At 45.2% G+C, this 69,318-nt stretch overlaps 8 protein-coding genes across 8 annotated transcripts in view; 6 read left to right on the top strand and 2 right to left on the bottom strand.

Moving 5' to 3' along the window:
• Nucleotides 1-1,798, top strand: part of LOC131288360 (uncharacterized) — a 4,795-nt gene extending 2,997 nt beyond the window's left edge. Inside the window, exons 7-9 of the mRNA XM_058317484.1 lie at nucleotides 1-126; nucleotides 201-1,439; nucleotides 1,562-1,798. The exon at nucleotides 1-126 is cut by the window's left edge and continues 6 nt beyond it. Of these exons, the coding sequence (XP_058173467.1) occupies nucleotides 1-126; nucleotides 201-1,439; nucleotides 1,562-1,798 (1,602 nt within the window). The remainder of the gene's footprint in view (nucleotides 127-200; nucleotides 1,440-1,561) is intronic.
• Nucleotides 1,799-3,725: 1,927 nt separating this feature from the next.
• LOC131285549 (uncharacterized) lies at nucleotides 3,726-12,903 on the top strand. Its single transcript, XM_058314407.1, has 11 exons — nucleotides 3,726-4,654; nucleotides 7,091-7,297; nucleotides 7,373-7,715; nucleotides 7,852-8,103; nucleotides 8,293-8,415; nucleotides 9,879-10,311; nucleotides 10,381-10,417; nucleotides 10,851-11,091; nucleotides 11,154-11,237; nucleotides 12,210-12,584; nucleotides 12,651-12,903. Exons 1-11 carry the CDS (start codon nucleotides 3,747-3,749, stop codon nucleotides 12,855-12,857), a joined length of 3,210 nt encoding a protein of 1,069 aa, XP_058170390.1. The 5' UTR covers nucleotides 3,726-3,746; the 3' UTR covers nucleotides 12,858-12,903.
• A 601-nt stretch (nucleotides 12,904-13,504) lies between these two features.
• On the top strand, nucleotides 13,505-17,300 carry LOC131285548 (uncharacterized). Its single transcript, XM_058314405.1, has 7 exons — nucleotides 13,505-13,941; nucleotides 14,465-14,620; nucleotides 14,818-15,661; nucleotides 15,739-16,172; nucleotides 16,243-16,480; nucleotides 16,565-16,648; nucleotides 16,716-17,300. Exons 1-7 carry the CDS (start codon nucleotides 13,505-13,507, stop codon nucleotides 17,298-17,300), a joined length of 2,778 nt encoding a protein of 925 aa, XP_058170388.1.
• Nucleotides 17,301-17,496: 196 nt separating this feature from the next.
• On the bottom strand, nucleotides 17,497-27,288 carry LOC131289417 (phosphatidylinositol 4-kinase alpha). Its single transcript, XM_058318668.1, has 13 exons — nucleotides 27,199-27,288; nucleotides 26,889-27,102; nucleotides 26,037-26,798; nucleotides 25,751-25,957; nucleotides 25,140-25,240; nucleotides 24,899-25,061; nucleotides 24,346-24,832; nucleotides 22,599-22,827; nucleotides 19,877-22,525; nucleotides 19,698-19,818; nucleotides 18,572-19,131; nucleotides 18,251-18,497; nucleotides 17,497-18,176 (listed from the first exon to the last, which is right to left on the bottom strand). The coding sequence occupies exons 1-13, from the start codon at nucleotides 27,286-27,288 to the stop codon at nucleotides 17,791-17,793; spliced, it is 6,216 nt and encodes a 2,071-aa protein (XP_058174651.1). The 3' UTR covers nucleotides 17,497-17,790.
• Nucleotides 27,289-29,719: 2,431 nt separating this feature from the next.
• LOC131289589 (zinc finger CCCH domain-containing protein 18-like) lies at nucleotides 29,720-34,289 on the top strand. The gene is made up of 6 exons (XM_058318879.1): nucleotides 29,720-29,760; nucleotides 30,194-32,102; nucleotides 32,891-33,437; nucleotides 33,512-33,630; nucleotides 33,709-33,931; nucleotides 34,024-34,289. The coding sequence occupies exons 2-6, from the start codon at nucleotides 30,249-30,251 to the stop codon at nucleotides 34,200-34,202; spliced, it is 2,922 nt and encodes a 973-aa protein (XP_058174862.1). The 5' UTR covers nucleotides 29,720-29,760; nucleotides 30,194-30,248; the 3' UTR covers nucleotides 34,203-34,289.
• A 10,592-nt stretch (nucleotides 34,290-44,881) lies between these two features.
• LOC131285547 (transmembrane protease serine 9-like) lies at nucleotides 44,882-47,037 on the top strand. Its single transcript, XM_058314404.1, has 7 exons — nucleotides 44,882-44,945; nucleotides 45,000-45,175; nucleotides 45,241-45,639; nucleotides 45,707-45,846; nucleotides 46,194-46,361; nucleotides 46,428-46,821; nucleotides 46,891-47,037. The coding sequence occupies exons 1-7, from the start codon at nucleotides 44,882-44,884 to the stop codon at nucleotides 47,035-47,037; spliced, it is 1,488 nt and encodes a 495-aa protein (XP_058170387.1).
• A 10,281-nt stretch (nucleotides 47,038-57,318) lies between these two features.
• On the bottom strand, nucleotides 57,319-58,116 carry LOC131285546 (CLIP domain-containing serine protease B4-like). The gene has a single exon (XM_058314403.1). It carries the CDS (start codon nucleotides 58,114-58,116, stop codon nucleotides 57,319-57,321), a length of 798 nt encoding a protein of 265 aa, XP_058170386.1.
• Nucleotides 58,117-63,574: 5,458 nt separating this feature from the next.
• LOC131285544 (phenoloxidase-activating factor 2-like) lies at nucleotides 63,575-64,780 on the top strand. The gene is made up of 3 exons (XM_058314402.1): nucleotides 63,575-63,619; nucleotides 63,862-64,152; nucleotides 64,223-64,780. The coding sequence occupies exons 1-3, from the start codon at nucleotides 63,575-63,577 to the stop codon at nucleotides 64,778-64,780; spliced, it is 894 nt and encodes a 297-aa protein (XP_058170385.1).
• The last annotated feature ends 4,538 nt before the right edge of the window (nucleotides 64,781-69,318 follow it).

The following is a 69,318-nucleotide window of genomic DNA, read 5'->3' as shown; positions in this document are numbered from 1 at the left end:
GACGATCAAGTGGAGCTAGGATTTGGTGTCCCCAAACCGGCGATAGTATTGAAAAACCAGAACCACGACAATCAGGTGCTATTCCTTTATCCCAAAGACAACGACAGTGTTGATCGAAATAAACCGGTAAGCAATGGTAAAGAATCTGCTTAGCGATCAGACAATAATCGAGCACGTTTATTTGTTTTTGCCCACTTTAGATCAACATCCTACACCAAGGTAAATTCCGTAGCGTCTTTCCGGTGTTCATAAACGATCTGAAGCTAAAGCGCCAGTACCAGGGCCGACTGTTTGTCTTCGAGCGGTGCGTGATCTACGTCGAACAGTTGGACACGAAAAGTCTCACCTACCGCGGCCATTACACCCATCAGGAGATCGAGTTCGATTTTAGCAACCGTCAGATTCTGAAGCTCTCCTCGCGCCGCCACGAACGGCTCGAGATTGAGGTGAAGGTCAACATCCAGTGCCCTGGCAAGACGCATCTTCCCGACATCATGCAGGCGATCGAAACGATCATCAATCGTAGGGATCAGCGGGAAAGTTTCGCGTTCGACGGAGGTGGCATGCTGCGGGAAGGGTTCACGTGCCGGAATGGAAGCATTAGGAGCAGTTTTTCCAGCACGATGAGTGAATCGAGTTTCTACAGTGTGTATAGTCATCCGGGGCTTAGTAGCCCACACGAGGATGATCCTTCCTCTGCCTCGAACCGGAATCAAAGTGTGGTATCAGAGTGTAGTACCATCGAGGCAATGCTCCACTTCCAGCAGCACTTCGAACGAGCGCTGGAGGACAGTACGAACCTGTACATCCGCTCGCTGCCGGAAGATATGGCTCGGCAGCTGGACGAGATGGTGGAGATCCTCGAGGAGATGCTACGTATCCAGCACGCCATTAACTATCGCCTGTTCGAAGAGGACTACCAGCGGCTCACCTTCGACTCCGATGTGGCGTACTTTTGTTGCGTGTTTCGCGATTGCTTCCGGCGCAGCGAGTTCGACGTGTTCTTGCGGTACGTGGAGCACACGAAAACAGTCGAATCGATTCTGATGAGCTTCGAGCAGTACTTTAACGGGCAACCGAAGCCCCCTGGAGCGTCCATCCTCTCGATCGATGCCTTCCTCTACCTACCGGTGAAGTACATCAATCGATGCTGTCACTTCTTTAACGTGCTTTGGGCGCAAAAGGAGGACAATCAACTGGATTGCTCTGCCTCGCTGACCACCATCGATCTACGATATGTCTACGAGCAGATGTCACTGGTACAGCGGAGAGTGAACGAAAACTATCAAATCCGTCAGCTGATAATGGAAGTCGAGTTCCTAAACGAGATCGGACTCGTGAAACACTCCGAAATCGTTAAACTGGAAGGCTCATACGCTCTGTTTCGGCTTCTCCTAACAAAAACCGGTCTGCTATGTATGAAAATTTCAGCCGATAAGGTAAAACCCCAGACCCTCGAAACCGGCTTACGAGCTTGGGTTTCAGTGTTAAAAAAAACTAAATTCACGTCCTAATCGACATTGCGCATCTTTTCTCCTTTTATTTTTTTTTTGTTGGATAGCACAAAATCGAAACCTACAGCAGCGTCACCTTCTACTGTCCTTATACGAAGATCTCGGAAAGGACCAGCAAGCGCCGTGGAACGTTTTGGTACGTCTACCTGGACAACCGGAAGACGACACTGATCTTCCCCTCGCGCCAACTGCGCCACCTGACGATCGAACACTTCCACACCCTCTCGACCCAGATGAAGCAGAAGGAGCGCGTAAAGAAGCGCTCGTTTTTCTACGTCACCTAGGAAACGGAGGAAACAGGAACTAAGTCTAGCCGTCATGGCGATCGTGATAGTATACTTCGTACAATGTAACCGTTCACCAGCAATAAATTATTCCTTTGTCATTACAACACGTGTGCGCCGTTCATATGGGGAACCGAAACACAAAAATATTAAAACCCGGTTGATTTTCTCGGAAATCGCCAAATTTGCTGATAATGCGCGAGTGATAAATGGTGGTGAGCTCTGCGTAAGCAATTCTTCACATACACGTTATGGCAGTCGTATGCACCACAATCAAGCAGTACCCGTTGAGTCATCGGCATTCAGTTTTGCTATCTTTTTAAGTGTGTGGCGTAATGAATGGAACGGGGGCCAGTGGAAGATTTGAAGTGATTTGTTTCAAAAACGTTTCGTCAAAGCACACGTTTGGTGGTTGTTTGGAAAGTATAACAAGAATTGCGGTGACACATTACTTGGGGTATGCGGGACCCAAACCAATAAACGAGGTGATAGAAAAGGGCTGTATAGGGAACAGCTGTATAGGGAACGCGACACGGTGTTATCATCGTTGTATTGCTGTTTTTATCAATTCAGGCTGTGTGGTGGTAGACAGATTATCAAGAATACAAATGTTTCTCGAGCTGGAGGCTTTGCTCGTTAGTTCGTGTTAGTGTATCGAAAGAAAAATAGTAAAATTGTTTCTGTAAGTATAATCAATATGAAATGTAACCCCAAATTTCATGAAATGATATTATAAAAAATACTTACTCCTAATACACTGTAACACATATAATTGCAAACAAAATTAGATCAATTCGTAGATCACAAATCAAGCACAAAGCAGAACCACTATTCTTTTCCCTTCCCTCCATTGTCAGTTTAAGAAAATTGCTTTGTGATAATCTTCCAGCCCTCGGGAAGGCACACACAAACACACCAACGACACTTTTGATAACGATCGCGCGCGCGACACCACGTTAACACCCGCGAACACCGGCTCCAGGCACACAACACACCTGTTTCTCCACGGTTTTCGGAAAGCTCCATCTCGCACCTCGCGACCTTAAACGGTGCGGACTGATTTCGACCGAAGCGTTACCAACACGGAGGCAGCGTGCACCGGCATCGCACACTCGATGGCTTCGAGCGAGGAACCGTTCGATGGCCTCGGGCAGTAGTGTGCCGGTGCCCGTTGTTCGCGGAACATCTTATCGCATAATTCGCTCGTGCCCTCGCGCGGGACTGGTCTGGTGTTGGAAAATTCCCTTCCGATCGGCTGTAGTGCGCTCGCCGTTGCTGGTGTTGGTAGCGATTTCCCTCCGTGCACGCGGAGAAAGCGATCGACGAGTTTTAGGGGTATCGATCGCCATTAGTGGAGGTGCGATTGAAAGGGTGAGAAAATTCATCACCCTTTTTGCCTCTCGAGGAATTATCAAACGGAACCCACCCTCGTAGACGCACGGCACGTAACGCACAGCTCGTGTTATGTGTTGGGTTTAAATTTCCGCACAAGTGAAAATAAAAACACAACCCGCTCCATCGCATGTCTATGTGCGCGATCCGGTGACAAGCGAACGCAATTGAAGTGTAAGTGCGCGGAAGAACGTGATAAGTGATACCGCCTGGCGCGAGTAGTCGATAAAACAAAGGCACATAAGAAAAAAGGCAAGTCGCAACGCTACCGTCCCGTGTAACAGTGTTTTCATCTGTCTGTGAAATCATTTAAACAGCGCGAGTGAGGTGAGATTTTTGACTCGCACATCTCGTAAAAGGCGATCATCTCACGATCGTGTACCTGCGAAAGGCGGAAGATCTGCGACTCACTGACGTAGTGAGGAAGTGAGTTTCGCGGCAAGTGAGATTACACTGCAGGCCAGAGATTGATATCGTGCGCGTTGCTGTAGTTGTGTGTGGGGGAAGGAAGCGTGCGAGCGGCGCAAGTTCGTAATTGAAGTCGTTGAGCGTAAAAATGCCTCTCGATGGCACGAAAACGGGCAGCGACGACGACGATCATCAGTCGGTTGGCTCGACGCGCTGGAGAAGGCTGAAGTCGACCGCGAACGCTGCTGGTGATCGCGTTTCTTGCGACAGTGGCATTTCCCTCGAGGATCCGGTGCTGGTGGCTGCCGCCTCCGCCACCGCCAGTCCAGCGTTGGTGCGCCGCGAAAAAAAGCGCAACGTTGGTGATGGTGGAGCATCCTACGTCCGACGGCTGACGCAGCTCTTCGAGACGCTATCCCACGACGAGCTGCGCAAAGAACAAGAACGGGAGGAGGTGCCGCAGCCTTATCAGGCCACTCGATCCACCAACTACAAACCGTCCGCGATGGGGTGGGAGTTGAACAAAGTGACCGAAGAGTCCGGCAGTGTTCCCGCGTCGCCGGAAGTGTGCGACGATCGACAGTGTGCCGTCCCGTGTGAGGTGTTAGAGAAGATGGAGGCCGCAGATGGCGGTGGAGATGTCGGTGTCGGTTTTAATGAGAGTGAAATCGTGCCCACTGCCGTAAGTGAAGCGACCGAAGTGGTGGACGGGGTGGCAAACGAGGCGCAGGTGGGCGACCCCACGGGTGAAGCAGTGAACCAATTAGTGGCCCAACGAGCGGTTGCTGCCCCCCTGACCGTTACCGCGGAGGATCGTGTGATGGCAGAAAATGTGCGCTTGAGCAAAGGTGGTTCCGGGGGGAAAAAGCGGCTCAGCAGTCGCCGATCGCAGCTGCTGGCCACGGCGCGGATGAGTAGCGTTGGGGCGACGGGGCGTAGCTTACACCACGACCATCAAGTGCACGATAAGATAACCGAGGAATACGACGGCTACTACTTTGACGATGATGACGAGTTCGATACCAGTGAGGATGAGCCCGAGGAAACCGTCGGCAGGTAATGTGCACCGCCCCCCGATAACCATCTCACTGCACCTACGTCCTCTTCCCACAAGGCCATGTATCGGGGAAAGCAAATCTAAACTGATAACAGCTATCGCACAATGTATCACTAATGGGAGGTAGTGTTTCACCAGCACGGAAAACAAACATATCCGCACCCTGGACGCAAGATAATGCAGCCTATATTTTGGATTTACACCAAGGCCACGATAATGTTTGACATGCTCCGTTGAATCGTTTTAGATCGATCGCCAACCTAAATTGTCTAAAAATAAAAGCGAGTCAAAAAACTGGACAACATCGCGATATTTCGTAGCAAAAAGAAGCAACTATGGAAATTTTATCGAATTGGAACCTGTTTTTCGTCTGGGATTTGGATTTAGGCCTTTTTTTATGGTACTCCCGATTAGGATTCTTAAAATACACCGTTTGCTTTCCAGATCAGAGGACGTTTAATTTTTTTTTCTTTCAAAATATTTAGTTTATTTTCTCGAATTTGAAAGATTTTAATAATTCACCTTAATATAAAGGCATATTATTGGACAGCCGCTATAACAAGGCACTATTTAACAAGCTTAGTCTTCGAAGTGTTTTTTTTTTATTTACGCGGTCTGCACATGCAACATATCGTTATAACATATGCGGAATGAAGATCTATGCCGCACTTTCTAGACGGCTTCTCTACGCTGTCGGGCCTAAGTAAGACGTAGAAGAAACAAACAGATGCTTTCATCATTATTCAAGTGTTGACAAATGTAGCAGAAGAAGGTTCGAATATTTAATGCATGAGAATTCTTGGGTAATTGAAACGATAAGAAACTTGTTTTAATAATATTTCGTGAATCAACACAAATTAAAAATGAGCATTTTAACAAGTGTTTGCAGTGATTTATAGCAAATACTCATGAGTAATGTTGCTTTACAATATGTTGATTGATCAGGGTGTTCGAGATAAATTTGACAGTTTCTGAGGGAATAGGAAAGGAATTTTTATCAAATTTATGTTAAATTTCAAAAGTATATAATACAAAATCCAACATCCAAAAAGTGTTACTACAAGTTTTGCTATTTCGTTATAACGAACAAGGAGTGAGAGTTTTTGGCAACATTATTGGTAAAACTAAAGAAAAAATTACCACTATGTTGTTAAGTATAATAGAATTTTATAGTTGTGAATGCTAAAAAGCAGCTATGAACGTTTCGATTTCGTTTTTTTAACGGTCAGGTCGTATTAATGCTTTTTCAGCATTCTTGCTCGGTCTTGCTTGGCTATTCAGTGCTTGGCGCTAAGCCCGACAACCACCATACAGAGCAATTTCTTTAACGTTTAAATCAGTATGAACCAATCAGTTTTCAGAAACGTTAAGAATAGGAGTACAACAATTGAACACACTATGTTTAAAAACTATGTTCCTCTTAGAGTAAATATGATATATAATATTCCATTTCACAAAAAGGAAAGTAAACTTAACGAAAAATAGGCAGATCAGATGCATCATAAGCACGTTGCACAGTTCCCAGTCACTTAAAGAAACGGAGCTGACCTCCGGGAAGACGAGAGTGTGCAATGTAGCAGTTATGCAATTGTGGCAATAACAGTGTTCTATCAGGCGGCGGAATGAATAATGCATATGCCTCCAACATAAACCCTGCTTCTGGAATCTCTTCGAAGAAAGTATGTTAGAGGAAGAGAAAAAAAAGAAGGAAGGAAATCGCCATGTGCACTCGTTTCGATGTTGTGCAAACAGCGCATAAAACATCACCAACAAGTGTTAACTTTGCGAGGGAAGCTGAGCTTTGCAAACAGGCGGTAATGAAAGGGGCAGAGGGTTATCGGACGCTGGCCACTACAATGGCGCTTTGATTGGGGTAAATAGTTTGCGCCCGCCAAGCGCGAAATAATCACGCACCTCCTCCAATGTCGATTTGGTGGAACGTATACTGTTTGTGACTCATCGCGTACACGATGAGGTTCATCGGGTTTCGTCCGCCGGACCAGTTGAGCTCTGCTTTCTTTTGTGTCTTGGTTCGAAAGATAAGGCACACTGCAGTATAGTTCGTCACGGATGAATGGACGTGGGTGCGACATGTTTGTTTGCCTCAACCCAACACATCTTTGTTTTGCGTGATAAATAAATAAAAAAAAGTCTAGTTTTGGATCGTTTTGGTTCGTTTCGTTTCTTATCCATATTGTGATCGGATTTTCTACACTCTAGTGTACACAAACTTCTCCCTAGTGTTGTGCACCTTATTGCTAAAGCAAAAGAAAATCCCCTTATGGAGCTTTTATCATGTTCGCTTATTTGTTATCAATAAGTTTATCGATAACGGAATCGATACATTTTTCACCAGAACTGAAATATAATCATTTAAAACATCCTCAACCGTTCTGAACTGTATAGCTCAAAGGAATGTTTAATTCTTCTTCCAGTGGTGTTGATTTCGGAGAGGAATCATCTCCGCCCGATGCTAGTAGACAACCGATTTCCGAAGCCCACAACATGCACATCCCGTCGGTTGACACCGGCATGCCGCACTACGACGAGCACGACGATTTCAGCGACAGCTCCTTCGACAGTGACTCCGATGGTGACCATTTCGTTCCCAGACCGGACTCGAACAGTTCCCTCAAAACAGCGTGAGTAACTTGGCCACCTTACCGGGTACTAGAAATCCCCCTGGCTCAGCTACCTCATTCCATTCCTCGTTACAGTCGGGTGACGAGCATTCTGCAGGAACTGTTGGAAAACGAAGCAAACTACGTGCAAACGCTTGGCCGGGGCATCGAAAACTACGTCAGCATAATGTCGGGCAAGGACGTACCTCCCGGGTTGCGCGGCCAAAAGTTCCACATCTTCGGAAACATCGAGAAAATCCACAGCCTGCACCAGAACCAGCTGCTGCCGGCACTCCAGCACAACCGGGCCAGCATTCAGGGGATCGCGGAGACGTTCATCCGGTTTCTGGAGAACGACAAGTTCTACTGCTACATCATGTTCGCGCTCAACCGGCCCAAGTCCGAGCGGATATGCAACCGTAATTTGGACTTCTTTCAGGTATGGAAGCTGCTCCGCGCCCTGTGCGGCACTAGGTCAAACCAGATAAACTTATGCTGACGTTGGGTTGTGGGTCTCTTATGATGTTTATTTGTGTAATTTTGCTTGCCCGCCCGCGTACATCCTCCGTCAACAGCGTCGCCAGGCGGAGGTTGATGATAAGCTCGGCCTGAACAGCTTCCTGCTGCAGCCGATCCAACGGCTGCCCCGCTACAAACTACTGCTGGCCGAGATCAACAAAGAGATTCTGAAGCAGCTGGAGGACACCCTGCTGCAGTCGGTGCGGGACGAGATCGGCGTGCTGTGCAAGGCGGAAAAGCGTCTCGAGCGTTTCATCGACATCGTCAACGAGGCGATGAGCATCAACGACATTCACGAGTGCTACGAGGTAAGGTTCCATTTCCTTTTCCATTTCTGCTGCCAAGGTTTTGGCGGGACTGACCTTTGACCAAAGCGGGAAAGTGTGTTGAATTTGGGGGAAAGCAGGGGCCGTTGTAACCGTGTGCGCACGTGAACATCGTTGATGAATTGTGTACTGCGCCAACTGACCAAAACCACACGCTACTACACCTACCAGGGAGCCAACAGCGTGCAGGCGGAGCTGATGAACGCGATGAATGTCTTCAATATTGTGGTGGACGCACCGATGGTGCTGATACTCCGAGCACACACGGACTTCAATCCGGCCAAGAGAGAATCAGTGAGTGTGGAGTTAACGCTGTGTTCCGCCAGATGGGCACAGCCGAAACGATGGACAATGTTTTCTAAATTATTATCTCGATTATTATATCGGCTTCAAACAAAAACAAAAACAACACACCTCCATCCTACTCCACCACACGCAGCTCAAACTCATCGGAAAACATTCACTTTTAACCACCGGGGTTGAAAAACAAACCACACGCTTTGACCTTGGCTAACACAAGCAGGATATAGGTTAGCATAGACTCACGGTACCGGCGTGATCCACATCCGCGTGGTATTGGAAAGTTTACCCTCCTTTCGAGGTAGATGGATCGGGTCATTCATTGGTACGGGGTTGTTTTTTCTCGAAAAGGTTGTAAATTCACCTCCGCTCAGATAAACCACTAACAGGTACTGGCTGGACAGACATCATATCTAACTGTATAAGTTAAATTACAGTAACAGAGGTTTAATAAGCGTACACTATATAAATTTGCATTTTAAAAACGTAACCAACGTCGTGAGAGCACAATTCTCAAGATTGGATATTGTCGTAATTTTTTTTAAAAACATAAAACTGCCTCATCGAAAAGAAAACAAGTTTTTTACTGTTTGTCATCACAGAAACATACTTTATCCAACAAAAGAGGATATATGCAATAACATAATAATCGATCAATTATCGCATTACAAAAAGTACTTGGTATTTCAATAGGTTCCTCATTTTACGCAATTTAATCATGCTGAATGGGGTCCGCGACAGCCGAGCGGTAGCGCCGGTTAGAAAAATCGGCCCATGAGCGCCGGGGCTCACCACCTCGACGGCGTGAGTTCGAATCCCAACCGAGACCGGACCCTCCCCTGTACGAGAGGACTGACTATCCACGTACAACAGGGAAACAAGTCTCGTAAGCCCTTAACGGGGCAGGCATGACCAAGAGGACGTTACGCCAAGAAGAAGAAGAAGAAGAAGAATCATGCTGAAATATTGCTCATTATGGTACAATTTGTAACAAATGTTTGCGCTTACATCATCCTTGAAACGTTAGAGTTACCGTTGATAAGATACCATATACCAAAGAATTTTTTTTTTTCATTTCAATAGATTCGTTATGAAAGCTGCTATACGATATAGCTTTAGTTTGCTATTTATACTAACAGATCGAAATCGTAACTTTCTGCATGAATAATTTTACAATGAGTATGATTTATCTTATTCATTAATTTGTTCAGAACTATGCTCTGGTTGAAGCGCGCAATGTTTTGGTAAGATTTGGATAGTATGAATTTTTAAATGAAATGTGATATAAAGTACGAGATTTTCCGGAAGTGCAAATTTGTATATGTTGAGCTCTATTTATTAAACCTCTGCGTACAGAATACTTCTCTCTCTCTCTATCTGTTGCTTTACTTTGCCATTAACAAGAACTCCCTTTGGCCTCAATATCGATTGTTCTGCCTTCGGTTCCCTCCCTGCAGGTTAACCTCTTCAGTCAGGGCAAGTTTCGCAAAATGTTCGAGTTAGACATCTACGACTGGGACCACCGGAGGCGGTACGCGGCCAAGATGTTCGTGTTCGAGCGGAGCGTCCTCTACACGGAAAAGGTGAAGAACCAGCTCGAGTATCGCGGCCGGTACGACGAGTCGGAGATCGGGCTGCACAACGAGAAAAGCAACAAGGTGTACCTGTACGCGAGGAAGCGCGGCATCCAGGAGATCGAAGTCACCTGCGGGGACATGAACGAAACGCAGCGCCTGACCAGCCTCGTCGAGGGCATGATGCGGGAGTTTGCGATGAACGAGCGGTGGCGTCTGAAAACGCTCGATCGACCGCGGATACCGAGCGTGATGACGCTGAACCGGCGCAGCGTTAACAGTATGACGTCGAACTCGAGTACCCTCAGCATAATGCGTAAGTGAGCCTTTTTTATTGGTGTTTTCCTTCCACCCAGGCTCAAGAATTCCTTCCGTTTCGTTTCAGGAGAAAGTTACGAACCACAAACCTCGCAAACCACCTGGTATGTTAGTTTATAACGAGGGCGCTTAGAATCTGAATCTGTGTATGTTCATTATGCTCGTCCAAAATCTGCAATCATGTGTACATAAGCCTTAATCAAACAGTGTTATGATCTGCTAGCTGTAAGCCATGAGATACTCAAGTGCATCCTTGAGCTTTCCAATAAACGTTAAAGAAAATATTTGGCGCTTTGACAATGGTTTCCTCGCAAATGTTTCCCCGGATTTCCTTAATGGGCACCTCCTATCCCTTGGTTGATCGTCCTGTTTGTGCCATCATATCATACGTGATTCCCTCGACCAGCTGTTGTATGTATTATTCTCCTGATAAAAAAGCTTAAGGACAAAAGAAATGTTCGTCACGACCGGTGTTGGTGGGTTATTTGATAAAAACCATGGGGATGGATGTTACATCAAAAAGCTCTTTCCCCACAGGAGCACCGATAAACCGGTAGCCCAGCTGGCAACGATACAGAAAAACTTCTGCCGAATACTGACCGCCAACCGGCGCTACTACCTCAACGAGTTGCCCACCGAGTTGGCACAGAAAGTGGCCGACTTTGTTCGCGTATACGATCGCATTGTAAACGTTCACATCAAACGATTGTACGAGGATCTTGCCAAGCCTGACACCGGGATCGATGAGGTTTGCGAGCTGTTCATAGGATACTTGAAGGTACGTAAGTTTTGTTCTGGAATGGAAGCTTATGATAATGGAGCTGTTCTTGTTCATTGCAGAATGGAGTGTTTGACGATTATAATGGCTACATTCGGACTTTCAAACCGGCTGCAGATGTTTTGAAGAACATCCACAAGGTGTCGGTCAGTATAACACATTTTGAATTGCTTGAAATAAAATATCCTTTTCAGACAGCTGCTCGTTCCATGCTCTGTTCGTTGCCCTTCATTAATTGTTTTTACTGGTGCATCTGTTTGGATGTATAATCGGTTTTTAAAGTTTTCAAGACAGAATGTTATTTATGAAAAATGAAAAATCTAAACAGAAAAATCTAAAAAAAAAATTCTACGAAAACAAAGATTAAATAACTAACAAAATAACATACACCTCCGAGACTACACTAGTACACAAACCAGATTTTAAAATTTCAATAACATTGAATCGAGCAAAAACATTAATTGAGTTTGAATTTAATTGTTATCGTACGGAAACAATTATTTTTATTTTTATTCAAGCGAGATCTGATTAACAATTTGTTTATAGTATTCAGAACACGTTATATATATATTTTAATCATAAAATGTTACTGATAGGTATCGTTTGTAATCTACACCACAACTTAAAAGAAATGAGATCATTTTTTTCCTTCAAAAATAGGATGATGATATTTTTGCTGCTATTTGAAATGTTTTGCCATTCAAACTCTACAATAAACTAATTGAAATTGTTATTTTGTAATATTTTATATGATCTAAAACAATACTTGAAATACCAGGATGATCTTAATTAAGTATTTTTATTCCATTTAAAAAATATTGGTCTTTTAAATGCTTAATTTACTGTAAAGCAAATTGATGAAAACTTTTGAACTTTTTGAAAACTGCCTTTAAAATTGTTTACATTTGCCTTAAATATTTTGTTCCCTGACGGGTTAATAGTAAATCGATTGATGCACTAAGTGGGCAAAGTTTTCCAACTTACAACTGATAAGCTCTATTGATAAAATTCATCCATCAAGTTGTTTATGCAATCAATTTCACCGACTGTTCTCCTCGAGCAGCCTAAACCTAGGCCGGACAAATCCTTCTCAATACGATGTCACTTTGTAATTACAGCGCTCCAGTATCAGCGACAGCATGGTCGCCCAAACGATGGATGAGTTTACCTTCCTGCCGGTGGAGCACTGGAACAAGCTGCAACACTTCTTCCAAGCGCTCGTGGTGCAGATATCGGAACAGATGAACGCCGGTCAGATGGAGCACCAGGAGCTGTTCCGTAAGCTAGCGTACGTCGAGGTGCAGGTGACCACCTTCCGCAAGCTGCTCTTCCAGAACTATCAGCTGTTCAATCTGGACGAGAAGATTACACCGCACATGCTGGGGCTGGTATTGTACTCCGATCGGGTGCGATACGACAACGAAACGATCAGCTCGCACCGTGTGCTTCTGTGTGAACGAGCGGTCGTTTGTGTGAAGTTCCATTTCGTGAGGGTAAGAACTCATCGTATGGCATTTCTGGTATACGGCTAATTCGAAAATTGTTCTTACTCATTGTAGGAATGTGGCAGACAGGCGGAAAAGTACACCGGGTTCGCCTTCGTCGATCGGTTCGGTCGTGAAGCCAACGTTAAGGTCAGCAAGAAATCGGAAATCCGACTGAACGCCCTAGTGAACGGTACCAAGCACGCGTTCGACTTTGGCAACACGGCCAACCGGGATAAGTTCTACGGCCAGTACTGTACCGTGTTTGCCCGCTTTTCGTAGATGGTGTGGTGCATTAATTTTCAGCTATTATTTTTATCAACCGTTACACACAGTCCAAACGACTCGCAATAAATGAGGCATAAACCATTTAACTTTATGAACCTAATGTTATCGAATGCCGCTTCGATGTTTGTGTTTTTCGAAAGATTGCTTCCCGGGAAAGAAATACACCATTTGAAGTATTCATCACACTCACATTTGAACTGAAAACTGGTTGGTAAAACTTGTGCTTCCCCAGTGTTGGGCTTCTATTTGTGTGCAAATTAACACCCTGACGGGCTTCAATCGACGCTGATTGCAGCCGGACCGTCGCTTGGCCGCGGTCGATAAGGCATTGTGAAGATAAGAAAGTCAGCGCCTGAAGAGGCGTAGATGGATCCCGATCTCAACTGCACACCATATCGATGCTGGTCAGTGTGGTGCGAGCCTTCCGTGTGAACGGATTCGCTTCTGCAGGTTGATCAGTCAGTCGGTCCGTTTCGAGTGGCTGCGAGCCGTGGCTCACAGGAAAACCGGACCGTTATCTAATCAAATCAAATGTGGTACTAGTGTTTCCTTACACTCCCTCTCCCGGTTGAAGTGTGGCAAAGGTGATATCGACCGATAGGAATCAAACACCAACTGCGTATGTGTGAAATCTGTAAAGGATGCATCCCTCCGGACGGCCAATTCCTCCACCAAAACCGGGACGTACCGGTCCAGTTAGTGAACTGCGTGACAGTGGTATTTCGGTGACGGATGAGGCACCGGCTACGACAACAAAAGCGTCTACAATGCTTCCCTCACGCGGGGGTCCAGCTCCGATGCCGGTCGGTGGAGTGCGTCAATTAGCGTGTAGGTTCGAATCGATCGGCCTGCGTTATAGCGTTCCTACGTTGACGTCGGAGACGACGCACGGGTTAAGGAAGGCCCCAAGTATTCCCCAAAACTCTCTGCAAACTCCCAAAAAGAGTAGCTTCAAGCCTGTGATTGCCCCAAAACCCGACTGGAGGCGGAAGGATATACCTCCAGGCCAGCGAGCCCAAGCACTTGAGGAACGTGCCAATGCTATCGCCGAGCAGATCTACGATACCGTATGCGAGAGGTAAGAGGTTCCCGACAGTCCCAACTGTTCGAGAGAAAATTTTCCCTCCATCAGTGACTCATAGGAATCAAAATTAAACAATGCCGTCTGTATCCCGCACCGGCTTGGCATTGGGCGACCTTCCAGAACTGATAACATGATGTTCGATTGATAAAAGTCGACGTAGGAAATGTGGTACGGGATAGATTTATAACGGGGTTTTGCTTTCATTCAGCTAATCCAAATGACTCATTTTTCAATCAGCATTCCACTCTAGTTGTAGCTTAGTTATTTGGGGAGGATTATCTACGGTGAATTTGAGTAATTTTTAGTGAAATTTTGTTGATAAATGAAATAGGAAGTTAATCAGCTGTAAAAACCAAATGATCAAGTACCACGAATCACCACGAATGTTTGTAGTTCATACTTTCCTATGCGTCAAGATCAACATTCATTTCTAAGGACTGAACCAAGTCTTTCTTTTCGTGGAACACAACTTACTCAAAATTAACCAATTTTTAATTGAATCACATATTCTGGAAAGGTATTCAACTCATACATCGTCCGCATCCCTCGTTAACCGAGAGCACTCGGGGCGGGAAGGTATTAGTCTTGATCAGGATGAACCCTGCGTTGACATCCTTAATGAAGAGCTCGAAAATCCCGCTTCCACCGATGGCTACTCCTCGTTTGAGTCATCGTGAGTAAAACATTCCCACAATTGGCCTAACAAAAAGTCTTCAGTCCGCTGGTCTTGTGTCCTCTTGCGTGTGCGTACGTTTCGAGCTGCTATAATATCTGTGAATTGGTTGCGTTGGTTTTCGTTTGAATGTTTCGTGTGGTAGTCTGGTTTGTCGACTGTGTGTTTTTCAAATGGACAATCTGCACCTTTTTTAGCACCGATGATGAAGAAACACCGGATGAGTCCGGCACAGATCACTACTATTCGCACGTACCTGCTACAACTACCGACGCTGCGTCCGAACGGCGTTTGTCCCTTGATTCGAACCGCTCGAGTGATCACATCGCAAAGGTGATCGACGAGCTGATCGAGAAGGAACGACGGTACATCGAAACGCTCGATCAAGGCATCAAGAACTACGTCCCGACGATGTACTCGCAGACACTCCCGGCGGCACTGAGAGGTCAGCGTGCCATCATCTTTATCAATGTGGAGGAAATTCTGCGCACCCATCGGGACCATCTGTTACCCGATCTAGAGCGGGCCGCTGGGTCGCTTCTTACGGCCAACGGGCAGGGTGAGGCGCGTGTGGTGGAAGATATAGCGCGAACATTTCTAGAGTACATAGAAAACGATCGGTTTTATTGCTACGTTCAGTACGCCATGCACCACGCCGAGTCGGAGGCTCTGCGGTTACGTTACAGTGATTACTTCTTGAAGATCCAGCACGACCTGAACGATCGGCTCGGGTTGAACAGTCTGCTTCTGCAACCCATTCAGCGGTTGCCCCGGTACAAGCTGCTGCTGAATGAGATGGTCAAAGATTTGCTCAAGGAAGCCGACGGTAAGCGAACACTGAACCGTCGGACAGCGTTGCTTTGCAAGGTGGACAAGCGGCTGAGTAACCTGATCGATCGGGTCAATCAGGCGATCAACATCCGTGACATTCGACAGTGTAGCGGCAGTTCATCGACGCGATCGTTGTCGCACACCTCGGACACGCCCTTGACGTTGATACTCCAGCCGGAGGGAAATCGAAATCCGGACAGGGATACACCGGTGAGATAAGATATGATATGCAACGTTAACACCCAGAGGGACCTTAAAGACAACATTTCACACCTTGCATTCGGCAGATAAATCTTCTCTACCAGGGTAAGTTCCTGCGGCTATTCCTGCTCGACATCTACGATGTGAACGTACGCCGGAAGTATAGCGCAAAGCTGTTCGCCTTCGAGAAGCTGCTGATCTACGTGGAGATTCTGCGCGATCGTATGGAATACCGGGGTCACTACACCAACACGGAGTTGGCCTACACGGTAGAGGGTACCAACAGGATTGTGCTGTTTGCCGGTTCCCGAGCAACGCAGGAGATTATCGTCCAATCGGAGACACACATGGAGATGCGACCTTTGGTGTCATTTCTGCAGCAAATGACGCGTTCGGCCATATATGATAGCCTGCATGGAAAAGCAGACCATGACATGGACGTTGGAACGGATGAACACAAATTCGACTACGAGGAGGATGCAGAGCCGTTCGATGATTCCGATGATCAACCGGAAGTTTGGTAAGAAATTCTACGAATTTTTGGATCGAGGACCGAGATGTAACAGGTTCTCTTGAACAATTTCTTCCAGGGATGAGCAGAGATTAACAACCTCGTTGATCGAAGCTCAGGAGCAGTTCCTTGAGGTACTGCAGGCGAACCAAAGTTTCTATCTGGACACTCTCAGTGGCGAGTTGAAACAAAAGCTGACAGGATTCCTGAAGACCTTTGAGGTCATCAAGCAGCTACACAAGGAGATCCTACAAGACATTTCCCAGACACCGAACGCTCCGAACACCGTATGCCGGTGTTTTGAGCGTTACCTTTTGGTAATTGAACAATACCATTGAAATACTCAGGAAAAAAACAATTAACGAAGGTTGTTTGCTATAAATTGCATTCCTCTCTTGTAGTCTGATGTTTTTGTGCCATATTTTCAATATCTTCGAGAGATCCGGAGGGCCATCAAGTATGTGCAGCTCTGCCAGATGCCGTCGGTGAGTAGACTTTATCCTTTACAAACTCAATCAACGTCCTAAAAATCCCCATTCTTCATTCGTCTAGAATTTCCACAATCGGGTCGCCTCAACGGTGGAAAAGTTTACGTTCCTCTGCATCGAGCACCTGCAGGAATTCAACCGCTACTTCGAAACGCTCATCGTGAAGTACTCCGACGACAGCACCCTCAACCTCCCCATCGATACGGAACTGTTCCAGCGGCTCGCGTTCGTTCAGGTTCGCCTGAACGCGTACCGCACCGATCTGGTGCTCAACTACAATCTCTTCCTGCTCGACGAACGATTGCCGGGCTGCGGTCTGGTGTTCTACAACGACCGGGCGGTGCTAAGTGGCCCATTTCACGATACCGATGCCGGTCCGTGCCGGGTGTTCGTTTGCGAGCGGGCTGCGGTGTGCGTCAAATTGCAGGACGTTCCCGAGCAGGGCAAGACGGTCGAGCGGTTCGTGCGTGTCCTTTTCCTGGACCGATTCGCCGGCCGGGGTATGCTGATGAGGGCACGGCGTAGCAAACGTCAGCGGCAGCGTGTAAACTTTTTAATCGATGGGACGAAGTACCGCATCGATTTCTCCGACCGACAGAGCCAGAACAAATTCTTCCAGAACTATGTCGATAAGTACACCAAGATGTGATATGTTTTTGGACAAAGAGGGTAAGACGAGTTGAAATACGGTAAAACTGTTATACTAGCAAATATACTATGGATCTCCAAAAAATTTAAATCTTAAGGATTCATAGAAAAACGGTGATGTAGGATTCTTTTATACTTAAGCATGGAGATGTCGTTTAACCTAGTTGAAATATACACAAATAATTGATGGATCATAAAGTATTTCTTTATTATCAATCTTTGGATTTTGATCTCCCTTGATGTCAATAGATAAGGAGTAACAACAATAACGAAGTACAGCGAAGAACTACATCACACAAACAGTTAGTATAGCGTGCCTTAGGGCCCGTTGTCATTTTATCCCCCTAACACCAATAATAGTAATTACCTTTGGTAACTTGTTTCAACCCCACTTCCAATGATTTCTATATGATAATTCTCCCCACCGGTTGGTTTTAAACCCCAAAACCCTGAAGCATAAATATGGAGCACGGCCCCGACCGGTTACCGTCCTAGTATGGAATTTGATTCTGATAATACTGGATCATGTCGTACGTACGCGTGCGGAAGTTTTGGTACGAATTGCGGATGACGCCGAGCATGTGTGCGGCCGCCTCCTTGCTGTTCTTGGTCGGCACGAACCGTTGCTTGAGCAGGGTGATGGTTTGTCCGCGGAAGCACGGCAGCCCGGTATCGAGCATCAGCGACACGAGCGTCACGATCGCGTCCTGGTACGGCCGAATGGCCAGGAACGATTGGACGCAAAGATCGCAGAACCACTTGAACGGGGCGGCTTCCATTTTGCCTCCCATTACCATCACCATTTCGTCGGTGAGTTTGAGATCGGGCTCGAACCCGATGTTGCCGCCGGGGGATGATTCGAACATGAAGCCAAAATCTACAAAAACGAGAAGAAACAAAGGATATAAGGAATTAACTCTGGATAACACGGAAAGGAGAAGTTTGCCCTACCGATATGTATAATATGGCCGTCCTTGTCGATCATAATGTTGCCGTTGTGACGATCCTTTATCTGCAGCAGGTATCCAATCACGGAATACGCCGCCATCGACTTGACGAAGTTACTGCGGGCCGACTGGAACTCCTTGGACGTTTCGTCCCCATACTGGTGCAGGAAGTACTCGTACAGTCCAAAATCCGTCTGCCGCCCGAGTTGATCGCGCGATTTTGCATTCGGAACGCACTCAATAACACCACACTGTTGAAAGGATACAAATACACAGTTACATTATCGCCGAACCGTGAGTTATTACGCCCTGAAGCATTCCTTACCCCTGGTGCCGTGGCGACAACACGATACGGGAACAGATACAGTTCCAGCCCGACTTGCTGGAAAATGTTCTTAAAGATCGAGATAACCTGCAGCGCCAGCATGTCCTGCCGTACGTCATCCCCGACCTTGAAGATGGCCGCCTGCCACGCTTCCGGACCTAGCGAGTTCAACCGGGGACCATCGATCTGCGAGTCCGGATTGTTCGACACTTCCATTGCCATCGTTTCCAGCTCGCTGATGCCACAGCGTTGCACGCGGAACCGGGCAAGATATGGTGCCTTGGCCGCGCTCTGCATCGGCGTACCACTGTTGTAATCGATATCCAGCACCATTGCTTCCGGATTCGATGGAAGGTAGCACCCCGACTGTACCTTGATGCGGCTGAGCGCCTCCAGACAGGCCTTCTTGCGCGCCTGGCCCTTCGGGAAGGAACGAATCTCCCCACTGACGGCCGTGATCTTGCCGAAGAAATCGAACTCACGCTCGTAGAAACGTTTCGCTGGGCCGGAGAGGGAGGAGATGATGTTCTGCGAAAGCGATTCCAATGCGTCGTACAGAGCTGGTAAAGAATTGAGAAGAAGTATAATTCTTCATTAAACCAAAACACTCGATTCACAGCAAACCAAACAATTAAAACATAAATTAAATTTCAGATTCATTGCAAATAGTGATTCAGATTCAAGAATCAGATCTGAATAACTGTACGATAAAGAATGCCATTCATAAACAAACATTTGAAAAAAGCTGTTTCAGACTTTCTTAAGGAGCCCTTACTATTCCAATATTTATGATTTCAAACCACCAACAACATTCAAGAGTATTGGAGAATACATTTTATACGAAAATTGTAAAAACCTGGTCATACTTCATTTATACCACACACGAAAGTGTTGAACGTTGACTAATAAAACGCGTAAAATAGTTCAGTTGGTGACACAATTCTCTCAAAAAAATTAAAGGAAATTCTCAGAAGCATCCAAAAGCAACTTTTGGTTAATCAGCACCAAAAAGAATTGTATGAATCAGAGAGTACAATCAAAAAAGGACGTTGACAAATCTTCTAAATTTATATTATTAATATTAAACCAAAATACACTAGAAGCAAGAAACAACATTAATACTCACAATCTCGATGGTGCATCTCCTCGTCGATGTACATATTGGTCTGCATGTTCCACACCAGCTGATGGGCCACAATTTGCGATCGCTTCGAAATATGTTTAATCAGCTCTGTAACGTAACCCATCTGTTGGGAGAAAGATAACATTAGCAAAAATAAAAAATGTAAAGCTCGTAAAGCGTACCGTATCGTGACGCAACGCTTGCACCAACTGCGGAATGTATGGCAGCACCGCATCGGCCGGATAGGAGTTGAGCGTTTTGACGGCGTACTGTGCCGTCAGCGGATGCGTCGGGTACTGGCGCGAGAAGTACGACAGCGCCTGTATCGGATTGACCCGTGCCCACGTCAACATGTACACCAGCTCGGGCGATTCGTTCAGCACCGTCTTCGTGGTGACGAGATACTTGAGTGCCTCGGGGATGTGTGCCGCAGCCATCGGATCCGAGCATACCAACCGGGTCACCTCGTCTTCGATCGTTTCCGCGTTGCGAATCCGTTGCGGAAGGAAAACGGCCAACGCTGGGTTGTACGACCAGGCGAGCCGTGTAAAGTCACGCCACACGTTGAGCTTCAGCGGACGGGCACGCCACTCGTTGACCGATTCTTCGCCCGGAATTTGCAGCTCCGGCAGGGCGAGTGGGTTCGCCCAGATAAGCATAAACTCGATTTCGACCGCGAGCAGCTCCAGGATGAGGTTACGCTTCTTCATGTAGTCCTTGTCGTACGCATCCTTCGGGTACGGTGGACGTTTGATGCGGTTCGAGCGCTTCGAAAGCGTCGAAGTGGAGTGTGGGATCGTGTTGTACCAACCCGCGTTACCACTGCTCGTCGAACGGGCCACCTCACTTCCGGCAAGCGATACCGTGTCCAAGGAAGCCTTCTGCACGGACAGGTTCGTCGAAGTGGCCGCGTGCAGTTCATAGTCACTCACCTCCGACGCAACGAGATGCTTCTTCTCGCTGCGCATCGTTTGCCAGAACTTGAGCAGCGTGGCAATGTCCTCGAGCAGTGCCTCGCGCGGCTGACTCGGGCACATCTGCGGGCCACAGAAGTAATCGAGCGCGTTGGCGTAAATTCTCTCACGAAGGATGTTACGCGCGAGCGACTTCGGGATCGTGTTGCCTTGCAGCAGCGACAGGCCACACTGAAGCAACTTGAACCGACACCCAACGGTGGAGATGTGCCTGTTCTGCTTAAAGTCTCTGCTGAACGGTAAACAGCGATGGAGCAGCATACAAAACATTTCCACCTTATCCCGATTGCAGTACTTGGCCGTGTCGACCATCTCCGACAGTAGGCTCAGCCAGATGTGATGCGGGGCAACGACGATCGGCTTCGGAACCAACTTGCAGCCTTCGTACGCCGCCAGCGGGCTCGTCACGTCGCTCTCCTCCGAGAACAGTCCGATCCGCTTGTCGAACGTCGTCTGCCAGGCGGTCACCATCTCCTGGATGAAGCATAGCTCCAGATCCTGCCGGGCGGTCAGTATCCACTGCCAGCACTCGACCGCCGTCTCCATGGCACTCACGGTGAACAGCTGCACCTGCGAGGACGAGATGGCATGCAGCAGCTTCCGGTTGGCGCTGGAGCACAGGATCAGGTATGCCGTCGCACGCCACAACGCTCCACGGTGCTTGGGGTCGTTCTTCTCCGCACACGCGTCCCAGATGTCCTTCACCAGCCGGTCCGCTAGCCCCTTTTTATCCTCGTCCTCCAGCACGGAGAGAAGGCCGGAGATTTCACCCGCGTATTTGCTACGCAGACAGAGTACGGACACAAACTTCGAAGTGTCACTGTTGACACAGTGCGGACGCTTCGTTGTGGTCGGTATGTACGCATTGGTGACCCAGGTGTGGAGGATCGAATCGACCGCAAGGGCCAGCCCACTGTGGTTCGACAGCGTCGTCGAGGGCACCTGATTCGGATACTCCTGCAGATGGCTGCGCGTAGACTTCGGGGCCCATTTCATCGCCTCATTGACGATCCCCTGGCACCGGTCGGCAAAGTCTTTAACGCGACTTTCACGTGCCGGCAAACTGTCCATCAGCTGCAGCGTGTACGGAGTCGAGGCGACCCGTAGCGTCGGCGTCTCCTCGTTCGGATCGAGCGTCAGTGAAAATGCGAGCAACTGCAGCACATCCAGCATGCACCAGAGCACCTTCCGGTTCCACAGGAGATGCGGAAACTTATCCACCAGCTGCGAAAGGTACTGATCGGCGACCAGCTGGATCTGCTTGTGAATGTGGTTGAAGTAAACGAGCAGCAGCATCGCCTGCGATTCCAGCACCTTCTCCCGGACCGTGTCCTGCGCCAACAGTACGCTCCGGAACTTCTCAAACACCTGATCGCCGATGCACCGGATGCACAGCCACATGCCCGACTTATCCTTCAGCAGCGCATTATCGCACAGATAGCTCAGGATCGGCTCTAGGCTCGGTTCGGACGAGTTTTCCACGCGTAATATCTCCAACCAATAGACACTCAACAGGTACGCGCATTGGGCGAACGTAAGCTTGTTGATGCACGCAGTAATATCCGCCGGCGGGTGGTCGAGCAGGAGCAGAATTTGATTCCGCAGCTCCATCAAACTGACGCTTCCCGAGCGAATGGCCGAGGTGTAGTTAAGTTCACGCATTTCTGACCGGTGCGCCGTTTGCGAAATAAGCAGGGGTGATTTTGCCGCAATCTGCTGCACACCCTGATACCAATCCGAGGGCCAAAGGCGCGAGTTCGTAAAGCCCATTACCACACAGTACAACCAGAAGTCTTTGAACAGTTTGTGAAGCCGCTGCTTTGGGTTCTTGATCGGCGGAAGCCGTCTCACGAGGACCTAAAACAAAGGACAAATCTCATCAATAAGGGAACTTTCCACACCACTTGGACTGCACTCGTTCGCAGCTCACCGCAATGACCGGTATCAGCATGCCCAGGTTACCGGCACTCGAACTAGCCTTCTGTGCCCCGGACGCACTGTCCGACGACCGTTCCGCCTCCAGCCCGATCTGCACGAACAACTCCAGCAGCTTACCGAGCAGATCCAGCATCTCCAGCTCGCCCTGTATGTTGGCGGCAATGTTGGCCAGCGCATTCACCACCGCATCCGACACGTGATGGTACGATTTTCTGTAAACACTGTTCGTTTTTAACACCGAAACGCATGGCAAAACGCGTCGGCGGTTCACGCATGGCCCAGCGGTTTTGGATGGTGTCAGGGAGGAACGGGAAACACGGGCAAAAGGGAAGGAGGGAGGCAAAAATGTTTCAAAAATTTAGATGATGACTGAACTAGACGCTTACAAATGAATGGTGGTGGAATACCAAAATACAACACGTCCACCGACAAAAAACAAAAAAATATATATGACACGCAAAAATATTCACGAAACAAAAAAAACCATACGGAGGAGTAGTAGTAGTATTACGTCGCCGAGCTTATGTATAGACTCCCTGGCCGTGAGGTACACGCGCGTCGGGAAATGTTGGTCAGTCACTTGTGGGGCAGGCAGGAAGAACAGAGAACATAGCACCGCTCGGAGAGGAACAATGCGATGGAAGAGAAACCGGTGAAAGTACGCGAAGGCATGCAACACGAGATCGTTTAAAGTATCTGAAATCTTGGAAATCTGTATCAGCATTCAATATTTGGATAGGTTTAAGGAGGGTAGGATAAACTGTTCCAATGGAAATGGAACAGCTTGGTATCGAACTACACAACTCTACATTGGATTGTCTACGAGAATGTTCCGAACTACACGGCTACAGAAACAAATTTTTATGGTCGTTTGAATTTGACTTGTAATTTGTGAATGTGAAAAATATGAATTGTACACAAGTTTAAATGTTAAGGTTTAATAATTAAATGAAAAATGAAAGAGTCTAAGGATCTTATAGGGTTGCGAATCAGATAATGGAACTCTTGCTTCATTTGGTGGAATGTTTCAAATCGATAAAAGAATAATACAGGCATACATTTCCTGGAAGTATGCGATCCTTCTCTGGGAACTCTCTTCTCTGCTTCTTCAATGCAAAGAAATGTGGAGTTTTATATAGGGTTCTGTATGAAACATCTTATCATATTATTAGTAACATCCATATCGTTTGTAGTATTATCTTTCTGGACCAGATCCAAACGAGGATTAGGGGCCAAAAACGTCGAGAGGTTTTACCCGGTTAAAATCCGGCACTTAAAAAAATAACTTCCATAGCGGGTTTGAAATAATCCACCAATTGATGTAAGTGCTCCATTATGTGATTGGAACCCCTGCATTGAAAGTTTGTTTCTATCATATTTGAATTAGTTTAGTTCTTTCCTGTAATTCGGAATCTCGTTTGTAAAATTGAACGAAGTTCGGAAATGTTAAATTTCGAGCAGGATTATCACAGGTGTACGGAAAGCCAAATTAGTAAAAAGAAAAAAATTAGAAACAATCACGAAAATAATTAAATGAAGTGGATGAGATTTTCCAATTTTGGGACAAAAATACACAGAGAGCCAGAATCGTGAAACATAGAACGTAGATGAATTCGATGGAAAATTGATGATCGTTACGAAAAGGTGTCCCCGGTGCGGACAGAACAGACCCATTCACCGATCCATTCCATCTACGTGCGTCTGTTCCCCGCCCCACACCCAGAACGAACCCATTTTACCTTTGCTCCGGATTCGTCGAGTAAGCCAACGAGGCTGCCTGCACGGTGACGCGTGAGAACATTTTCATAATCTCCTCAAACACCTGCGGTTCACACTTCGAGATGAGCATACAGCCAAGCTGATCGACGATCAGTACGTTCTGTTCCGACGGAACCTTGCAGAATCGCTGGATGAAGAACTGCAGGATGTTGTTGGTCGTTTTCGGTGTGTCCTTAAGGGCGACAGCCACGTGCCCCAACATGACGATGATGTTGAGAGACACCAGACTCGATTCGCTTTCCTGCTTCTCGGCGGTGAATAACCGATTTGACACGTTCGCCACCAGCGCTGGCACGCAGTATTGATCCATGGCGTGCGCCGCACGCAGAGCAATGCTGAGGTTCTCAATGGCGGCGTCTCGCAGAGCTTCGAACGCTTCCTGGGCCGATTTGGTAAGACCCTTCGTTTTCGTTGAATGATCGAACGCTTTAAAGTCGGATCCTTGAACTGAAAACAAATTAAAAGGACGTTTAGCAAAGTCAAATGTCTGGCGTCAAAATGTACAACACCTACCCACAATCCGGAATGGAGCATTTTCCTTATCCTTCTTCGTTTGAGCCTGAGATTGCACGTGCAGCTTGGTCAGGATCGGGCTCGGATCGACCAAAAAATCTCGCAAATATGATATGGATGTTCCAGCAATGTTTGGAAACTTTTGTGCTAGCTTACCTAAGCCCTGAGATAGCGGACCAAAGAGGAAAAACATCATTAGGAAAGTTTTTATGACAGATTTACGCAAGCGAATTTCGCTTACCTCCAAACAAACCATCAACAAGGGCATATGATCCATCACCACTTTGTGTCCCAGCACCGAGTTGAGCTTCTGGTACAGTCGACTGCACAGTTTGTCCGCTTCTGCAAATAGAAGAAACATGTATGAATAACCTTCGGACACTCGCACAAGGCAAGATGCGATTCGTTCATAATCGCATGATTGAAAAGCAACAAGGACCAATCCCAACACAAAAAGCGAGGGATGTCGCATCGTTTTGCGTTTTTCCTTTTTCCAAACGGACAAACATTTCAGAACAAGCAAGTCATCGTCTATCCCTTTCCCTTTCATGGAACATAAGAAAAAAAGCAGCGTTACGCGATGGAAAGTAAAACAAAGTCAGTGCGAACGAAAACGTTTCAAATCACAAACCAATAAAACGAAAGTAAAATAGAACAGAAAACATAAGCGACAAGTGCAAACTTCCATCACCTAAACCCATCGTGAGAGATAAACTTTCTTGCAGATACGTGAGAAGATCACACAAGTTGTCGACTGGAACCGGATAGAAACGATCAGTATAGAGGAAATCCCGGCGTCCGATCAATCCGAGTGCACCGTACACGTTACAGTTTCCGGGACGACGAACCTACCTGTCTCATCGCCGATTGCCCACACGAGCAGATCAACACAGGCGGCATTTGCCATGACGTTGATTTTGTATTTGTTGACCACGATGTTGTTTGGGTCCCGGACACGATCGAGCGCGTCGTGCTGCTTGTTTTGCAGTTCCGTCTGCCCAATCAGGAACAGTCGTTTGACAAATTCCTGCACATCCTTCGTGAACGGAGTTGGCAGATCTAGTGAGCGGGGGAAAGAATGTTTTCATCAACCAACCATATCAAAGCCAATGGCGATTTGATGTGCCGCGTTGTTTACCTGTTTGATTTTGCAGTATTTCACGAAGGAGTGTCACCATCACCAGGTTGATTGTTTCCGAAAAGCTCTTGTAACCGTACGGTTTAATCTGATTGAGAGCGTAAATATCGCCCGCCTGCTCGTCCAGATGCTCGAGTGTCTCTTTGGTCAGTAGCTTCTTCGCCAGCGCAAAGATTGTCTGCAGATGATTGATCGGAAACTGCAGCCGATCGTTCTGTTCCATCGACTCGCAGAAGCGCATGTTCGGGAACTGGTTGAAGCTGGAGCCATACTTCGCGAAGAAGTACGTGGTCGGATCGTACGGGACGGAGTAGAACGAGCTTAGCTTCTTGCGGGTACTGTTGATCGATTTTTCCGCCTCCGGTCCGTCCATCGACAGGCTGCCAGACATTGAGCGGGGTATGATCGATCGAAACTGGCTCACGCTGGTGCTGTCCTTCGCGTCGGCCATCAGTGGCGTCTCGGGGGACCGAACGACGAGAATTTCATCCTTGGGGAAAAGCCGGCAGAGCAGTGGAGGGTCCCCGGCCGCATAGCGACCCATCGAACGGCTTAGGCCGAGTAGGAGTGGCACTGTTGCTTTGCAAAGAATAATCGGTGGCAGAGTATTGCTCTCTTTGCTACCCTTGATCATGTTTGTCAGCACCGTCAGCACTTCCACCTGGTTGACGATGATTTCATCACGGTGCTCCGGACATCCAACCGCAATGTCCGACAGCAGGCTGTTGAGACAGAAGCTGAATTTCTCGGCGGTTGGGATTTCTACAAGAATCAAATGCACCGCATTAAAAACTCGAAACTAATTGCCTTCGCACCGTGGGGAATTGTCGTAACACCATCAGGGACACTTACTATCGATTTTGTTCGGTTTGACGTCATCGATCCAGACTGCCTTGGGCAGTGCCTTGGCTAACCGGAGCAGGTAGGGAATGATTTCCTTGGAGTACTGATAGCCACTTTCAAGGAAATATAATCCCAACGCAATCACCGCGTCCTGTGCCCTGGCATCCAAGCAAAACACGCCCGCTGCATTTTCCTGTGGGCAGTACTTGAACAAAGTTTGTACCTGTTCGCGAAAAAACGAAAAGTAAAAACATGAATCTCACAACAAATGATTCACGCACTTATATTTCTTTGATAAACGGTGCGTTGCTTGCGGTACCTTTTCCCATGGCGTTGGTTTAATCATTGCCAGCACACGGGCCATACACTGGACGGTTTTTTGAAACGAAAATCGCTCGTTTCCTACCATTTTTGGGCACTTTAGTTTAGCACTGCACAATTTTAGTTTACAATCTAAAATTTTCGTTCGAAGATCCAGACTGACAACAGTAGTGATGGCATAATCTGAATTCGGATGATTCGAAAACTCGATCTCTACGCGGATTCTAAGTGATTGGATCCAATGTGACATATTCGGGACAGATTTGATTCGTTTGGGATTTGGATAGATTTGATTTGTTTGGGATTCAATTGTATTCCACCCGGTTGACAAAAACTCAAATTTTTTGCAGCTGTCATGTAGTACCAGCAAGTTTTTCCTTGGCAGATTGCTGGGACTCTTGCTGGAACTACATAGTACCAGCAACAATTTAAATTTCTGTCAACCGGGCATTCTAACTTGATTTGGCTCAGATTTGATCCGAATCCATTTGAATTTGATGTGACTCGATTTAAACACGACGTGTGTCGAATTAGTCACGTAATAAGCCGATGTAAAGGCAAAGTGATTGATTTCACTTTTCTCGTCCTGATTCTAACCAGGACATTATTAATAAGGATAACCATTGAACATTTCTTTAGACAGTGTTACAAATAAAAATTGCTGTGTTGGGTTTTCAACGTCTGCGATGCACATCGTTTCCATAGCCTTCTTCTTCTTCTTTCGCTATGCGAGTCGGGGTATATCCTCCTACGCTAAGTCGAACGTTTGTTCCCTTACTCGTAATCAGAGGCGTACCGACTCTGTCCGAACTCCTATGAAGGGGCTCGTCCTTTAGGACCGGCTAATAATAGCCATATGTCCACCCGCCGGCCACGGGAGGGATAATTCCTTCCGTTGTCAGGACACAAGAACTCGTGGTCCGCTTGATTGACTCAAACAGAACGAGATGTGCGGCAGCTAGGATTTTTCTGACCTGAGCTCCAGCTCGGGGTGACCACGCGGTCGTGCCGTAACCTTACTTTTCCGCTAACCCTTTCAGGAAACTTGTGCACTGCTAACATCCGCTCTGATGCACTACCGAACTGGAACTGGTTTCCATAGCCGATGATCATGATCAATAGAACCACTTCGCCACTCACATCGGCAATGTGTGGCATGTTTTTATTACGGAAAAGGGGACGTATTAGTTGCGATTTGATTGGGACTCAGACTTGGATATTTGATTCCCAGACTGGCATTATATTCTCCTTGGGAAATGTTTATCTGTCAAACCATTTGCATGAACTAACCTTGCAATGCTATCGTTCTAGTATCCTGGGGTGTCTCTTAGCTAAACGTCAGTTTGACGTTCGACATTTTAGGCTTCTTGTCCGACATTTTCGGTCATTTTTCTCGCATCGTCGGGATAATTGCTGGAGTGTTCCGCGACGGAAATCGATTTTTCCCGGCGAACGCAGTGCAGCGGTCTGATTCGGCTTCGACACCGTCGTCCATCGCAAGGTCAATTTCTCGGGTGGACTAGGCGGTCGCGCTTTGCGGCACTTCCGTTGCGAATAGAAAAGCTTCGTTTGTTTGCAGAAGGTAAGAACCGACCAGCGAAAAGGCAACCAGTACCTGATTGCCATTGGTCTAATATTTACCCACAAAATCTAGAGCGAAACAGAGCGAGCAACCACTAAATAAACCTAATCACTAGCGAAGGAAAACAGTAAAGTCAAACGATCAATTTGCGAACCCGACGCGTAGCTTCCAATCCTTCCGATTCCGATTTGCCACAAAGCCTGACGTCGTCGCGTATGTTGGTTTTCGCGAATCTCGGGTCGCGTGGAGGAAGCGCACGAAAGTAAGAACACAACGGGCCCCCGCGAAAAGATCGGATGCGAAGTGGTGTTGATATTTTTGCCTTCGCTCCACATCCCACCCCATACGAGCAGTGCGGAGGTAAGCAGCACGAGAAACAAGATGGTGGTGACCTTTGCATAGGAAAAATAGAAGAGTTTGCAAACTAGTGAACATCCAATCGTTGCCCCGTCAACAACGGACGCCGGAAGTCAAGTATCGGGTGGTATGTTTGGTGATATTTTTTCCCAAAGTCGGTTCGCGAGTCCCACAAGCAACAAATCGGCCGCTTGTTGGGTCATTCGTGGTGGTAGAAACCAGATCTGGACCTTGCATCGGCGCTGGCGTCGTGGACGGTTCGAAGAACGGGACATTCCGCAAAGAAGTGGTGTCACCTAGGAGAAGGTGGTGGAGTAGGAGGTGCAAGCGACGAAACAAAAACGAACAATCGAAGTGTTTGGTTCAACAAAGTAAACCCTGTAAAATCGCAAGTCGAAAGTTGGTTCCGCAGGAGAAAAAAGCGCACGGTAGTTAATCGGAAGTAGTTTTCTTATACTCGGTGTGCGGGCAAATGCGTTGCAATGTCCATTTTGGTGTGTTCAAAAGTATAAAAAAAGTATCGAAAAAGTACAATTTCTTTTGTGTTCAGTTCCAATTGTAAAAAAAAAGTAAAAATGAAAACAATGTTTTAAAAACCGAATCTTCCACCGGGGTACTAAGGTAAGAGAAAGTAAAAAAGTCTACCGTGATGTGGTTTTTTACAGCAAAACGACGCATAAGAAAAAATAAATGGTCCATACGAAGAATCCCAATTTCCCTCAGGAACACCCGGAACGAGTGCGTGAATGTGTGAGTATGGGTGCGTGTGTACGGTTGAGTGTGCGTGTGCGAGATTGGGATTCTTACTTCCGGTGTAGTAAGTATGCCGGGCCGTTTTACCATCGGACATCCGTTATCAGCATCCGCTTGGACGATATCGAAGGTGAAAACAGGCAGTCCAAAAAGTGTTCCTTTTCACGAAGAGAAACGAGCATATGACGCAAGGAAAAGCTTTTGCAATGTGATATAATATAAGGGGAAATAATCACGCCCGATAACGTGAATCGAGGGAAGAGGAAGTTGCCACTTGCTAATTCTTCTCTGTCACTTTCAGTACGCTCGGTGAATCTGTACTTGTCCCATCCGGCCAAGCACCAGCATTGCACCAAATGGACAGCGACGACTCGCGACCGGGTTCGTCGGCTTCGAACAGTTCCGATTCGGAGCAGGCGGCGAGTCCGTCGGGCAAGGAGCAAGAGGATGACCAGTCGGACGGATCCGGTTCGGGTTCTCGTTCACCTTCACCATCGTCGAATGCCGGTGGCGTCGAGGCTATTGAGGCAGGCCACCACGAGCAAGACGACGGCAACCGCCGTCGATCGCGATCAAACTCACCCGGCAGTTTGACGTACGACGGTGGCATGATGAAGCACGATTCGCTGTCCAGCCCGTCGAAACACTACGATGCACCGTCGCAGTCGAACTCACCGTCGTACCGCAGTGCGGACAATTCGCGCCACTCGCAGCCCAAATCGCCCCAATCGTCCCCGAACGTTCGATCGCGCAGCGGAAGCCTTTCGGACGGGGTAAAGTCACCATCGCCCGAGCGGGGAGGTGGCCGGGAGTCCCGTTCGCTATCGAAGGAATCGAACCGTTCGGATAACAGTGGGGGACGCCACCGGCGGGGAAGCACCGGTGGAGGGCAGGGACGTTCGCTGTCGCGCACATCGAGCACCTCGAACCTAAGCGAAAAGCTAAAGGGTGAGGAAATTTCCGACTGCGAAATCGAGTCCGATCGGGAGGATAGGGATGAAGCGATAGAGGCAGGCGGAGAGGAGGAATCGGAACGTACGTCGGGGCTCAAGAAGGGCAACAGTGCTCTGGACATGAGCCACGAAGATCTGAGTGACGTAAGCTTGGAGAGCGACAACGAACCCGAGCCGGAGGATGAAGGGCGCGACAGTGAAGCCGAGTCCGAGAAGGGACATCATAATAGAGACCGGGATGATGAACCCGGCGACGAGGCTCTCGAGGACGAGGAGGAAGACGACCGTAGCCGGCAGGCAACGAATGCGTCCGCGACGCAGAGTTACGCTTCCGCGCGGGAGGATAGCGAACCGCGCGAAACCGTGACGGAGCGGCCTAAAATAACCGATTTGCGTCAGAAGCTCGAGGAGAAGAAAACGCAACTACGCACCATGGAAGCGGAAAAACACGCGCTTAATGGTGCGGCGGCTACGGGTGGGACGAACGGTGGACCGGCCGCGCTGATCAGCGAGGGGGGGAACTTGATGGACAAAAAGATCGACGAGGATGCGCTGGACTTCGAGGCCGAAGAGGGCGAATGTAATGACGTTCCGAAGGAGCCGGCCAGCGTAACGAAGCGAGGAGATGATGGTCCGGAAGGAGCTGCACCGGAGAAGGACAAGAAGGACGAGGAAAATGAAAAGGAATCCGACGCAGAGCTGGAAGAAGGTGAAGAGCTGGAGGAAGGTGAGGTGACCGATGAAGATGAAAAACGTCCGGAAGAAACCGAACCCAAACCGGTCTGTCGGTTCTACACGCGCGGCCAGTGCACCTGGGGCATGAGCTGCCGTTTTCTGCATCCCGGCGTGACTGACAAAGGCAACTACACTATGTTCGACATGGTTCGCCCCGTGTCGATCACACATCCACCGGCTCCCGGGTATGGCGCGCACCGGGAACCGATCTACGCCTCCGATTACCGACATGAACGATCGACGGCACTGCATCACCTAGCGGCGGCACATCATCCGGCCGTAGTTGCACCGTATCCGGCGGCCGTGGGGCTTCCGGTGGCGGCTGGCCGACCCGTCGAGCCGATAGTGGGCGAAAGCGCCTGGGAGCGAGGGTTACGTACGGCCAAGGAGATGATGCGCAAGGCCAACAAGCGCAAGGAGCAGGACATTGATTTCGACGACAAGAAGATGAACCTATCGCTCTCGCAGGAGGAACTGGAAAAGGACAACTACTACACACGGGATCGCGCATCGCCTCCGAATGTAAGTGCCGTAGTTTTACAGACAATCTAAAAGAACAGTTTCCAAACAATATACAAAAAGATAAAATAATTACCTAATAGCAAATCATTTAGCCAACTAACTACACAGATACATTGTTTATAAAGAAAAATTGTACCAAAACATTTGTTTCCAGAAAAATGGGTCAACGTTACTGGGAAGGTGTTATACAAATGTGACACGTGAAAAAATGATTAACACATTCGGTACCACGTCACCCATATTTCGGTGACACAATTATTCGTGTTATACATAGATATTCCTATCCTCTACAGCTTTTTTTAGTTTTTTTTACACGATTAGTTTTGAAATGGATGATGAAAGGGAAATGTTGACTGCTATAGCTGATTTATTGGTTGCTTTTATCTAGCTCCTCTTTAACGCCTTTCTTCGTTTGTGAAAAAGATGCAAGACTCGTCCGTCTATAGTATTACATAGTATTTTTTTATACGGAACGTGTTAACGCCCGTTGAGATCGGGTGAAAAGGATCATAAAGCAATTTAAAGGGATTTTCGTTGTACCATCGGTACTCGGTTTTCAATCAGCAGAACGGACGGTGCCTTGAACACGAAAAAGTTGACTGCTTATCGAAAGTAGACAAATTCTCAGCTTGGATATAAAAAGGAACGGTTTGTTTATAGGGCGGGCGATTTAATAGGTTTGATTGTAAATTACAATACTGGTTTGAAACAGTTACGGATCAATATTATTACCTACCACTGCTAGATAAATCCAATTTGTTAATATGTTCTTCTACTGTTTTCCACAGTTGTCACCTTCATACGCGGGCCGACCGCCGGTCGCAGCGATTCCGCCAGTTTTCGACTATCCCCCGGCGTCCTCAAAGTTCCCTCGAGGACTGGGCCCCGGTGGTCCCGGAGGCCCACCCTTCGAGGAGGATGCGTTCGGGCGCACACACCGCTACAGAGAACTCCCGTCGCATCGCATGCCACAGTACGAGGATGACGACCTTTCGAAGCGCCGCAACCCTCGGGGGGCAACCCGTGAAGTTATTCTACAGCGCGCCGATGAATGGAACGATCCCTGGATGCGCTCAAAGTCCCCCGGGCGGGACGGGAAGGGGCGAGGCGGCCGGCGAGGGGAACGACGCAGCTACAGCAACAGCTCGTCCTACAGCAGCTCCAGCAGCAGTTCGCGGTCCGGCTCGAGCTCCGACTCGAGTCGCTCGCCCAGCCCAACCGCCACCAGGCGCACCCGGTACGATAGCCATCGATCGAAGGATAGCGACCGGCACGCGACCACACACGTACGCAAGGTTATTCGCACACGATCCCCGAGCGTCAGTCCGAGGCGTGGTGAGTTTGAAAAGCGCGAGAAATTATGTTCAACCGAGCCATTACTTCATTTCTCCATTCTTATTCGCTTCCAGGCCGCAAAGGTTCTCCGGGTGTAGGAAATGGACGGATGAAGCGAATCGACAAACGGGCACCCTCGCCGATGGTTGAAAAGCGGGTGGTCGAGAAGGTGGTCACAGCCAAGCGGAAGAAGGTAAACGCAATGCCACTAGTTGGTTTTACGAAATCTTATCTAACATCGGTATTCAATGTTTCCTTCCACCGTTTGTAGTCCCCAGCGATGCACAAAACAGCCGGTGACAAACGCCGACGACACTCCAGCTCCTCCGGTTCCGGTTCGTCCGACTCCAGCGACTCCGGTTCGGAAAGTTCCTACTCTTCCAGCTCGGACAGCTCCTCGAGGGGCGCCGGTGGTGGTGCTAAGGGTGCCCGAGTGGCTAAGGGTGCGCGGGTGTCCGAGAAAGGTAGCAAGGGTTCCGGAATGGCCAAGAAGGGTAAGCGAACGAGCCCCGTTAGAAAGGGATAAACAAGAACGTCTGTTTTGCTAACATTTGATTTTCTTCGTTTTAATTGTTCGTTTCAGCAGATCCCAAGAAGGGTGCCGATGGAAAGGGCGGTGTGGCACAGGTTGTTCCACCGTCGAGTGCGGCCATGGAGAAGGCGAATGCGGCCGCGTCCAAGAAATCGTCCCGCCGGGAGGAACTGTTGAAGCAGCTGCGAGCGGTGGAGGAAGCGATCGCCCGAAAGCGTACCAAGATATCGTAAATCTCACCGTTTTGTCCATCTCCTACTCCTCCACCGCTCACGGTCCCACCTTTACCATTCATCCTTCATCACCCTCCCCCTACCACCACCACCCACCACCACTAGGCCGCGCGCACGCGTAAGTTGGAGTATTTTTATGTTGAAAGATTCCCCCTTCGGTGCCGGCCGCGCATCATAAGCAACTAAAGTGTGTATGTGTGTGTGTGTGTGCGCATAGAGTTGAACACTTCGTAATGTCCGACCTCACGAGAACCCATTCCACATTATAATTTGGGTAGGGTACTGATATGTGAAAGCTCTCTTCCCGGCCAAGGCCGGACACTGCTTCCGGTCTAGGGAGAGAGGCAAGGAAGATTTTGGTTCGTAAGCTTATATACATCAAGACCGTTTATTTTGACCATTTCTTTTTTTTCCCCTGTACAACACTGCAAAACATTAGATGTCGCGAATTAATGTGCTTATCAATTGATTTTCTTAGTTTAGAAGGCGAAAAGCAGCTGAGAAATAACACCTCGCTGCCACAAAATGCTGTGTGGTATGCGCGGGAGTGCAGTGTTTCGGAAGTAAAAGTTATAAATGTATTTAAATAAAATAAAATTAAAAAACACTAAACTTAATCGCCAATCGTCTTGTTTGAAGTAATGATTTAATCCAGTAATGTCGAACTCGTTGGTTCATTTCAGCGTTCAACTGAACAGTCAATCATGATTTACACTTATACTGTTTTATTATACTAAATTTTCTGTTATAAATTTGCTAATTTTAAACTTAGTATCAGCTAAGTGAGATTTTCTTACGATAGGCACCGTAATTGTATGATTAATTTCCTCTTTATGAAGGGATAAGATGATTGAATGTACGTAACAGCGAATTCTTAGTGTAGTGTTGTAAATGAAGCAACTATTTGAATGATTCGGAACAAGTTGTTGCACAGAATGCCCTTAAGCCAGCTTATGTACATTTTTCTTTCAGGTGTGTACCATGTGATAAATCACTCGATGCGAGCTGTTATTGATTGAAGACAGTCTTTTAATTAATTTGATGAAACGTCGAGCAGAAACAGCTTCATAATTATACCAGGTTACTGATTGCTTCATATTTGTAATTTCATTTAGAATGCTGTTTTAGTTCGTCAAGCTTGTCTTTCATGAACACACGTGTCTCGTAAAATCTGTGTAAACCAGGGGTCGGCATACATTTCCCTAAACGGCCAGAAGATTAAAAACAAACTGAAACCGCGGGCCGGATACCTTAAACGATGACTGAATATTTTTAAAGTAGTAACCTTTGTAATGGAGTATCATCTTTCTAAACAGTAAAGTTATATAAAAAGTGGTAAAAGATAAAATATTTGAAATTTTAGCATTAAACTTTTTAAAACATTTTCATACTTGTTTTTGTTGAATTTTTATATTGGACCCCGACATATAACAGGAACACCTCGTTGAACAATTTTAATCTTCATTTTTGGCAAGAAAACAAACCTGATAAATCCGATAAAAATTGAGATGGATTTTTTGTATTAACCGCTAAAATTTTCTTACTTGCCGGATAAAATCAGTCAGCGGACCGGATTTGCCGACCCCTGGTGTAAACCCTTTGCTCTTGTTGGGGTGGATCAATGTTCAACTTTTTTATTGATATTTTTTTAGATTGATCAGATTAATTCAACGGGGGTTAAGTCCTTTTGCTCGTGTGAAATTAACAGTTTGTGAAATCATATTCACAAAGTAAATATTTGCCATTCAACCGAAAGCCAGATCAATGTATTTCGATCGTAATGCTCGTCAGGAAGTTGATCCTCCTTTACGTATAACTCCGTCAGCGACTTGTGATCGAGCAGCGGTGCGAAGATGGAAAAGTTCACCATTGTTAATCGATTACCGACCAGATCGAAAGAATGTTCCCAAACGGTGTCGCTGTTTCGGGTTGATGTTCTGGATCTTGGCATGATTCTACCGACGCATTGGAAGCTATGTTGTCAACCGACATTGTCCGGGTAGGGCATGGAGTAAACCAAAATCGAACTGCGTCATTAATTTACCCTGCAGTTTCATAAATTAGAACGACCGATAGCTGTTCGATGGACAGAGTATATATCTTGTTGTGGCTCAGGTTAACGATGCGTAAACGGTGCAAGCTAGCCAGTTAATCGCAGTTTACCGTACGGATGGGTGACCATTGTACCGAAAGCAACTTGAAGTTTGTTTGTTTGTACAGCGTTACCGGCATGCTGTCGAGCTGCGTGCGCTCCATCGTCACCTTTTGAATCCCATGGCTTTGGAAGAACGGTATTGATCGCAACGGAGCTGCCAAAATTTGCACTGTAGACCTGGCCGCCTTCAGCTGACAGCCGTTAGTCGGGAGTATAGCCAGAATGAAGTGTTGCGGCATGGCCAAGTTAATCAGTTCATCTAGGCACAGCGTATGTCCTCCTCGATTCCGGCAAGGGTAAGCACTTTCACTCCTGGAAATACATGCGTCAACGCAAATGTTCCATCGTGCGATAGTCTTAGGTTTTTAAATCCACATTCCCCATGTCTAAAACACATCTGGAGGGAAGCTTTCTAACATATTTTCACCGTTTCTAAACTACTCACGTTTAACATTCCATGGACCAACTTCTTTGCGTGGAGTGTTTCGGTCGATTTAGCTAAATAATTTACAGTGAATGCTGCGTAAATGACGGTAACTAACTCAGGTACAGTACAGCCTAATGGAGTTTTAACGATTTAATGTATTTTTTTAACCTTACCTGCATGACGGTTCGGATATGTAACATGGACATTTCATGATCGTTCGTCATAAAAAGCCAACGTTCCTAAGGTTGCCTGACGAACAACCAAAAACTAATAGGAGTAAATTCACAACAATAAAAACAAAGATTAGGCAGCTGCTCAAACGTGAGCCGCTATTTCATCCAAGGCCAGTTCAGTTGAGTTTGCGATGAGATCATTGAACGCGCATTAATTGTCTTGCCTGGCACACATCCGCGTTTCTTACAAATCTGAGGAACGTTTTCTTCTCCTAGTTTAGTTTGGTTATTGTGGATTTTTGACATGATTCGAAGTAAACAGAAGAATCCCCAAATAGCGTTTTATTTAATTTTGCAAAACCATTTAAAAAAATAAAAGTTAAGAGGAATTTAAATTCGGTTCAATTCGGTATTCTGTTTAAGAACTCAGGTTCTTTAGTTGATCATCTACGGTGTCGAGGTTGGTTTCGATTGTGCGATCAACTAATTTGATTATTTATCTCATCTAGTTTGGAGCTTCCGGGAGCAAGAAATAGGACGAAAACAGGATTTAAAATGAATGTATACAGTAAGAGAGAAAAATTAATTGAATTTACCACAGAAATTGACTTAATCTAAGTGAAACTCTTCCAATCAAATGCAAGACGAGATACGATCAGACATGGTCGACAATGCAGCCCGTGGATTTGAATAATGAAAACACGTTCGTGTGTCATTTCCGTCAGGTAAAATGCTCAAACTATGCCAAGGACCAGATGCGCTTGTTTGTGGCTGTAGAGACTGAACGGTCCGGACTTGTCTAAAAGTCAAGTTCAATCAGGGACCGCCCTCGGATCCTGGTTCGGTGTGGAATGCGTGGAAAACTGGTTTGCCAAAAAACCGAAGCTAAACTGGCAAAATCCATTCCTCATGAATAAACTGGTCGCAGCTGGTGAATTGGCGAAAACTGGTCACCATTCAGATCTCGGGAAAGACAGGTTTTTTGGCAGGCAAGCAGGGCTGCCCAGACACAACACGGCCGTTCTGGCGTTTCGATGGACACGGTTTGCCAATTTTAAATGCCGGCACACCCTTCGCGACCCGCTGGAAGATGTTTGCTGGATGTCGCTCAGATTTCATAGAAGTTTCACATGGCAACTGGGACTCTAACGAATCGAGCGAAGAATACAGGCGAGGCGTTTGGAAGAAAACTGCACGATCACACGATTCATAAGGTTACCTTTCGAACGCTACCGGGACCCATTGTTAAGATGTCGCACAATGTAGATTCCACTGGAAATTACTATGCTTAGCTACTTAGACGCTTGACAAACGGGTTACTACTCTTGGAGCATCATTATTCTCTTTTTATTTCATATTCACATCGTAGGCTTTTACACTGTGTCGAGCACGGGAAAACGTGATCGAGTGATCGACCAAAAGGTGGGGCGGGGACGGTTAGGCTTACTTAGTAGTAGTAGGGTCTTACGAAATATTGCACTCTGAAGGTCTATCTCTGAATGGAAAACGCGCGGAATAGCGTCGTCATCGTCTCGTTGCACTTGATCACTCTTGCGACAAACGGTAATTTAGGCATAACGATATCTAACTCATCCATGTCAAAACCATGGAGTGAGGCTTATTTCCACATTTTTTTTAATACTTCCGACGCACACATAAACAGGAAGAAGACCCTCTGAAGGGTCTCTTCGATCGGTATGTACGGCATCCGTTTGTTCGTCCGCAATTTTTGGTACACACTGCTCATGTTTGCTAATTATCTTTGCAGCCACATCCACTTTATACTGCACACGCACACCAACACAACCGTCGGCTTCGGTACCCAGTTTTCCTCAGATGTTTTCAACGGATGTATGGGGTCGCTGCTGTAGAGCTCCTCGGGATCTTCGCTGCTGGCTGGACTCGCTCGTGAAGCAGGTGCAGAGGATCATGTACAGTATCCGGCAGCAGAAGTCTGGCGACACGGTTCGCTTTCCGGTCAGAATATCGACGAGGTAGTCGCATTCCTCGTGGACCTTTGGTTGGCGAGAAGGAGAATACGGCGAATGATGGGAAGATGATTTAGAATGGAACGTGCACTGTAAGTTGTAAGCTTAGCGTTGCCGGAGAACGGGTCACGATGTCGTGCTGGTCAGGGGTTCCCGTCTATTTGTTTGGTATTGCGCAAGCCATAGCCCTTACCTTCACATCTTTCACCTCCTCGACGCCACTCTCGATGCTGATGACGAAACTCGAGTTAGTCTTTTTCCGCTTCAGAAGCTGCATTGCGAACGACGCTGGCGGCTGGCGCGGCGGTTTGCCGGGTGATGGCCGGGGGTGGGGGTAAGAGAAACGAGAACCTAAAACAGTACAAACTACACCCCTCTTGAAGCGGGTGTTGCTTAAAGACGACGGTGCTGGCCGCAAAAGCTTAGGGCCTTGGTTTCGCGTTTCGGTTTGAAAGACTGTGACTGCGAACACGAACGCGCGTGCCTCTATGGAGCTTTCTTGCGCCACGACTGAGCCCACGGTGGACCGGATCATGATCGCGTACCCCCTCTGGCCCAAGATGGCGCTGGTCTGGGCGACCCCTCCACGCAGTCTTACACCTCGCTGCGCGTTCGCGCTCAAGATGCAGCGGCTTCTCGGTGGCTTCGGTGCCTCTCTTTCGCTCTCGTTTCCACTAAAATTTGCCAGGGTTTCGTTGGGCCGTCCCACGGTCCCGCCGATTTTCTTCCCTCTCCCATTCTGCAACCTGATCTCACGTGCGCAGCTGCCGGTTCTTCTGTACTGCTGGGTCCAGGGGTCGGCAGAATCTCTGCCGATGGCCAAATGTAGCCCGCAAATATGCTTTTGAACTCTCAAAGTGTAGGGGCCAAATAATTGCATGGTTTAAATTTTCTTTAAAATGAACGTTGAAGCAAACACAAATGTAAGCTTTTTAGATTATTTATGAATGAAAATTAATTTTAGAATTCGTTGTGGATATATTTTACGATACGTATTCGATTCAACCATATATTTAAAAGAAAAACAACAATTTTCAACAGAAACATCAAAGTTTTTCTTTAGAATCATAAAAACTCTACAGTTGAACAAACGGATATTTCGATTTTGCTGGACTTTGCTTTCGTTCAGAAAATATATTATTTATTTATTTATTTCACCATTCACGATCTGGCCGTAGTGGCTTAATTTGCAATTTAACTTAATACAAACTTGCACGCTAGTCTAATGGATTTGTCTTTGCATCTGCTTAAAATATTTCATACATATGTATAACAATTGATTATAATTAGAGAAGTGGTTCTTGAAGAATAGGGTGCATACATAAAAACTTAATCGTTGTGTTTGTAGTTCCTTTTAGTTACACGTCTTTATACTTTTGCCTTCTATACTTCTGTTCGTAGCTAAGTGTATGACATTTTGCTCCAACCCCATCTCCATCGAAACACGGTTGGCAACCGCTGCAAAAGACCATTGACATCCATCACCTTTCCCCATCAGCGGTGCCGCGCACCTGGAACAACTTTGGCCGGGGGATGCTTTCTCACCATTTAAAAATCAAAACACACCGAAAAGCACCACAAAACTAACACTCCCTCCCGCACGGTGAACGAAGATTAATCCCTCCACATCTAAAGTGAGTGGATTCAGCTTAATTAACCTGACCACCGTCGCTTCCATAAGGTACCGGCAGTGGGTCAGGTGAAACCCTCAACCGAGGGGTGTCAAAAACAAAACCAAAAAAATAGCGAAAGACTCAAAAACATTTTCGGCGGCACGCCACACCATCGCTCCATCATTGCCATCATTATCATCTGTTGCGCTCATGTGTTTATTTATGAAATTATTCAACGCTCCCGCGTTGCGCCATAGCGAAGCGGCGTTATAGTGACTGGATGCTACAGTTTTATCTATTTTTTCGAACTTTCACTTTCACCCTCGAAACGCAGTGTGGCCACGCTCGAATTGCAGAACGAAATGCTATGATGTTGCTTTCTGACCAATGCCCTCCCACTCAGTCGGTTGGTGTTGCAGAGTTACAAAGCGATATGTATGCTAAATAAAATGGCGTTTTCTGGTTCGGGCTTCTGGCACGCAAACGTGACTGCGCCATTTTTTGTAGCCCCACTTCACTCCCTTTCGTTTCCAATTGAGCTTCACCAGTTGAGGATACAGCATGTTTGCTCTCGTGTTCTCGAGCAGACCAGTTTCCCACTTTCCCCTTCTCCTCCTCGCGCAGTTGCGCAAGCCCATCGGTTGGTGTCCTCTCGAGTCCATCGAGAAAACCGTTAAGCTGAAGTCGCGTGCACCACACCGTTCTCGATCGAGCGCAAAACCTAGCGGTTCTGTTAGCGGTGTGTGTTGCAACATCTTTGGCCGATTAACACTCCATCGCGTGTTCGCTATTTGTCCCCTCCTCTCAGGGCCATCGAAGAAGGTGCAGAGTCACAGAGTAGAACTGCACTTCGAGTTCGAAGCCACAGTAGAGGCGAACCTTTTTCTGTTCAGGAGGGTAACATTTTTTCCGCAAAAGAAATAGTTTGCAATTATGTGTAAAAATTAACAAATTTAGTCTCGAATCTTTGATGGTTTTGGCTTCGTTTAAATACTTCACGGCTTCATTAATTTAAATACCGACATCCTACGAGTTAGCCTCTCGTGATAAAATATGCCCAACCCAAATGAATTAACTGACACTGGTAAAACCTTCGCGTGTCGTCTTCTTAGGACCACAAGCAGCGCCGATCGAATGAGGGGCGAATGCTGTACGCGAATGCAACGCAAGTCTACCGTGTCTCAAGACGCGCACAAGAGATGGAAAACGTGCTCCACGGCACGCCAAGAGAGACGTTCACCTCGAAGCCGAACCAATCTTAAGGTCACCAATCTTAAGCGTCAGCCGTCGGAGCGTGTGTGACGTCCGAAAGCTCGACCGAATGCGCCACAATAACAACAATAAATCAAGGTCCGCCAGCGTGCCGGAGCCGGTTTTCGTTCGGCGTGTTGAGTTTTCTGGGCTGCCCAGCTACCTTTCGGGCCTCAGTGTCCGAGCCTGCGGCACGGAGGGGGATGCAGCTCAGCGACGGAAGGTGCAAGTTGATGGTCTCTTGTGTGAGCAAATACAGTCCATGGGGTGATTATTTGCCAGCCAAACACGGACATACTGAAGTATTGCGCCGGGGAGAGTACATACATTGTGCAATTGGGCTTGGGGAAGACACAGCGGTTGACCGTGAGCTTCTCGTGCAAATAGTATTGCGACATGTGGTACGCAAACATTTCGGTCCGTAAGCTGACATTTTCTCAACTGTCTTTACATGGCAAGGATTAAATTAGCAGGGCGTGGCGTACATTCTTGAGCTAGGTGGACATTGATTGTCTGAGCAATGACAAGATGAAGCACGTGGAACTAACTTCGGCACAATGACTTGGGACCTGACCAAGGTACGAGACGGGAAACTGGTTTACGATTGTCCAAATGCATCGTGGCCTGCTTCGGTGCAGTTGCATAATTCAAATGCGCCCGCCACAAGGACGGTTGATGCCCGCCCGATCCGATGATAGTTTTCGAACTGGGTTACAAACCAAATATATCCCAAATTCCTAGGGTCCCGCGTCGTGTGACGCGTTACAACAAACCAGAAAAAGTGGTCAGAGATGTGAACTGGAGATAAGGTTATGTAACACGGTTACAGATGTTCGAATGATATCGATATTTTGGAAGTTGGGTTTTATTATTTGGATGTTGGATTATGTATTTCTCGTAGAGCTAGAGAATAGGATTTCTCATCAAACGTATAGCAGAATAACAAGAGAACGTTAATACTTCCACTTAGGTTGCTTTTAAAGGTTACAGCTCATTTTATCTTCGATACTTTAATTTAGTCCGTAAATCACACGCCTAAAGCGTTAGCTCTTCCTCAAATCACTTCAATTTATGCACCTTATAGGTCAAATCGTGTGGTTCTACCATGTCGGCTTTCTTAGCAGACTTCTTCGTCAGTTCGTTTGCGTCAACGGTTTCGTTTCTCGCATTTTTAGTCGTAATTTTGGAAACAAGTTTGTTCAACTGTTTTATCCGTTGCTCTCGTTCGTTCTCTACCGCTCGAACAGCTGTGCCGGTGGGGATTAGTTCCGCCAACGCTTGCATCGTAGCCTCGTGGTTACAAGACACACAACGAAGATTGTCCGGACCGAGCCTCACCGCTGTACCGGCAGCTTCTACATTTTTCCGAATGATTCTCTGAAGGTTAGTCACCAACAGCTGCAAGTGCGTTAGGCGACGGCGTGTGCGTAATTCCGAGCACTCTAGCTCATATTTTTCACTCTTGCCTTGTATTAACGCGGTGTTTTCTTTAAGCTGGGACCACATGAGCTGAAGTTCGGTTGTGAATTGTTCCACTCGGTTGTCCATGCAATTGTACAGCTCCTGTATGGCTCGGTGGAACGTTTCCTTGCTTAGCCGAGTTCGAAAGTGTTCAAAGTCAACGCGATTTTCGACCTGATGCTCGAGTTCATTTATTCTAGCCGTGGTTTCGAACTGGTCTCTTTCACTTCTTTCATCTAGGTTTTGTAGTTTCATTGCAATACTTTCTTCTAGCTCCACCTGTCGATTATCAATCGTTTTGCGACTGCTTTCCAAGGACAAGGTCAATCGTTCGATTGTTTCTCCAAGTGATACTGACCGATTTTCAATCCTTTCCATCTGTTGGTCGATGTTTGCTAGACTTCTTTCTAGCGCTTCTATCCTTTCATCGTTCGAAGTGAATAACTCTTCAATCTCCCGCGGCCAAACCGTTTGGATATTATTGGCCGCGACCTCGGACGAATGATTCGAGGGTGCCACCGTTGTGTCTGAATCCGACGACTCAGACAGGGGCAAACGAGAGATAAGACCCATCAGGATGACTCGAATGTTTTCGAGCTTCTCGTCATAGTCCGGTACCGCTTGGTGTCGGAGCGTACTGCGCCGAGAAATGCGCGAATTAATCTTGTTTGGCGCGGGATATTGATAGAAATCGGTGGGAACCGTTTTTGACAAATTGGACGGTCTCGATGTTCTTAGAACGCTTACAGAGCTACAACGCGAACGGTAACCAGGAAAGTGGGTTTTCAACAGCTGATTGATGTTGTCCAGTTGGCCGCGAATGATAGCCAACTCACCACCATCCAAATAAGGCTGGAGAGATTTTTCAATCCTAGCATATTCCAATACGGAGTCGTTCGCTAGTGCGGTCAACCTACCAATCGTTTCGTCGATCGTATCGAGACGAGCGGAATGGGATAGAAGATCGAGTTTACTTGCATGTTCTGAGTGCAACGGTGAAGATCTACCGGACTGGAATTGTTCCAACTGCTCTATGGTAGGTAGTACCGCACTGCTAATTCTCTTCTGTTGCAACAATTCACCCTTCAATTCCTGTACAACTTCTTGCAGATCATTGACTCTAGCCTGAAGCAGCTGGTAGGCTTCTGATTCCTCGAATTTCTCGACGGACTCCTTCTCCAATTGGCTGTCATCCTTTTCCCGTTCCGTTGGTGATTCGTTTTGCGGGAGTGAGTTTTCAATATATTCGATTGTCACATTTTCAATATCAAGCTTACGTAATACAGCCTGGAGGAGTTGCTGAAGAGCAGTAAAGTTCAACGCGCCAGGCACCGGAGAGCCGATAGCTGCGGACAAAAGTTCGGTACAGGTCCGGGATGATTCCATGGTAGTTTAAAGTGGATCCAAACAGTTACTATGAGGTGAAAGCTGTGCAAAGCATGCCAAGACTGAATTTGAAATAAACAAAACAGAATTATTAAAGGTTACTATGATGCGCCACTAACCTGTGCAACTAAGCGTGCTTTCCGATCATTTTTATTTTGGTAATGTAATATCAAATTAAAGGCACGTGTACAAATGAGATCCTCATAGCGAATTACCCTCATTAGTATGTGGAGCACGCTCAATATGCTACAACTTTGGTTAGGATTGCTGCTGTGGGCCATTTTTCCGGGTAAGTAGAATTCATTGCGGTACTTTGGATATTGATCTGGAACTTACGTTTAAGGTGCTGTGCGATGCGATGGAGCAAAGGTGTTGTATCGAATTGTGAACGGGAGCACAACGGACATTGCACACTACCCGTTTATGGTGTCGATCCAACGTTGGGAGCTGGATACGAAGACGCACCTCTGTGGCGGGACACTGATAAGCAATATTTGGATACTGACCGCCGGACATTGCGTAGAGTAAGTAAGAAAGTTGTGTGTAGAGATTCATTAAACTCTTAAATGTTTGTACATAGAGAGATCGAAGAGGAGCTATCAGGCATTGTACGGGTAGAGTCATCATTCCATGCGTCTGGCGGTGCTCTGCTGACCATCAATCGCACGGTGCGGCACGAGAAACTCCGCTACGGTCGCACCGGTATCGATTTTGACTTCGGATTGATCAAGCTGAGCACCAGCGTCGAGCGAGCCGTTCCAGTCCATCTAGTGGCAGATCGAAGGCGTTTTCCGGCCGGTGAACTCTGTTCTGTCGTTGGCTGGGGCATTACGAAGGGTACGGGTGAGCGCGATCAGTTGCGCTCGGTGAGGATTCCGATCGTGAAACAGGCTCAATGTGCCGACATTTACAACGAAGTGCATCCTATTACGGGGCGTATGGTGTGCGCCGGGTATGCTGAGGGTGGTCGTGATGCGTGCGAGGTATGTACACAATCGAAATAGAGCTCGCCTCTTCAAAAGAGTTGTTAAACTCGCTTTATTTTACTAGGGAGATTCTGGAGGACCTTTGATCTGTCGTGGCATACAAGCCGGTATTACCTCGTGGGGAATGGGCTGTGCCAAACCGAATCGCTTCGGAGTGTACAGCAACATCGGGGACCAGCTGCGAGTGGATTCGAAAGCACACTGGTGTGTAAGGGACACCCGCCAAACAAACTGCCCATTTGTTGACCCTGGCACGGGTACTTCACGAATCTTGTACGGCTTAATGAAGGTATTAAAAATACATCAAATAATATTTGCAACAAACGTTGTGTTTCTATACACATTCACAACACCATTAGCATTAGTGGCGACTTGTTATCGCTCCAGTACACTACCGATATGCGGCTAGCGTCCACGGTTGTCACCTTTTTGATCGCAGTGTGTTTTTTTGGCGGTAATAGTTTGGCTTTCAGCTTGCAGTAAAGAGATTTGCAAAAATGTTTGTATTGGGCTTCACTCTTTTTCTATTTCACCACCTAAGTTGCGTTCAGTGGAGAGCGGCAAATGTCCTTCCGAATTGTGAACGGAACGGAAACCACGGTCACCGCCTACCCGTACATCGTTTCGGTGCATAAATGGACGCCGCTAGTGAAACAACACCTTTGCGGCGGAACGCTCATCAGCGAGAGCTGGATCCTAACGGCAGCACATTGCACTGAGTAAGCGATGGAAGACGTGCGACTCGCGGATGGATATAGTTTTCGAGACATTTTCATCCCCCACAGCAAGCTTACCCCGCAGACGGCGATGGTGCGTGCCAACTCGTCGTTCTACAAAAGCGGAGGTAAGCTCCACCGTGTGGTGCAGGTGATAAAGCATCCAAACTTTACCTACGTCACGGGTGACTACGATTTCGGGTTGCTGAAGCTGCGGGACAGGTACAGGCGGGCCGTGGTGGCAAAGTTGCCGACCGGCAGCCGACGGTTTCCACCGGGCGAACGCTGTACAGCGATGGGCTGGGGCTACACGCAGGGCCGGGAGTCGAGGGACCAACTTCGAAAGGTTGTACTGCCGATCGTTCCGCAACAAATTTGCCGGAAGGCGTACGAAGCAACCGACGAGATAACGGCGCGCATGATCTGCGCCGGTTATGCCGAAGGGCTACGGGACGCGTGCGACGTGAGTATGGTGATACTTCTGCGACATCGGCGATCTAACTGATGATTGCATTTTCTTTCAATTTCTCAGGGTGATTCTGGGGGACCATTGATTTGTAGGGGCATTCAGGCCGGCGTTATTTCGTGGGCGATCGGTTGTGCCAAACCGAACATGTACGGTGTGTACAGCGACATCGCTGCGGGTCGTCAGTGGATTAGAAATCAAACTGGTATTTAACGTGTACAGTAGCTCGTACTGACATCATAAAAATGGATGTAATCAATAAATCAAGTCCAATCTAGTTGCATGTGCTTTGAACAACTGACGAAAAATTGAATCTTGATTGTACGATCTAACGAGTTCGCGTTTGAAATGTTTCAGCGAATCGTTAACGCCTACCGTTATGCAATTGGAGGATAGTTCAACCCTTAAAAGCACAACAACGTTTTTATAGTTTTTTCATTATTGAAATGCGAAAAATATATGTAACTGAATGGATTTAGTTCTGATAAAATTGAAAGTTCACTACTCAGAAGTATCCCACTAGATATTTCTAGCGGTTTCCCTCAAAAACTTTTCAATGCGAACAAAAAACTCCTCGTTTTTGTAATGCCGGATGACACAACTTTTTTCAAGCCCCAGAAAAGTTTTTCGTGCTCCTAATTTTGTGTCTGTTCGCCTCGGCCCATACAAAAATGAGGAGAATGATGAGGTTCGCGTTGAGAAGTTTTTGAGGGAAACCTTTAAAAATTATCCATCGGGATGGTTCAGTATTGAACAAATCAAATAAAAAAACCAACACTGCATAATTGGCAAATGCAGTGCTAAACCACACTTCTTGACCTGTGGCGTTATTATTCAGTTGCCATTTTATTTAGGTGCGATATTATATTCTACTGCTTTTGAATCGAAATTAAAGATGGTGATAACCGAAAGAGATTTTGTGGTGAAGTTAAATGGAATGGGCTTCTCCTTTATGGTAAATTCAAACACCAAACGTTCCACTCAGGATGTAAATAATTGCCCTGTTCTAGCCCCAACAATAACCATTTACCGTCAGTTCTGATTTTCTACATTTCTTTACCACGAGCAAAATTAAAAAAAAAACCTTCACCGTAGCCGAGGCACGTTCCTAATTAATTGCTCCGCCACTTCAAACGATGTGCTCTGCATTATGTGATTTCGAAATTTCAAAAGTTCGCTCTCGAATACCGTCGCAAAAGATTCCGACAGTAGGAAAATTCTGTCAAATGGCAGAAACTTTTTTGTTTTTCCTTCGAAGGTAAAGAAAGAGAAGCAAGCCCGGAAAATCCATCGGGAAGAGAAAATTATAACGGCCCGCGGTTACGAGCGGAAAGTGTGTGATAAAAAGTTACAACTTTTTGGGTTCACTCGCCCACTGTTTACGTTTGTTGTTAAGCTGAGCTCTTGGGTGCAGAAACAAGTTTTGCAGACGGTCGCAGACGGAGGGAGTTGGTAGCTAATTTTGTTTAATTAAAATTTTCTCTGAGGCTACCATTTTACGCGGTATGCCAGGTGTAACATCTATTAATTAGTGCTGTTAAATAATCTAGGTTTTTGTAACTCATTCCAGCGTCTTGAGCGGTCACATTTGTATTTGGTACCAACTCAATCGACTGTTTTGACCTTTATTTATCGATTTTCTGAATGTTCGAACGAAAATCGTTTTTCTGGTACAATCAAATGTGTTTCCGGAGTGAAACATGGCTAAATCAAAACGTTCAAACTGCATCTGTCCTGTGGGCAAAATTCCTATTTATTGCTCTAGGCGAGTACGATCCGAAATAGGAAAGCTTTCTAAATATTTCAAGCGTAGAGAGCATCGATTTCTATCCCGTACTGGTTAAGCCCTGTGGGAGTTCACTGAATGTACAAGTTCAGGTGTTTGGGACATGAATTTGTGCTGGAAAAACAGACATGCCAATAGGGTGGTAAAGCAAAAATCGATCGTTTGAGAATTTGTCCATTTGCCTTGTTTGTTCTGGTTGTGTTATGCTTTATTGAGAAAGCAGAAACACAAATATCCTGAAATATGAATGCATTCCTAGAAAATACTCAGCATCCTGTTATTTTTTATTTCAAACTAATCAGAAATGCTTACGGTTTGTCAAAAAACTCTTTGAATTTGTAATCAATAATTCCTCAGAACAAAAACCACTTGACCACTCTTTCTAAATAGACCGTTGTTTCGACTGTCACGTTACCCTCCAATATTTGAGACCAAAGTTTTAATACCTAAGTATCCTCCTCTCAAAGGGTGCTGCAATGAAGCTGCTATGAAAAACAAGCCACCCCTAGCACAAGTTTAAGATACTGATGTTTACTACCTATCCTTTTATGGTGTAACTTTTAAACGGCAATGAAAAAGATTATTCTTTGAAATTTACCAAGGAAATAAATAACCGTAATACTTCGCAAGGACACTACTCGATTGGAAAGTTGATTATTGATCGGTTTACACAAATTTATTAATTTAACTACGAAAGTTTTGTTTTACTGAACGGAACTAAACTGTAATGGTCAAAAATTAAAACACTAGACCAAATAATGAACAAAGGTTAATTAAATTACACGTCCAGAATTGCGTGCATGCTTTTAATCAATTAAAGAGAATGACGTATTACATGTCGCAAGCTTACTAAAATGACGTGATATTTATGGTAGTAAATATAAAAATTAGACATGCTGCCTTGCTTTAATTTGTTCAACTTCGTGTCAAAAGCCCTGGCGCACAAGGCCAGATTACCTTTGATCATGTTAGCGTATGTGCAATGAAAGCTTAATCGCAAGCATTACCTCGAATGGGGTAATGAAGTTGTAAAATCGAAACTATTACGTGCTAAAAAGCAGCTATCTTTAAGCCATTTACCTTACCCTTTCAGGATACGGTCGGATGGCAGCGTTTCGCCAGGCGACCGAAAGACCGAAATGCATTCCTTTTCCAGGTGTTTGTTTTTGGTAACATTTTGGACGGGGTTTTCCAAAGCTGCGAAGCAGGCAAATACGCTCTCAGGAAAGTCGCTCGTCTTGACGAAGGATGTAAACGACTGAGTGGCAGCGGAGAGGTGACGAAGGTTGCATTTTTCACCCCATTAACCCCTTACTAATAAAGGTACTGGAAAATGTTGCCAACGTTGGTGTCGGTTTACACTGTCATGAGGAGAGCATAATTAAGAGAAAAATGGTTGATATTTTCCATGGTGCCCTCGGGTAGTAAAGGTAAAAAGAGAAAATTCAAACAAAATGAAGTAGTTGCTCCATTAGGTTTACATGACTTTAATGGATGACAGGTGCAATAAATTGGATTGTAGCTTGCATGTAGAGAAAATGTGCGAGGGAAAATGTATTTCTACTGAGAAGTTATTAAGCTTCCTGTTCGCATTGTTCCATAAACTTTCCGCTGAAATCGACTAAGAAAAGCAATATAAATGTACCTTTAACACTCATTGCATGTCGTTTGTTTCGACATTTGCATAAACTCTAGGAAAATCAATCATCTGTCAGGACCCACACCTGGAAGGAAAAACCAAGCGAATGAAAAACATGTTTCATGGACATTCAGTTTCGTACACTGTTTTTTTCTTGCTCAGAAAACTGCGGCTGACTTGCTGCCCTACATTCTGTTCGTTTGTTCTCGTTTTCCTCTTCTAGGACTGCTTTCGAAAGTGATTGAATGGGGAAACACATCGAGCGAAAGGGCTCGAAGCCGGCAAGTGCCACTGAGTTTCGCGAAATGGAGCGCCCGGAGTGAACGTAATCATCAAACAAAAAAGTAAAAAATCGAAGCGCAAAAGGAAAACCTGTAACAGCCGGACGTTGGAGGCGAGACGGAGCAACCATGTCAGCCAGTGGCGGCTCACTGCCAGGCATGATTTCCTTCTCGTCAATCAAATAAAAAATGCTAATTTCAGTTCTCCACCATCCGCCAGGCAGGTCTGGGCATGTACCGAGCCCGATGTCGCACCGAAAGGGCCGCACAAGACAAAGCAATAACAGCGTTTAGTTGCTATTTGCTTTTGCAACCCCGCGGGCGTGTTTTCCCGCAGCCTTCGGTCTTACACCATTTTCACGCCTTTGTAGTGGGAAAACATAAAGCGACTTTTAAGCCCGAAGGGTCCAGGCAATGTTTTCGATTTCTGTTTTCCCTTCTTTCTTTTTTCAAGCTTTTCTGCAAACATTCATTTTTGCAACAATCAATAGACCAACAGCTGAAGCCAATGTATTGATTTACAGCATTAACGAGACGATGCTTTCTCTTGGAAGTTTACACTTGGACGGGTAATCGACTATAATACTCAATAATGGGTAAAGAAAAATAGAAATAAATATTTTAAAGTACCTTAACATCTACGTGCTTACATTTTTGATTAGGAACAATATAATATTTAAATATACATAATCATGTATGCTTGATTAGATAGACAGTTTATGTTTTCTCTTCTTGTCAGTGATCAGCCATACATTTACATTTTTACATTTTATTTTATTACCAATTTTTATTTTTTTTTTACAACTCCATTATACGGTGTGTTCAACGTATTTTTGGATAGGAAAACAGATTGGTTCAAGTGTTTAATAATAAAACAAATAGCTTCAAACGTGCCGCAGAAATATGGCTTCCTCAATGTAATTATAAATGTCATTCATAAAAAAGGAAAACATAAACAACAAAAACAATTCCTTCGAATGGACAAAGCAAATCCGAGTTGTTATCTTTTCATTTGCCATTTCCACTGCTCACTTGACGATTGTTGATTTGTTGCTTCTCAATCTCAACGCCTTGGAAAGCTTCATTGAAAAATCAGTCAAAATTATCCTAAGGTGAGACCGACTCCAAAGTCCAAACCAGACAGGGCAAAATGTCAGCGTGATAAAATAATGTGGTATTTTGTGGTTTTATTTGACAACAAGGCCGGCGGGGTTGAGAGGTCGTTGAATTAATGAGCAAAAGGACAACCGACTTGATGGATCCTTAAAAAGTGGGCTCGTGCCTGCACATTATGTTCAAGCGTGCGACTGTTTGGAAACATTTTCAGTTTGTTTGTTTTGTTTCACCTTTCAGGCACTTGTTGTACATCACATCGAGGGGTTTGCTGCAGACGGTAGATAAACAACATCGCTTCAGAACGGTTTCGAAGAATCAAAAATCAAATGAAGTTAAGTGGGATGATTATGTTTCAGATTCGCAGAATCATTTTTGCTCGACTTGTGAAATGCTTTTACTAGATTTTCTATGATGCGTTGGAAAGAGTTCATTACTTATTAAATGTTTTCTAATGACAACATAAATAAATTCTGACCATCCAATTGCTTGTGCTTCAATCAGTGCTAGGGTTAATGTTTTTTTATTAACATACATTTTTCTTGCTTTTTCCATGTTAGTTCAGATGAACCTAACTATAAATATGCTGTTCACACGTGTAAGGTAGTTCCAAACATTCCAAACACACCACCTTCACCAACCTTTCCTAGGGATAACTTGACATGTTGTGATAGAGGGATTGTTAGAATGATGCCAGTTATTCATTAATTCATTACTAGTCCTTCCTATATGGACAACAACGGTTAAATATGTGCAAAGTCGGGTTTTTATTCGAGCTCAAACCTTTCCGTACGTTGTTAGTTTAGGATGCGAAACAGCGGTGAAGAACATTTACAACAACTTCAAATTGCTCGACGGTAAAGCTCCAGAGTCCCTTGAGTTATTTCGAATGAAATTTTAACCTACCTAACAGTTGGGCGTAAAAAAGTTTACCGTTACCAAGGGGCGTTTGTCGAATTTTTCTCATCACCTGCCGTGTTTCGAATTCGTCATCTGTGTGGCCATGTGTTTTTTTTTGTTTTTGTTGGGAGTTAACTTTCTCTGAATCCGTAATGGGTCGCCCGCCATATTGTGCCATGTGACTGACGAAACGGGACAACTGCAAACCACCGAGAGCGATCATTCGCTTAGGAAACTGGCTTCTGTCGCCCACAGTGAAAAGTTTAGCTATTGAATGTAGATGTATGCGTACTCACCTTTTTCCCATTCACTTCTGCTCTAGGCTTCGGCTGCTCGCAAAGTAATGAATTATTTAATTTGATTTCTTTGCTTTGTTTTTCTACGGATGGTATTTTGTTTGCGTCATTGCTAGGATCCGTTTCACCCGAACCTGGCGCAATTGCTGTAACAACTGTGCTGCTTCAGCGGATTGCTTTCTTTTTCGACCGATTTACACATTTCCGAGAATGTTATTCCAAATCTTGATTTCCATTTAACTTTTTATGTTTTACAATTTCAATACACATGAGTATTTTTATTGCACAACATCTGTCAATGAAATTGGGGGGGCTCGATCAATGTGGTCGAATACGATTGTATTCAGTGTATAGAGTGAAGATACAATGTCTGGTTTATTTAGGGGAACTCTCTTGGTTTTACCTTACTTACAATAAACATTAGCTAGTTCAAGGCGTTAACAAATCTGATACATATAAGCGTGATCTTAGACAATATTTTAAGCTTCCAAATCTCCAGATGCATTTTAAATGTTTGTTTAAGTGGTTTTTCACTATTCAAAAGCAAGTATTTCAATAAAAGCTTTCAATTGCTAACATGGATATACTTACTTGCAATGTAAGTATCAACCCTATAATTCAACGTTCTTCAGTGCAACGTTTATCGGAAAGTTGAGTCACGTTTGCTGGTGTGATGTGTGGCAAGTCGTACAATACTTGGCTTACATCTTTTCCTTCTTCATCCTGGGAAACCATCGCATCGGTGCCAGCTTGCGTCCTCCATGGTTCACGTTTCTTTCCCTTTCGATGTGAGCACAATGTTTGAGCTAGTTTTACTTAACTTCGTACGCACCATATAAAAAACTGGGTGCTGTAAAATCGTTGCTCGTTCAGGCGGAAACAAATGAAAGCGTGAAGAATGTATTTGTTGCGTCATTGATACGTGCGGGTATCGAATGGTGCCGAGGTTGAGTACTAAATGGAATTTATTTATTTACTTTCACTCCTGCACGATCCCGGGTGGTTCGAAGAAACCTACAACGTTGCACGATTGTTCGCTTTGGTTACGTTGAGCTTGTGTATTTGCTAATGCTACCATCGCCGTCAGCTTTCCAACTGACACCTATTATCAGAGTGTGATGAAGCGTTTCTTACTACCACTAAAAAAAAGTGCATCGATCCAAACACATAAGACGACCAGGCGTCTCCATCAACTCGTCACATTTGAAACGTGACCGCGGTTGTTAAATGTTTTCCATTGCAAAATCGCGCGTGCATCACGTTGGCGTATAGTTGATTTTCTTTCTTGATTTGTTAAGCAAGCCGTAGACGTTACAGTATGTCCCATAAAAAAATGCGAAAATCGGTACCATAGATTCAAATAATTTTTTTCAAACAAAATAATCAAACAAATTGTAATTTAAGGAAGGGAATCGTTTTTTAAGCCTTAAATGATTACATTAATAATTTGGTATACCATTTTTCTTGATCGCCTCGTCCATACGGGGACAAAATCGAGAGCATATCTTCTCAATGTATGAATCAGTTTTCGAGATCCACGCCTTGGCAATTGTAGCTGTCAGGGATCCAACGATGGTGCTAGAACGTTCACAGGCTTTAACCTGAGCATGTGCCCATGTTGTTTAATCCAAAGGATTCAAGTCTGGACTGGTGGGAGGTCAAATGTAATTGCCCAAAATTCCATGTTTTTATTCAGCCATAGTTGAGTCCTTTTTAAAGTACGTCACGGGGCTGAAACCTATTGAAAAATGATGTGTTTTGGTGCTCCAAAGTTTGCTTTTATCCATGGCAGAACGTGGTCCTACAAAATGTTCATATTAACCTCGGTATTAAATTTTAATTCAGCTTTGATGAACGCTGATGGCATTTTAAAGCTATTGGGCGAAATGGTCTCAAAATCTATGACTCCGGCCGAATGTTTGGTTATAAACTTGATTTTCAGGGTCTCTGGAACATCCTCAATCTTCTTGGGTGTTATAAACCTGTCTGTACGTGTGTTAGACACGGGATCGACGAAGGACATTTTTTCATCAGAGAATACGACGACGGTATTCCTTTGTTTTGATGTTGACACCAAACGTGTCGAGAACTCCAGCCGTAGTTGTTTGATTCGGTCTGTTACAAGGTGACGCTTTACTCTGACTCTGGACGAACATTTCAAGTCATGTTTGATCAACCGATGCATGGTAGATTTTGAAATATCGGCTTCCTTAGCCGATTTCCTAATCGATCTGCTACGATTTTGTCTCACTCAACCTCTCATTGATCTGATGCCCTTTGGCGTGCGAGTGGACCGTGAATGGCCACTTCCTGGCATCATGGGATGTGGTCCATCAAGGAGTGATCGTTGCATACGGTAAACAGTAGCCAGGTGGCATCCCGCGATCGATACAATTTGTTTTACGGGCATTTGGGCGAGCAGTAAACTAATCACAATGTATTAACGTACATTTTTCTCAACTTTATTATTCGAGAATCACTTCTTTGGTTACATCTTCTCATAGTATACTACCAGATGATTACACACACATATGACCACCGTAAAAATAACGTTTAAAGTTACCCAAAAATAAGCATTGAAAATTTTCGCATTTTTTTATGGGACATACTGTACATATTAATCTGCACAGATGTTTGACGTCTACAGCCTTTCCTTAGCTATTTCCAACATCCCCGAGATATTCGGGATATCTCGAGGGATGTTTGACAGACGATGGGTACGAGAGAACAAAGGAAATCTGTAGACGTCAAAGATCTGCACAGATTAATATGTAACGTTTAAATCCAGCTTTACATAACTGACGAGCACACTACAGTTGAGTGAAATTTACGGGTTTCGATCAATGCAATCTTTGCATGGCTTACATATGTTTTCAACTAATCGTTACATTTTTTAAATATAACATTTCCCATACAAAGGTAAATGTACTTTGTAACAAATAAAACCATTCAGAAAACATCCATAAACATAATCACCTCATGCAAAACGAGATTTCAATCGAGTTAATCGTTGCGATTTTTGTTACATGCAGAAAGATGCCCATCTCATCGGTTGTTGGGGATGATCGTTCTCTTTAGTTTTATTCTCTTCTGATTTCCAAACACGCACAATATTCTTTGATACTAAAGATTACATTTCATCTGAGGGGTTTTGAGCAATGTTTGGTGTGTAGCATTAGTCGATGAGATTGGCATTACTTATTGGTTTGCCCTAGTAACGTTTTCTTGATCTAAAGTTGGGACTATCGCTATCCGATGAAGATAACCATCATCGTATTGATTATAACTGTATAAATCAGCTGGGTCTAATATGTTTTTTTTTTCTGCCAAGGAAATGGGATTGAACCACTTCCAATTCTTGATATTTCGTGGAAATGGCTTAAAAAACGTCACAGTAGAAGACTTTTGTAGTTTTTGGCTTAAAGCTGATGAAAAAACTACATTTTCTCAAAGGTTTTCTAATTTAATTGATCAAATGATGGTCTGCACTCCGAATAAACGCCAGACAACAAAAGTAGAAACGAACCGGGCGATAAAATCAATAGGAAAATCATCCACTTGCCAAAAGCTAGATTCCTGTCATAAAATTCATGGGCTTTATACACACTGACTTCCTTTGGGTTATCGGGTTATCGGTTGAGTAGGATGTTTTTCTTTTAATGAGACAAGATACAACGGGTTTCTCCGCGGGACGTTTTGATCGGTGAAAAGAACCAAATTTTCCAAACTGTATGTTTTAATCGACAAACCATTAACGCAAATGCTATTGAAATCGTTCGCTATTACTTTTTAAGTAATACACGAATCGTAAACTGGTAAAAAAATGTTGATTCGAACAATTACGTTACGCAGAAAGTTTTTCCAATTTTGGATGATTCGGAGCCATTTCTCTGTAGGTTCATTTTGTCTTAAGCTCTACTATATTGGCAATAAAAATCACATAAATAAACAAATTTCACACGCACTATTTGTTTTGGAGTGGTGGGTGCAAAAGCATACATACACGAACGCCCATAGTTAAAATGTGTCATATAATTTTATTCACTGTTCAATATCTTTTTAATGTTTTCCCCTGTTTTCCAAACAATCACCAAGCCCTATTTTGCCAAAATTTTTATTTCATCTGACTCTTTGTCAGAACAACCTCGAGACATTTATGTGTGCAAAGAATATAGTTTCAATTTCTGAAAGACTCTTCTTCTTCTTCTTCTTCTTGGCGTAACGACCTCTTGGTCAGGCCTGCCCCCGTTAAGGGCTTACGAGACTTGTTTCCCTGTTGTACGTGGATAGTCAGTCCTCTCGTACAGGGGAGGGTCCGGTCTCGGTTGGGATTCGAACCCACGCCGTCGAGGTGGTGAGCCCCGGCGCTCATGGGCCGATTTTCTAACCGGCGCTAAGACTCATTTTATATAAAATTATAAATTCATATTTTCACATAATAAACCAAAGCATTTGGTTTCTATCATAACATTGATTGACTTAGCATACATTTTCGCGAATCCAATCAACGTACTTCGAGACGTCTGTGTACACATAAGGGAAGCCGATACCACACCTTTTTGGGCCGAAACTGTCCAGTCCTATTTGATACCAGACATCGCCGACCATACGCATTAACGGACCTCCCAAATCACCAACGCAGGCACTCTTTTCTTTCGTTCCTTCGGCACACATCTGTGTTTCCGTCAGAGATGCGCGGTGGCGCCGGTAAAACGGCTTGCATTTCTGCAAGCTCTGCACGATCATTTCAACCTTTAGTTTAACTAAGTGACTGGTTGAATGTTTGTCAGTTTTGCCCCAACCCACATCGTAGGTGGAAGAATCTACATGACTAATGTTGACCATCTCGTTGGATAGCGGTAGGCAAGTGGGTAGAACTGATAGCGAGTATAGTACGTTCTCGGCCATACGGATCAGCGCTATGTCATGGTGATAGTTCCTAGCGTGAGTGTAGCCACTGTGAACGATGATCTTCTCGATGTCCATGTCGATCGGAGGATTGTTGCACGCTTGGAGTATTCCACCATCGTACTCGTCATTGATGCAGTCGGGATTGGAGCTCAAATCCCATTCGCCTAGCCGTACTCGATGCACCTTCCAGCCAGGACTAAGTGACGTGACGCAGTGAGCAGCAGTCAACACGTAGCGTTCGTTGATTAACGATCCTCCACAGTGGTAACCATATTGACTGTTCGGTTTTTCGTACTCGATCAAAACAGCCCAGGGGAACTCATCGATTGATGTGAACTGGTCGCCTCCACTGCGCCTCATATCCATGATTCCACATTCGGGAAATTCAGGCAGGCTATCGTGGGGAGTCTTACAGCTTTGGCCACGCGGTACTGCCAAAACACTTTTTCCAACAGCTGCCAAAATACCAACCATTAGAAGGACCGTCCCTCCACTATAACACCTAATCGCCAACATAGTACTAAAGTAACTTTGCAAATCCACGAACGCGAAAGAAATCAAACGCGCAACCTGTGTTAACGGAAGAGTGATAGAAGACTGAACCTATACTCGTCCATCGAACTTGTCGATTCCGGTAGATTTGTTTGCGCACATGAATCACCTTCTTTTACTCATGCCGGACCTTAACGGGTTTCCCCAACGGGAATTTCCACTGGTGATAACAACCGAGATCCCTAGTATTTCTATCTGACACAAACAAAACATGTTTGAGATTGCAACCATTACTGCAAAAGCTAGTGATTAATCTCAGTTTTGCCTGTGGTTGTTCTCGCTTGTTCTATTTTGCTTATCAAACAACGCCGATAGCATGTTGTTTCAAACAAAACATCAAGAGCGGATGTCACGTAATAGAACACAACCCAGTAAAATATCACCGCTCAACAACTATCTCCAACTTAGAAGGTAAAACAATTCCTAAGAATCCCTACCTTTGAAGCCCATGTAAGGTTCTTCTTCTTCTTCTTGGCGTAACGACCTCTTGGTGATGCCTGTCCGTTAAGGGCTTACGAGACTTGTTTCCTGTGGATAGTCAGTCCTCTCGTACAGGGGAGGGTTCGGGCTCGGTGTGGATTCGAACCCACGCCGTCGAGGTGGTGAGCCTCGGCGCCCATGGGCCGATTTTTCTAACCGGCACTACCGCTCGGCTGTCGCGGACCCCCAATCACATAAAACATAAGCCGCGTAAAACGGTACATGCCATCCTCTACCTCGTTAGGTCGAGCTAATCGTTACTCAACTCAAGATGAGCTTCCATTGGGTGCGCGCATGCTAAGCGCCAAGCAAAAATCCTCTTCACCCCCGAGCTGCCATCAGCCCTACTCGTCCCGAGCTGCCCTCAACCGTGCTCGTCCCAAGCCTCGCTTTTCCGTGCTCGTCACGAGCTGCGCTTCCCGAGCTCATGCCGAGCTGCGCTTTATCGTACTCGTCACGAGCAGCCCTCAACCGTACTCGCCTGAGCTGCCCGCAACCAGAACTCACCCGAGGAGCCCTCAACCAGAACTCATCCGAGCAGCCGCAACCCGAGCAGCCTTGAACCAGAACTCGCCCGAGCAGCCCTGAACCAGAATTCGCCCGAGCAGCCCTTAACCAGAACTCGCCCGAGCAGCCCTAAACCAGAACTCGCCCGAGCAACCCGCAACCAGAACTCGTCCGAGTAGCCATGAATCAGAACTCGCTCGAGCAGCCCTCAGTCAGAACTCACCCGAGCAGCCCTGAACTAGACTTGCCCGAGCAGCCTTGAAGTAGAACTCGCCCGAACAGCCCTAAACCAGAACTCGCCCGAGCAGCCTTCTACCAGAACTCGCCCGAGTAGCCCTGAACCAGAACTCACCCGAGCAGCCCGCAACCAAAACTCGCCCGAGCAGCCCTGAATCAGAACTCGCCCGAGCAGCCCTCAACCAGAACTCGCCCGAGCAGCCTTGAACCAGAACTCGCTCGAGCAGCCCTCAACCAGAACTCGCCCGAATAGCCCTGAATCAGAACTTGCCCGAGCAGCCTTGAAGTAGAACTCGCCCGAGCAGCCCTGACCCAGAACTCGCCCGAGCAGCCCGCAACCAGAACTCGTCCGAGCAGCCCTGAACCAGAACTCGCCCGAGCAGCCTTGAACCAGAATTCACCAGAGCTACGCTTTACCGTGCTCATCACGAGTTGCGCTTTTCCGTGCTCGTCACTAGCTGCCCTCAACCGTACTCACCCGAGCTGCCCTCAAACGTGCTCGTCCCAAGCTGCGCTTTACCCCAAACTTCAAAAACATCCTCAAGCAGTCTTAGCAGCAGCAAGTCCCGAGCAGCCCTTAATAGAACTCACCCGAGCAGCCCGCAACAAGAACTCGCCCGAGCAGCCTTGAATTAGAACTCGCCCGAGGAGCCTTGAACCAGAACTCACCCGAGCAGCCCGCAACCAGAACTCGCCCGAGCAGCCCTGAACCAGAACTCGCCCGAGCAGCCCTGAACTAGAACTCGCCCGAGCAGCCTTGAAGTAGAACTCGCCCGAGCAGCCCTCAACCAGAACTCGCACGAGCAGCCCTGAACCAGAACTCGCCCTCAACACGCCCAGGGACTTGGATGCCGTCCACAATGAACAGAAAGGTTCAGATCTTAGAAAACTATTTCATATATAAATAAAGAATAATATAAATAAATACCACAATGAACAGAAAGGTTCAGATCCCAGAAAACTATTTCAAAATTTAAGATTCCTTAGTTGAATATGAAGGGTTACATATCAACAAGCAAATAAAGGAAAAGGAATAAAAACACCAAAGCGGCTTTATACTATAGTAATAATTTAAATTCTTCTCCTGATATTTCCTATGTCGATCAATTAATATGTATATCTATGAAAAAACATAACCGCAGACATGACAATGCTGCAAACAAATACAATTGATTACAAGCCACAAACAAACAAGTTCAACTTTGTTCTATGGTATAGAAACTAAGGATCTACTTAGGATCCTCGTTGTTTCGCCTCAGGCTATGGTATGGACGTAGCCGGAACGAACGGGAGGTACCAGGTAATTCTGAAGAAGATCGAAGTGCCGATCGTGCCGAGCGAGAAATGTCAGAAGGCGCTTCGGACCACATCACTCGGCCAAGAGTTCGTGATTTATTCGAGCCTCATCTGGGCCGGAGGTGAAGAAGGTCGCAATTTGTGCAAAGGAGGCAAAGGAGGTAGACGGAGCTGGTTGTGGTGAGAATCTAATTCCAGTACTGTTTACCAACGTTTTGATGTTCCACGAATGGATCGAAGGACATCTGTCTCAGCGAGTCTAATCCAAAAATGTGTAGCATACGTATGAACTACGGTATAGTGAATATTAAACGAATTCAGCCCACAATTTTTCGTGTCATTTTTATTTGTTGATTTGTGTTTATTAATTTAAAGAACAATCTAAATTTAAAGGGTTCGTTTGTTGTGCTGTGCCGGGAGTCAGTCATTGGTTGCAGTTGCAGTTGATTGCACAAATAAAAATGAGCTGAAATTGCGGTTAAAACCCACCCTGTGAACGAGATAGGGAACCACAGAGTGGCTAAAAGAGCAGGTCCCTGGACCTTAGAGGAACGATCAGTACTATCTGTGTAGTGTTGACGGACTTAATCATCGGTATAACCCGCTGAAGATTTGGGAAGCCCACTGCATTATCAGCTGTTGATGATTAATTTTGTGGCTGTTGAAACCAAATGGATTAATCAATTGTAGGAAATACCGATAAAGTTTGTTCATGTGTTTGTCGTGGCTTAATTATTGGCTATTTCATACTCGGCGTGAACCAATCCAATGAGTTGTGGTGGCGAATATTTGGACAGCAAGAAGGCGCCTTTCCCTATTTGTGATCCGATTTTCCAGTTTTTTTACGTAACACACAACCCTAACGTGCCAACATTTTTTATTACGCAAAGTAGATCAGTGGTACTCAATCTGGACGCAGTAAAAGCTTCTCTGAACCGTTTCTTTGTTTTAGACGTCATTCCATCAGCCATCTGAACACCAGGCGTCTCCATCGACTCGTTGAATAGGAAACGTGCTGGGCGTGGATTAAATGCGTCCCAACGTATTGATTTCCAACTCCCATTGTAAGCTTTGTCTGACGATGGTTTCCTCTCTTCAATCAGAGTGCCACGTGATACACTATTCCAGACAAATCGCAACGCAGGAGTAAGAGTATTTTAAAAGGCTTCTTCTGTCCTCTGTGAGCGATTCCACAAAAATATAAAATAATATAATTTGTTAACTAAATGTTATCGCTTGAGAGTTTTCCTAAACCATCTTGTTTGACTACATGATGGATAACAATTATTCACAAGCACTACTCAGGGGAACAAAGAATGAAAAGAAACTGTCGAAGTTCAAAGCATTGAATGCCTTCCATAAATAATTCGCAAGCCTCGTGGCCATCATTAAAAACGACACAACGTATACAAGTCCTATATTGCACGACACGTGTTCTATTTCCGATTGGCTTGAGCTCACGAGAGGAAATGTTGTAAAGATGGAACAAACACGAAACCACTGGAAAGTGTATTCCTCACGTGTGTTACAGTTTTATGGTTTCTTTGTTTTTTGTTTTCTGTTCTATCAAAACAAAAAACAAAGAAACCATAAAGCTAAAAAAGGTTGCATGTGGTTTCATATTGAAAACGTTTTTTGGATCAAACCTTTTGGCAATTGAAAAATGTTACAAAACGATGGTTTTGTTTGTTTCAACAACCGTGCTTTAGTAGCAAGGTTATAAAAAGGCACTATTTGTAATGGGTAATCGAGTGGATTTTAATAATGTTAACATTTTTGTGTTTCCATGATCCGAACCGGATCTATTAATAAGCGTTTATAACTCCCTGATTACCAGTAACAGTTATCAGTTAGGGTCCTTGTGCAGGAGGTCACGCCATTATAAAGGGAATGTAACTAGGCGTGGTTTGGTAAAGGCTGTTCTATTATCTCTACGGTACTTTTTTTCTTGGTGCAATAAGTTGTGAAAAGTTGTACTTATTATATTTTATTGTAGGTTACCATGAGCTGGTGAAAGCACAGGAAACAAATTATGTCGATTGCATAAATTAAAGGTACAGTGATACTTTATGGTATTAAAATGCAAATGGTTGTAGCTAAAGAAAATTACAATGGGTCATCGACAGATAGCATGTTAGCACATCAGAAAACAAGATGTGGAAAACGCAGAACAAATAATCTAACTTTTTGATACTATGCACGATCGCCAACCATGAAGGACATGAGATATCGGGAATTAAATGCTAGACAACAGGGTCGGTAAAGACGATGAATAGACAATCTATTGAAGAGATTCGCAACGGAAATTAATTTGAAAAAGTCCAAGTACTAACATTTGCATGCTTGAAGGCGTTATTGCTGCACCAATTATTAATGTCAATCGATCACCGGGTTCGATTTGATATTACAATGATCCATAGAATTCATGCGATCTATTTCATTGCAAAAAGTATATAAGATGAGTACAAATCAGTAAACTTGGTCAGTACCAAGCTGATAAGCGGCAGGCAAGGTTCTATATTGTATCAGTTTCAGCTTCAGTGATCGAAATCTTAAGATAAGTGTTATTGTGTGTGAGGTGCAGTCTACATGGTAATGAACAATATTAGCATTTAGGTATTTTAGAGTTTCAATCCTTGCCAGACTATTTTACTCATAATAACTGAGCGCAATGGGTGACACCTGTTCTTACTTTTCCGTTGTTTTTACTTTCCTTTTTTTATATTACACATTTCAGTTTCACTCGGGCAAGATGTTCCTAAATATAGGATTGGTTCTTGGGCTGTGCTTAGCAATGGTAAGTCAACTGTAGTTTATTATTTCTGCATTTAACGAATCAGAATTTTTAACAACGTTTCACTATGTCTTGGTACATCAAGTTAAAACAAGCTGTTATTTCCCATTTATTACATTCGCTGATAACTACCAAGGTTGGAAACTTCGCTGTTCTGCCATTGATTATTACACACCCTTATCAGCTTACCCTTGTACCGCTGTTCATCTAATGGATTTTATTCCATTCATTGTATCTCCAAACAGACTAGCGCTACGCAAAAATGTGGAGAGCGCAACGTTGATGGTGTGGGATTCCGGGTGGTTGATCCGCAGGGAGAATCCGAGTACGGAGAGTTTCCCTGGATGGCAGTGATTTTGAGCAAAGAAAATTTAGCCGGCAGCGTGTTTAATGTGTATCAGTGTGGAGGATCGTTGATTCACCCGTCGGTGGTACTGACTGCGGCAAGTTGCGTTCAAAATAAAGCTGCCGCAAAAACCTTGGTGCGCCTTGGTGAGTGGGACACTCAGACGAGGGACGAGATTTACCCTCACCAGGTATGGAGCACGTCATATCTCGGGCATGGAATCGTTTAGTGCAGTTATCAATTCGCTTCTTTTCCCGCAGGATCGTCAAGTGCACGAGACAGTGATCCACAGCGGATTCAATAAGACTACTCAGGCCAACAATGTAGCGCTTCTGTTCCTCGAAAAACCGGCCGAACTTATGGAAACGGTTGACACTATCTGTTTGCCGCCGATGGATCAACACATAGGTACACCTCGTTGTTTCGCCTCAGGCTATGGTATGGACGTAGCCGGAGCGAACGGGAGGTACCAGGTAATTCTGAAGAAGATCGAAGTGCCGATCGTGCCGAGCGAGAAATGTCAGAAGGCGCTTCGGACCACATCACTTGGCCAGGAGTTCGTGATTCACTCGAGCCTCATCTGCGCCGGAGGTGAAGAGGGTCGCAATATGTGCAAAGGAGACACAGGTTCGCCTTTGGTGTGTCCCATACCGGGAACAGTCAATAGATACTATCAGGCAGGCATCGTGATGGACGGGAGTGGTTGCGGTGAAAACCGAATCCCAGTACTGTATGCCAACGTTCCGAAGTTCCGTGAATGGATCGAAGGACATCTGACACAGCGAAACATGTCTCACAGCTATTTCAATTACTCATAAATATGATTATAAACATTGTGTTTCTAATGTTGAATTTCAAGAACATTCAATAAACTGTTTATAAGCGATGTCATCATGTCATTCTTTGAATATTCCTTGGTCTGATGATTGTTGTGTCCTGTTTGACTATCATTTATGGAATGTTATAGAACGAAATGTCAAAAATTAAAATAAAATTGTTCGGTAGTTCCGTTCGAGGTTTTTAGAATTTACGAATAATCTGTAAGATGATATTGAACAAAGAAGAACAACGTGAGATAGTGATCCACAGCGCTACCCGATAAGACCCAGACCAATAGTGTGGTCTTGTGCTCCTCGCCGATATAGACATGGCAGTTCCATCCCGCTATCAGTTGTTGATGTTTAATATTGTGGTAGATGTAAAACAAATGGTTCGATGAATGTTTGATATTATGAGTAACGTCAGGGTTTGTATTTCAATTTCATCTTTTTCAATTTAGGTTTTTGTTTTCTATTTTCTGTCTCAACCAATTCAATGATTACTCATCTCATCTCGTCTGTATACCATCCTATCGTATGTGTATCCTGCGTTGCTGCTTAAAGCTAATGGATGCATCTAAAACCAATCGAATTCAAAACCATTGCCTCTTTGACACTCGTGGTGACCAATGATACTCGATATGGACGGAGTGAATGCTAAACGGTTTCTTTGTTTTAAGACGTCATTTTTTAGCGATCCGAGCACCAGGCGCCTCCATTGGATGTTAGGAGACGTGTCGGCACTTGCTAAGTGCATTGATGGGAAAGATTCCTCGTTTCCTTTGCAAACTTTGTCTGACGATGGTTTTTACTTTTTCGCAGAAAACGAATCCAACCAAATTGATCCGAGACTAGGAGTTTTTCAAATGGAAAATTTTGTCCGCGGTAAGCAATCTTAGAGGAATACAAATTTATACATAACTTTTCGAGTCGACGATGTTACTCCATAGTTTTGATGAATTATATTTTTGGTTCGCTTACGTCTAAATACCTTTCCATCCGTTCTTTTTTCTGGAAAACAAAATCCTGCAACTGTATTCTATTTTTTCTCTGTTAAAAATACATTCTGCTCACGGCAGCAAAACAAAACGGAAATCTGACGTACTTCAGGGCATTGAATTTATCCACAAATAAATCACAAGCCTCGTGGCCATTACCAACAAAGTCCCGACACAACGGAAACAAGTCCTATACTGCGCGACACGTGTGCTGTTTCCCATTGGTTTCAACTCGCAAGAGGAAATATTGTTGAGATGGAGCAAACACGGAATCACTCACTGGAAAGTGTTTTCTTCACATGCGTTACATTTTTATGTTTTCGTTGTTTTTGGACATAAATGAATGCGTTTGTATTGAATCTTTTTTCGAGGGAAGTCGCAGGTATTTGTTGTTGACTTGAAAACGGTGTCATTTTCGTCTTATTTGATAAACGTCCTTGCGGAAAGAAATTCAAACGAGAAAAGTGTGATTTTCACTAACGTGTTTTACAAAAGCAAAATAAAAGACGTAAAAGTTTGATGACCAAGTGACAGGCAAACATTATTCCACATAATAATGAATGAAAGTCGATGTCATAAGGTACTTTATGAACGGTGCATAAAGAAAGTAATAAGATTTGAAACAAGAAAGGTTGACTTTACCACTGCAGTAATATATTTATCATTGAAGCAGGGAGTTACTTGAAACGTAATTGGTAGCTCGATCTCATCGTCTGTGCCATTCGTCGGAATCGTAAAAAAACGCACACAAAAATGCAAATTAATTCTTCATCACGCGCCTCCATCGCGCGATCTGCAGCTAATCCAGTTTGGCGCTGACGATAAAGTTCTTTTTGATGTTTTCTTTCGATTGCTACACACTCCATTCCTCGACAACCGGTTGACAAGGACACTCGGCAAGGCATCATGCTCCAACGTGCCTTAAATAACCACTCTTTCCTGCTTATGCTGGAATTTTGAGCATAAAAATAAAACACGAACCAACCGGGAGTGCGTTTTCGCGACCGAAGAAGTATCATAATTTTATTATTTGTCTTTTGTGTGAGTAAGCATTTTCGCTTTTTTTTTGTTCTTTTTCATCGAGCCCATCGTTCCTCTTTCCACAAAGGACCGATTCGTCACCGACGGAAAACATGTCTGGCACATGCCGAAGCGGCGCGTCGTAAATGAGCCCAAATTGAATTACGTTTACGTTGGTGCTTAAATTTGTCGCACAGAAGTGAAACCATCTCGCGACAGAAGTCGGTGGCGCTAATGGGACCCACTGGTGTTGAGCGCTTTTCGTGGGCTTTACTAGCTGTACGCGCGTAGGAGGTTAAATGATGGGTTTAGAATTTTCCGCTACAAAAGCGCTGCAATCAACGTCGGTCCAGCAACTCGGGGTATATTTTATGAGTTTTTAACAAGTTTGAAATTCTCTCCGTTGTTCACTTCTAAGAACCGATGTTTACAATGTCAGCAGAGTTGCAATATGTTAATATAAAAAACATGCATGTCGAATCAGAAAATTACTCATCTAATCAGCTCATTGGATCGTGTAAATGGTAATAAAACTAATAAACTTTACCACTAACATCAATTAATGCGGTACTAACGCATTGAAAATTCCTGCTGATATTGCATATACCGCGAATTATGCTTTTGTAATCACTAGGCGTACTGTGGCGTGGGATTTAATCATGTGTAAAATGTTCCGCAAACGGTTGTCGAACATACATACATACAATGGACATCCGACATAATGCAAACAATACCTTCACCCTCCAGCAGAGTCGAAAACTTTACTGAAAAAAGAGAAAATGAGCATAGAATTTTGTTCATGCCGCAGCATTCGTAATAAATGAGGGATATTGTTGAAATAAAATAAATGAGTGACTAAAATGTTTTTGCATGCTCTTTTTAGTATTTAATGTTTCTACTCTTATCATTCTGCGAACTGTTAATGGACTTTTGATGGGCACCATTTATAAACATTATATACTTATATACAATATAGGTAACATTCAATGTAACTTGTATCATTCACCAGCAATAAATTGATAGCAGTGAATCAATTAACATGAAAACATATAAAAAGCAGCTCACCCACCGCTGTTACAAGCACTAAAAACAACAAACAAACAAAAAAATATAAATGGTTCTTTGTTGTGCGTGGTATCTCGTAACGCTACTCATTTCCTAGAGGTATTTCTTTCCTGTCGAATGACTACATTTGCATAATTTACTTCCTTCGACCGTCGCTTCCAAATGGGAGGTAAAACTGGTTTGATTTACTTTGACTTTGATAACGATAAGTACACCTTTTGCTACCACTTGTGTAAAAGGGCTTAAAGTTGGCGGTTTGAAACCGATACGAACAGTGGTATCGATTGCTTCTCCCCTCGACTGGGAAAGCTCCACTGCGGGATCTTGGGCTTTCAAAGCAGGTTCGCATCAAAGGGAAGCCCTCCGTCGAAAGGAAAGAAAACAAATCCGACTGCCAGGAGGAAAAATGTCACTCGGGCTGTAAAATTGGTACGACACACAAGCAAAGGCAACATCGTTGCCGTTTGGCAATGATGCCAAACGAACGAACTACAAGGCGATGTCATCCGGCAGCAAAGTGAACACTGCACCGGTTATTTGCATACCGTTTTGCATTTTAAAACGTTTTCCGATGCCGCCCGCCATCGCTTCAAACGCCACGTAGCGAGATGCTGGCTTGGAGGAAAATATAAACAAAATGTGTTGCTTTGAATAGTGAAGAAATAGAGAGAAAAAAAAAGATAGATTAATATGCAGACAAAAAAGACGATACCACGATCTCCTAACGGCTGAGAGGAAAAGCTCCAGTTGGCAAGGGGAAACTCGGCGAACGGATCACGAGCGTGATGTTTTCACAGCTCCGTATGAACCGTTGCTGCACCGACGAGTTTCCGCCGAATGGAAAAATCAACAGAACAAATGATAGGTTTCGTTTTCCCCTCGTCCCCCAGTCGGCCGTTTTGAAAAGTGCACGTTTAGGTGCACGCTTTTCGCTTGCTTGTGTGTGTTTGTGTGCATAGCGTTGCGTTTGATCGTGACAAATGATTTTCCCATTTGCATTATTTACCCTACGTGTGCGCACTATAATTATTTAGCATAATTATTGTCAACAGTGCAAATCGAATTGATAACTAGTGGAAACGATTGGCGTACAGTTTTTAAACTGAATAATTTTGTTTAAAATTATTTTTTACGATATTATCGATTTAATGATTAATTGGTGATTATTAAAATAATGCAAAGATACAACGAAAATGGATCCAGAGGAATTAGATAACATTTTTGATGACAGTTTTTAAGGACACTTAAAAAACATGACTCTCGTCTTAATATAACAAACAGCACCTACAACCTGATCCTATCCATCATCTTGGAGTTCGGACAGATTTTATTCCTCTCGAGCGATTATTTATTTACTCGACCACAAACCAGAGGAAAGCTTAAGTTTTCCACTCCGATAGCTCGCCGTTAACCGCACCGGAGCTGCACTCGGCGGCAAAGGACGGATGTTCCTTC

Source organism: Anopheles ziemanni, chromosome 3, assembly GCF_943734765.1.
Source record: "Anopheles ziemanni chromosome 3, idAnoZiCoDA_A2_x.2, whole genome shotgun sequence".
Classification (NCBI taxonomy): Eukaryota; Metazoa; Arthropoda; class Insecta; order Diptera; family Culicidae; genus Anopheles; species Anopheles ziemanni.
Note: the sequence above shows the minus strand (reverse complement) of the source record. Positions and strands in the feature narration are given on the sequence as shown.

Bases quoted from the DNA above. Each gene is read 5' to 3' on its own strand.
- LOC131285549 (XM_058314407.1), top strand. From the start codon at position 3,747: ATGCCTCTCGATGGCACGAAAACGGGCAGCGACGACGACGATCATCAG. The intron at 7,298-7,372 runs GTGAGTAACTTG...TCCTCGTTACAG, and splicing joins AACAGTTCCCTCAAAACAGC to TCGGGTGACGAGCATTCTGC. The intron at 8,416-9,878 runs GTGAGTGTGGAG...CCCTCCCTGCAG, and splicing joins ATCCGGCCAAGAGAGAATCA to GTTAACCTCTTCAGTCAGGG.
- LOC131285548 (XM_058314405.1), top strand. From the start codon at position 13,505: ATGCATCCCTCCGGACGGCCAATTCCTCCACCAAAACCGGGACGTACC. The intron at 14,621-14,817 runs GTGAGTAAAACA...CACCTTTTTTAG, and splicing joins TACTCCTCGTTTGAGTCATC to CACCGATGATGAAGAAACAC. The intron at 16,481-16,564 runs GTAATTGAACAA...CCTCTCTTGTAG, and splicing joins GTTTTGAGCGTTACCTTTTG to TCTGATGTTTTTGTGCCATA.
- LOC131289417 (XM_058318668.1), bottom strand. From the start codon at position 27,288: ATGGTAGGAAACGAGCGATTTTCGTTTCAAAAAACCGTCCAGTGTATG. The intron at 24,833-24,898 runs GTAGGTGTTGTA...ATTTGTTTTCAG, and splicing joins TGCTCCATTCCGGATTGTGG to TTCAAGGATCCGACTTTAAA. The intron at 18,177-18,250 runs GTAGGGCAAACT...TCGTTTTTGTAG, and splicing joins CGGCCATATTATACATATCG to ATTTTGGCTTCATGTTCGAA.
- LOC131289589 (XM_058318879.1), top strand. From the start codon at position 30,249: ATGGACAGCGACGACTCGCGACCGGGTTCGTCGGCTTCGAACAGTTCC. The intron at 32,103-32,890 runs GTAAGTGCCGTA...TGTTTTCCACAG, and splicing joins ATCGCGCATCGCCTCCGAAT to TTGTCACCTTCATACGCGGG. The intron at 33,932-34,023 runs GTAAGCGAACGA...TCGTTTCAGCAG, and splicing joins TTCCGGAATGGCCAAGAAGG to ATCCCAAGAAGGGTGCCGAT.
- LOC131285547 (XM_058314404.1), top strand. From the start codon at position 44,882: ATGTGGAGCACGCTCAATATGCTACAACTTTGGTTAGGATTGCTGCTG. The intron at 45,176-45,240 runs GTAGAGTAAGTA...GTACATAGAGAG, and splicing joins TACTGACCGCCGGACATTGC to ATCGAAGAGGAGCTATCAGG. The intron at 46,822-46,890 runs GTGAGTATGGTG...TCAATTTCTCAG, and splicing joins GGCTACGGGACGCGTGCGAC to GGTGATTCTGGGGGACCATT.
- LOC131285546 (XM_058314403.1), bottom strand. From the start codon at position 58,116: ATGGATATGAGGCGCAGTGGAGGCGACCAGTTCACATCAATCGATGAG.
- LOC131285544 (XM_058314402.1), top strand. From the start codon at position 63,575: ATGTTCCTAAATATAGGATTGGTTCTTGGGCTGTGCTTAGCAATG. The intron at 63,620-63,861 runs GTAAGTCAACTG...ATCTCCAAACAG, and splicing joins TTGGGCTGTGCTTAGCAATG to ACTAGCGCTACGCAAAAATG. The intron at 64,153-64,222 runs GTATGGAGCACG...CTTTTCCCGCAG, and splicing joins ACGAGATTTACCCTCACCAG to GATCGTCAAGTGCACGAGAC.